Raw genomic sequence first — 70155 nt, 5'->3', positions numbered from 1 at the left:
TGGAACGTTACTTATCACATCCTGTTTTTCGAAATTAAATTTAGTATTTACAGGTTCCCGGAAGATGTCAGTCTAGTAAAAAGCATAGCTATAAAACACCTGGCGTAGTCGGTCAACCTGTTGACCCGCTGACTTGGGTCGGGTTTCATTTCGAAAAGAAGTCCATTCATTTAAGGAAAAAAAAAACTGAAACTGATTTCAATTTGGTCAAAAAAATTGAGTTAACGGGCCTATCCGTGGGTTGACTTGGCCAAATCACAACCCGGGTCCTGGGCTGGGTCTTATAACTATGGTAGACAGAATTAGAGGGTTTAAACTGATCCTTTTCCAGAGAACAAAAGTCTTCTTGGCAATGGAGAGAAAAAAATGATTATATGTATTGTTTTTTTCTCAAACATTACATTAAACCTCATTGTTTGATAATGCAAATCACAGGCTTTGAATTGAAGGTTTAAATAAAAATTATTTGCGCATGTGCATTCATTAGCATATAGTCATCGTCAAATTTCTGAAACAAGTTGCACGCAATTTACTCCATGCCCATGTATTCCTCAGGGCTTGGTTTGAAGAGCTGCGGAAGAAAAGAATGGCAGAGTTAAGGCGAGCATTAGAACAATCTGAAGGCTCAATTGGGTCAGTGATCTGTTTTTTGTTCCAATTCAGACTTCGTGTACTTATAAATTCATGTTAAGAAAACTGCCTTGTGTCATTTGTCTTAAAATAAAAACAAGGTAGCCCGAAAACTGTCTTAATCATGTTCCCCTGCATTAATGAAGAAAGCAGCATAAGAATCTTCGCTTTAGAGTCTCATGGCCGAAGCATGAAATCATGAATGCGCGAGTGTCATTAATGGATAGATGGTAATACTATAGTGATGATTTCTTCATCTTACCCAAGGAATAAATTGTTAAGAGCTGGATTTAGTGGAGATGTAATCCTAGGTTGCAGAACTTCAGTATGTGATTTGTGAAATTTTGAGGGGTTAATTTGAAGAAAGAAATGCATAACTATAATCCTGAACTTGCTTGATGCTGATTCAATTCATTATGTGACATGTAAAGAATTCATGGATCTGTTTCAGATACATGTTGGTGTGTGAATATTGCAGTCTGCATTCATGTAATGGTTGTAGATTTCTTAACTGTTATGTTTCAGGTCACTGGAATCAAAACTTGAGATTCTCAAGGCTGAGAGAAGGGAGGATTGTCATGTCAGTTATGACTCCAGCCAGACAGAGTCACCTGTTCTATTTCGGAAATGTGATGGGATCGAATCATCCAGTAAAGAGACATCTAAGGATGGACTATCTGCTGGTAGTTTTACTCAGGATACCAAAACAAATCGGACACCTGAATGTCGAGTTCCAACTGATATGCCGGCTGCAGAGATGGAGATTAAGCCAGAAGTTTCAATATCCCCTGAAGAGAATAAAGTTTCAAGCATATGGAAGCTGTCAGATAGCATATTTGCAGGGCAGGTAAGTAGTTTAAAAAGGAGGAGAGGGAAGCGAAAGCGGAAAGATTGTAGTAAGGATGTCAAGGAAGGGAGTGTTGGAGAAAGTGAGTTTTTGGGGTCAGCTGATGCTTTGTTTGCTACTCGCTGTAAAGATAATTCAACTAGCACCTCTGGTCAAATTGCAAGATGCTCTACTGTTGATGATCAATCCAGAGGTTCGAGCAAGGATAGAGTGGTGGATGTCAGGGTGATTTTTGATTCTATTGCAGAGAACAAATGTGCCTCTGTCTTTCATCGGCGTCTTGATAGCCAGGTATTAGATCGCTTTACCTTGTGAGTTGCGAGGTTGGTTTCTTGCAGTCATTGTCAATACAATGTTGTTGAAAATGATGATGGTGCCTCTTTGTTTTTAAATTTTTCTTGTATTTTAATTTTGTAAACTCGCTAGTTTTGATTATTGTTGATATACTAATGCCCAGAATCAGTTTAACTTACTGGTGGAGTTTTATTTTTGCAACAGAAGAGAGGAAGATATAAGAAAATGATCTTGCAGCACATGGATATTGATACCATAAGATCAAGAATTGCTAGCGGCTCCATCACAACAGCTAAAGAAATCTTTCGAGACCTGCTTCTACTTGCTAACAATGCCTTGGTCTTTTATTCCAAGACTACTCGTGAATACAAATCTGCACTGCTTCTGAGAGACATCGTCACCAAAAGTCTGCGGCAGAATCTCAAGAATTATATTACCAAGACGACGATTACCTTTCTCTCAACCACATCACCTTTGCTTAATCCTCCTGTCAAACCTCAAAGTGCTCGTCCTGGTAATGGAAAATTGTCAGGAAAGGTGACCAAAGCAGGGAAGCTTGTTGCTAGAACTCCAAACACGGGTAAAAGACCAAATAATGTCCATTCACCTCCTTCAGCAGAATCTTCAGCATTGAAAAAGAAAGGCTCTCATTCTCCTCTTTTAGCAGAATCTTTAGCCATGAGAAAGAAAAGCTCTCATTCCTTTCCTTCAGCAGAATCTTTAGCCACGAGAAAGAAAGGCTTTGGCCGACCAAGAAAAACTGGACAAGAAAGTACTACACAACGCTTTGAAAGTCTGCCAAAAGGAAGGAAGAGATCCCGGGTTAAGTGACCATATTGTATAGTTGTGTTCATCATCCCCTGTAACATGTTACGACAATTCTAATGTGTTTTCTAGGATTTTTCAATGTACAAAGCCCCCCTACCCCTTTTGAAACTAACTGTTGTATAGTCCAAATGTAACAAAAAATTAGAGAGAAACATTTGCTTACTTGACGTGCGAGCTCAAGGCAGCGCAATTTATCAGAAGAGGCGATTGCGACAAGTTCTTAGTTTCTATGCTGCATATTGATCATAGGAGATGCTGAATTTGCTTCTCAATTTTCCGGAGAATGCAATTTGAATATCGGATATCTGGCCAGAGGCCACCCTACCGGTACAGATTGTAGAACGAAGGTCTTAGGAGACTTCCCCAGAACAACCTGTATACAGAGAGTACGTTTAAGCTAAACTGCGGCAATGAGGCTTTGGTCCAACGTTGAAGCCTCAAAGGTGAGGTTCGGAAAGCAGAAAGTGTGGAAGGTTAAGGTTCAAAATCCCACCTCCAAGTATTATTGCTAACTATAGAATAAAAGAGGTGGGCAATTCACCCTAGCCCACCTCCACTGAATAAATGTAGTTTTATTTTAATTGTATGATCCTTTATATGTTGAGGTTTTTTAGGGATATTAAAAAATGAATTACTTGTAGATTTCGCAAAATCAAGATTTAATTGGAGTTAAAAATAAAAATTACAAGAATGATGATCAACTTTAACAAATAACAACAAAGCACACCCCATTTAGTTTTCTAAAGTTGTAGCTTTTCTATCATTTGATCTTTGTTTTGAAAATTTACAGTTTAATACCAGATTTTATTTTCTTCATGTTTTAGTCCCATTTAATTGATTATTTTTTAAATAATATATATATTTTTTAATTTCACAGCTTTAAAGAGATTATTATTATTATTTATCTGTAACTTTTTGTCTCATATATTTAAATAAATAAATTGTATTTACATGACACGTTTATATAAAAAAAATCACTTGCTATTAGTAATGATAATTAACCTCTAACATATAATGATAAAAACCGTTTAATTTAACTAGATTTTTAATGACTGAGTTGATGTAGCAAAATCTAATTCAAACTTACTAGATTTTTAATGGCTAGGTCTAATAAAAAACAGAACGAAGCGTTTTCGTATTAATAAAAATTGTTAATCCAGGTTGATTTTGTAACCTGATGATCCGGGTTGGGGTAGACAACTATGGTATGTAGATAATTCATGTGAAACTAGACCACCTTGGCTCTCGAAAGTCTAGTTGTCTGGCCATCTCCGGGGCTTAGGTCTACTTCCTTCAAGTGAAAGTGAAGCTGGACCGACTCCTTTTAAAATCCAAACATAACCCACAATTGCGAAATATGGCCATGGTTCAAGCCATCGTTAATTTTATCACCCCACCTGCCCAGAGAGCCTTTAGGCCTGATTGGAATGATTAGCCCTAGAGGGAATGCCATTTCTAACTAGGTCTAACAAATTGAGCGTGACATTTTGTGCCCTTGTTTTTTAACATGTTTGGTACTATATTTTAAAAATATTTTTTTTAAATTAATATATTTTTGATGTTTTCAAATTATTTTGATGTGCTAATCTTAAAAATAATTTTTAAAAAATAAAAAATATTATTAACATATTTTTTTAAATAAAAATCATTTTAAAAAATAATGGCAACGTTGATGTCCAAGAGCTATTTATGCCAATTTCTTGGGTCTTGTCTCTAGCTAGAAAAGCCATTTTTAAGAGATAATATTAGGAAATGATTATGTCCATCGAAAATGATAAGGATCGAAGACAAAACCTGTCCGCTCGAGGGAATGGAAGTTGACTAAATGGATATGTACTAGCTTGTGTGACATCAAGTCGTTAAAATATATATATAAAAAATTAAATGGATATCTAAAATTTGACTAAATGGATAGCTTTAATTGTCGTATCCTTGTATCAAGAATAGCCTTATGAACCAATTATTTGATTGGATTAGTTTTGTTTGTTTTTTGTATTTAAAAAATTTTAAAATTTTTTATTTAAAATTAATAATTTTTTAGTGTTTTTAAATTATTTTGATGTATTAATATTAAAAATAAATTTAAAAAAACTAAAAAAATTATTTTAATTTATGAGCTGAGTTGGTATACAGTGGGCTTGAGATTTTGGATACGTAATTAAATTTCATGTTTGAATATTCTAATTTACTTAAAACCTTATCTGCTATAGGAGATAGTACTAGCTTACAGTCACGCTACACTTTGGCTAGAATTAAAAAAATATATAAATAATATATTTAGAGCAGAAAATTACTTTCGTATGGTTATTAAATTCACTCTAATCGATTAAATTTAAATTCACTCTAATCAATTAATTTTAATTTTTTTTTATCTAATTTAAATTTAAAATTAATATAAGAATTGTCTTGACATGATTCAGTTAACTTGACGGGTCCAAACACAATTCAGACAATCAGTAAAAAGAAGGCCTTTATTTTAAAAAAAATCATAATAGTTTTTTTTTTTAATATTATGATATCAACATACTAAATCGACCTGAATTTTTTGGATTAATCTGCTAAATTCATGATCCGGATGAAAGATTTTATTAGCTTTAAAAATTTTATTTTTTTAAAATTATTTTTTATTTAATTATATAATGATAAAAAATAAATGCTCGTAGAAATAAGTACAAATAAAATATCATGATGTTTATTTAAGACTATAATAGAAAAATAATGATGATAAATTTAAAATAAAATAATATTAAATGATAAAAATAAAAATAAAAAAAATAAAAAAATACTGAAAATGTAAATAAATATATGAAAAAAACCACATATTTAATCAAGAGGTGTGTCTACACTCCAACTCTTTTAGATGTATTGGAAAATTCTATATATATATATATATATATATATATATATATATATAAAAGGCCACCTGTTTATATGAAGAGATGAGTTTACACCCGAATTCTCTTTAGATGTGCCAGGAATTTCAAAGTGTTAAAGTCGTAGCACTTGTCTCAAAAAAAAAAAAAAAAAAAACAAAAAAGTCTATGCAAAGCAAGAAAGGGTATATGGCAAAAATTTAAAATCGTAGCCTTCATGTCGTTTACGAAACAAACGGGAGTGGTGCCAATTTTAATGAATATTTATTTCTGAATAACAAATATGCTTTAAGGGAATGTGATTTTCATGTAGCCACGTACACACTTTACTATTTACTATAATAATGAAGTGATATCTATGGCTTTGGCTACGAAACTGTGCGTATTTTAATATTTTCATATAATATATTAGTTATTATTGATTTATTCAAGAATATTTTTATCTATTTAATATTTTAATAAATAATAAAATAATAATAAAAAATTGTTTTGGGTAGGGGTATTAGGTATTTTCATTTTTTAATACAGAGTAGACATCCTTAAATCTAAGAAATTTAATTAATTGGAGTTAAGGGTATTAGAGTTTTTTAGTTTTTTTTTGGTTACTTGTTGGTTTCGTTGATGATAGTAATTTAATTTAATATTAAAATATTTTATACAAAACAAACCCACTCTTCATGGTCAAATATTTTTTAAAATGCTTTTAGTTTTAAAATACATTAAAATTATTTTTTTCTATAATTTTTAACATCAACACATCAAAATCATTAATTAAAAAATATTAAATTTAATTTGGCTTTGCTTTATCCTGATGAGTTCTTCTTGCACTATAAAACATTAAATCTAATCTCTATCGATAAAAGTCTTACAATTAATTTGTTCCGATTACTTACGATCAATTGAAAAAATAAAAAACTTATCTTGGATATAAAACAATGATTTAATTCAGTTGAAGAGGTAGCATCGAGCATGCGTGAGAGTTCCTTCAGTTTCATCTGGTGATGGTTCTTATAAATCGAAGATCGCTACAACTGTAAGTCATCTGCTCCAAAACCCTCCTCCCCTCGATGAGACCTAACCCAACCAATTTCTTCACATTTTTTTCAATTTTTCTGTCGTGTGCACGCCACCTTTTGACCCACCCAGCCACCCCTAACCTCCCCGCAGCAACTTCAAGAAAAAAGCATTGTGCATATAAATAAGTGATTAATAATATTAGCAGAGAGCATCCCTGGTCTCAGCCTTGGTAGAAATTGGAACTAATAATTTACTTTTAGGTCAAATTAATGTTTGAAAAATATACAGTGTGTTTGGTATAGTGGTGTATGGTGCTTTCAAAAGTATTTTGCAATTGAAAATACATAAAAAATAATGTTTTTTTAGATTTTTTTTTATATTAGCACTTGCAAATCATTCAAAAACACCTAAAGAACATTAATTTAATATTTTTTCAAGAAAATAAAATAAAAAGTAGTTTTTTTTAAAAAAAAAAAACTCATAAGCCATGTTCTTATAATATTATAGTGCTGGACACGAAGCTTGCTAGTGCTAGGGTTTGCATTATTCCTTGCTGCCAAGTGCTCTTGAAAGCGCATTTGATGGATGCATTGTTTAATTTTTTAAGTGGTGCTAGCATGTATGCCTATAGTATAATTTATATATAAGCCTATAGTATAATTTATATATAAGCCAAAAGCGATTTAAAGCGTGTTTGCAAATAACTTTTCGTGCCGAAATACATGTCAATGATGTTTTTTCATTTTTTAAAAATCATTTTTGACATCAGCACATCAAAATGATCTAAAAAGTACAAACCGTACTTAATTTTAGCAAAAAAAAAATTCAAAATTTGACGAAACGCAGGTTGAAACGCACAGCAAAACACTACTTTAATGTACCAAGACCATAAAATTAATATCTAGAAATGCTTTTTTCTTTTTGTTTGATTAATTTATCCATCCACTAATTTTGAAGCTTCCTCCAATACATAATTTTTTTTTTTCATAACTTTTCCGGATAGATTCTGCTGAAGGATCCGGTCGCTGACACAGGTCAATTATTAGGTATGGTAAGGTGCATAATTGATGGAGTCTCTATTGTCTACGAAAATGTGATTGATTCGTAACATTTGAAATTAGCCAGCCCAACCTCCTTCTCAAATAATAATAATAATAAAAAAAAAACGTATGCTTTAATGGGGAAAAACTAATCAATGATACGCTATATATTATAAATAATATCTGGTTATTTGCGATTTTTTTTATGAGCTAATATTAGATATTGAATGAATGATAGAGCAGACTTGGTGTGAATTATAAATTTAACGGGTTAACTTAGATTAATAACTTTCTTTTTATATAAAAGGTTACAAATATATTGTTTTGAGAAAGTTAAAAGAAAATCAATAAATTTTAATTATATTGTTGTTTGACTTACTAAGTTAATGAGATCAACTCTATATACCTGATTTAGATTGGAAGTTAGACCAGCTATTAAATGCAATTACTCTATGAATTAATTTATTTTTGTGTTTTAAAAGTATTATTTAAAAAAAAAAAATTATTTTTATTTTATTTCAAATTAATTTATTTTTTATGTTTTTAAATCGTTTTGATGTGTTATTAAAAATATTTTTCATGATTATTTTTAGAATCTATTTCTTCTTGTATTTTAAAACTATTTTTTTAAAAAATATTATTTTAATATATAACTAAATAAAAAGTATTTTATTTAAAAAATTAATCACTACATATCTTCCAAACATCACGCAAATCAAGAGAGTTCATCCAGTTATTTTGCGAACAAAGCATGGATCCTTGTCGCCTTGGTTTGGGCACTACGTGCATGGAACCAAATATATAATTAAAAAGTGGCTAAGTTAGTGTCAATATCTGATTATGTCATGCATGCTTGTGTTTGAAGCACTCACAGGACATATGTGATCTCCAACCTACAAATTTAAAACATGTCATCATCATTTGAGGCTCTACTTGCCCTAACACATCTTGCTCCATCACATGGTTTGAAAAGTACGTACTTCCAATGACTTGATACATTTTTATTTATTTTTTCTTTCTTTCCATTATTTTTAATAACTTACCATGAGTTACTATGATATTAATTTGAAGGCAAAAACGATCATCCAGCTGCAGAAATTGTATTTGTATTTGTTGTTTTTGTATTTTAAAAATATTTTTTTAAAAATATTTTTTAAATTTTTTTTCTTTAAATTAATATGTTTTGATAGTTTTAATGATTTTAATACGTTAATATTAAAAATATTTTTTTTTATTTTAATACATTTCTAAATAAAAAATAACACAATTATACTTTCAATCAAGCTTATAAAAAAAGAAAGAGAGAGAGAGAGTTGATCTTAGAGAAAGATATGATTTTGAGCAAATTAAGCAATTTTGTTTTCTTTATTTGCTCCATCCAAAATGAACAGCAATAATTTTATCAAAATATTTTTTTGAAAAAATTATATTTATAGAATAAATGAATTTTATCGGTGCAATAAAAAATCAGTTATGGAGTGAATCAAGTTAATTTATAAAAAAATGGACAAAATCCTTAGAAATATATTGAAAAAAACTAGAAAAACGGTAAATTATTTATACTTTACAAATTCAGCTATAGAGGTTTATTAAAAATCGAAATATACTCTATTAACTTTTATGTTGTAATAAATCGGATTATTTTCAACTACTTGGCTGCCTCTTTTTTTTAACAAGCATGACTCTCAGTATTATAATAAATTTCTTTGGTCGTGAGATGGCTACACCAGGTTACAGTACACACGAAGCCCAACACAATCTGCCTTGTTTTTTATTTTTTTAATTTTTTTTATTGGCAGTGTTTTATTGTTTCGATTTTTTTTTTCATGTTCTCTTTATTTTTATGTTGGAAAGTGTATCTGTAAAGATTTATTTATTTTTATTTTTTTAAATAGTTTTAAAGTGCTGATATTAAAAATAAATCTTAAAAAAAAATATATATTATTTTAATATATTTTTAAATAAAAAATAAAGCAAATATTACCATAATACTTTTCTTTGGCAAAACAATAAAATAAAGTAACAAAAACTGAAATAAAAAGGAAGTAAGACATGAATAAATATTTCCCCAAAATTAACCAGAAACAAAGAAAGAAAAATGTTTTAATGAATCCAAAATTAACCAGGATTAACCTCATTTTTTTTTTATTACTTATTTTATTTAAAATAATTTATGAATTGTAATTATTATTATTTTAATTTTATCATCTTTTAATTTTTTTACATGTTAGATTTGATCTCTATTATTTATATTATTATTTATTTTATTTGAGATAATTTATAAAATTTGATTTTTTTCAATTCATTCTCATTCAACTTTTAATTTGTAAGATTTGTTTCTTATTATTTTAATATATTTTTTTAAATTAAACATTAATAAATTATTTTCTATTTTATTTTTGATAACATAACTAAATACTGAAAAATATTTTTCAACTTATTTTTATATTATCAAATATTAAAAAATAATTTAATTTTTTTAGAATTTACTTTCTACAAAAACCACGTAAAAAAAAAAAACAATTTCTTACAAATAAACGGGCCTAAACAAAACTAACAGTTTTTACTCCCACCTTTTACGTGCGCACGCAGACACCATACTATTTTACCTTGAAGTAAAGAAGTGAGCAGCAGAAGGAAAAAGAAGAAGACAGACCAAACCGAACCCCTCTCCTCTACACATAATTTAAAAGTAAAGAAGACAAAACAGTTGAGATGCAAGAACAAGAGGAGTACTGTTGTGTGCCGTGTTTTTTCTTAAATGGACACCAACAGGTGATGACTTCCACCTCTCTCCCTGTCTCCGTCTCTACTATCTCGCTCACTCGGCGATCCATTTTCCAAAAATATAACCTCAAAACCCAAAACACAACATGCAAAAGTAGTACTAAGAAATTAAAATAAAGAAACTACAAAGTGGTGTGCTGCTGCCTGATATTTTTTGAGAAAGAGAGTGTCTTTAAACGTGGCCATTCTTACACGCAAGTCTTTTCGATTCTCTCTCAAAACCTCCCATTTCTCCTATCTATTACTCTGCCCTTTCTGATATATTTCTTGGTGTTCAGAATCAGACACCAATAATCTGACTGATTTCTGCAAGATTGTTGTTACTTGTTAATCCTTATTTATTAATATTTCCAGCTTCCTCTCACCGATTTTGCCTCTCTTTTATCTTAAGGTTTGTCATCTATCCTTTTTTCTCCGTTTAAACCATCTCAAGTTTAGCTGTAATGCTGCTAAATCCTCCGTTTTTCCTTTCATTTCTTGAAAGTTTGTGACTCTCAAGTCCTTTTTTTTTTCTTTTAAAAAAAGTTAATTGGTAAAACTGCAAAATTTGTGTTTGCTTGCTATATATAACATTTCAAGCGGCAATTTTTGTTTTTCGATTCTTAAAATCTTTGAGTGTTTATGAGATCTGAAAATTTAGTTTTCTGTTTGTTTGGTTATCTGTATTGATAGATTTTCCGGGCATGAATATCAAAAGACTCTGCTTTTTCGCAGAAAGTAGATTGCTTTCCTTTTTTAAAAAATGAAAAAAGTCATTTAACTGAACTTTATCTGGTTTATGTTTTTTAATGGGAAAATTTATTTAATCAGTTTTTTTTTTTGTTGGATTCGTCAGAGATTTTAAGAATCTGCAGTTAGTTTAATCTATATTAGCATCAATAATAAGTTGATTAGTAACAAATTAAGCTTTCTTTCTTTGCCTTGAACTATCAACACATGCAGTCACCTAAATAAGCTAAATCAAGAAGCCAACATTAATTTCCTTTTTCTGGGTTTTTTGAGATGTCAATTCAAAAATGTTCTTCTCAATTTTTGACCCTTTATTGAGGTTACTGTGAAAACTGAGGCTGATATGCATGACAAATGAGGATTTAGACTGACGAATATTATGAAAGAGAGTGAAGATTAAACTGGTTTTTCAAAATTGAGCTTTAGTCTCGAGAGAGGGATTCTGGGAATTTTTCTTAATCAAGAAATTGAGCTAAAACAAGTTGCAAATTTGGTTCTCGAATTTTTGTTCAAGCTTAGAACTTTTGTCTTATGCCAGTGTGAAATGGCAACTATTTCTCAGTAAATATTTTTTTCAACTGAACAATTGTTGTAACATTTGATCAGGTTTGTTTCTGATATTGGTCTCTCGGCTTTTTTGTGCATCAGCTGCAGTTGGTTATGAGGACCTCGTAAAAGTTCTAGCTGTCTATGACGTCATTCAGATCATGGAAATTGCTAAAAAGGAACACCTTCTGTGATGGGGTATGGCATATTATATTTAATTTGCTTCTCAGTCCTGGGGGCAGCTAAGAAGATGGAGTGTTTACAAAATCTGCCTTAGTTTTGGTAGTCATCAAAGATGTAATTGTGTTGCCTTGGTGCAGGTGAAATCCGGTTTGAAGATGAAGCTGCTGCCGTTTATGGGAGTTTTGTGTACAGCAATGTTGTTCGTTGTGTATAGAACTACAATATATCAGTATCACCATACAGAGGTATGGAAAGCCCATCGACTCTCTACGTATTTTGACTTATTAGTATCAATCTGGGAGCCAAAATGTCTAGTTAATTCTCTTCTGGTGAATGATTTGTGGATTTGTTTTTGTTCATAGAGGCATTAATTCCAATATTTATGTTATAGACATACTTGAGTACTTGGTTACATTGATTTCAAACTTCTGAAAGAAATGTAACTTAGCATGGTCCAAAATCTTAATAACTGTACTTCTAGTGTCACTTGCTGGTCCATCTACATCTTTTCTGTTGTTGAATTTACCCCTAGGCACAAATTAAGCTGCATTTTCACATTGAAAATAGGTCCAGCTCTAGCTCTCTGTTTTGTATGGTGCTGCATCTGCTGAACTCTTTCACTCCCTTTAGAGTAGTTTTTCTCTAGTTTGCTGACTCTGCATCCTGGTGAAAAGTTTGCTGACTGGTTTTTCTCCACCATTGTCAGATGGATGAAAAATTGTACCCCTTGGAAATATTGAAGGTAATTTTAGAACTACCAATTAAAATTCCAAAGTAATGTTTTAAACATTGGATGACTGTTCTAGTGTTCATCATAATACGAAGATGCATTTGGTGCTTTGATCTAGGAATCGGCTTTGGCTTCTGGACTGTTGGGTGGTTTGCCTCATGGTATTATACGAGCAAGCTCAGATTTAGAGCTGAAGCCTCTATGGTCAACAAGTAGTTCGAGGTCAAAGGTTGGTTTTTTTATCCTCTGGTATTGTGCCATCAATACAAGGGCATATCTTGACTTATCATGGAAATCAAATGCAGGTTGATCCTTCTACCCGTCGTTGCTTGCTGGCAATTCCAGTTGGCATCAAGCAAAAGGATAATGTCGATCGTATTGTCCAAAAAGTATTGCAGATGTCTTTTCTAATGTTTTTGCTTCATCAACTGAACAATTCTTGCCTAATATCATTGAATTCAGTTTCTTCCAGAGAATTTTACAGTTATTCTATTTCATTATGATGGGAACGTGGATGGGTGGTGGGATCTTGATTGGAGCAATGAAGCCATACACATAGTTGCCAAGAACCAAACGAAGTGGTAAGATCAACCTTGATAATTTCGTTTTTTGTCTATTTTTTACTGCATATTTTGTATGTATGGTAAAAATGGATGATTGATATTGCCATTTCAGTGTTAAATTATTGCAAATTGTACAAAATCATTTAGCTTCAAAGGTCAGAGGAACACAGGATTTCATGGGTTAAACTCATAACATCTTTTCGTCTATGAGAGGAGTTTGATAGATTTTTTTGTGAGCATGGAATATTTTCCTAAAAGGATTTGTCTGAGGGTCTGAGCTGCTGATTTGTTTTTCCTCATGCTTCAAACTAGCTTAATGCTGCAAGAAAAATAAACACGGTCATGGAAATTGGACTGCCTAAAAAGTGGCTGGAAAGTTATGTCTTTACATGAATGGCTCTGATAATCTTCCTGGATCTGTAATCTGCGTCTGAGATCTCCAAGCTGACTTGTCAAATGATGGTCCAACTGCTGCCATTCTTCAAACTTGCCATTTATCCTTGGGTTTTTTTGTACAAGTTTATTTAACTTGTCATGCTGACAACAGTATTAACACCTTTTTGATCTTTTCTGGATTGTTCTTTTTCTTAAGAAGAAAAATTCTCATTGCTTGCTTTTCAGGTGGTTTGCAAAACGCTTCCTGCATCCTGCTGTCGTGTCTGCTTATGATTATATATTTCTATGGGATGAAGATTTGGGGATCGAGCATTTCAATCCAGGAAAGTGAGTTTGTTGGACATTTTTTTCTTTAGCATGTTTGGGTTGCCTGCCTTTGGTAATAATATATTTGCCTTGACTTTATCCATAATTTTTTTTTTTTTTTATTGGTGGGTTAGATAAGTGATCATCTACTTTAATTTCCAAAAAACTTATTTGGCCTGTTCTCATCTTCATGTCCATTTTAATTATTTACCAGTCATTTATAGACATCCATCAGTCATGATGTCTTTCATTTAGTCATGTCATAGGTAGTTCTAACATCCGCAATTTCTCCTGCTCTCAAACCCTTGCCAGAACAGGATTCTCTTTTGCTAAGGCTGTTTAGATTAGTAAGGCTTGTTTTTCATCTTAGATTATCATTTCTAGGACAATTGGGAATTACAGAATGTATGTGAGTGAGAGAGAGAGAGAGAGAGAGAGAGAGAGAGAGCAAGGACTGGCAGAGTTTACCAATTCCATACTCTTACAGAGAACAAGAGGGGGAGAGAGGGCAGGGTCTTCAGACAAGCTGCCCAGATAGAGAAATGAATGAACTGGGAAAGAGAGAGGGGCACTATTTACGATCTGGGCTTAAGTTATAAGTGTGATGAGCTAACAGCAATGGCATTCTGGGTGTGATGAGTTATCTGGGCGTTAGTTTACTTGAAGAGCTTTTATAAGAACAAAGCGTGACTTGCTGTTAGGCTTATATCCTGTCGAAAAAAACCTTATCGATTTATAATTTCATTTCCTTTGTTTTCTTTCTAGATACTTGAAAATTGTGAGATTTGAAGGACTGGAGATATCTCAGCCAGCTTTGGACCCAAATTCAACTGACATACATCATAGAATTACTATTCGTGCCAGAATGAAGAAGTTACATAGGTGAATTGCATGGCTTTTACTAACTTGATTAAAATCTATCTGTTAATGACTAGTACTTGTCTAACATAATTTACGGTGAACAGAAGAGTTTATGACAGCAGAGGCAGTACCAAATGTTCTGACATCAGTGAGGGGCCTCCATGCACTGGGTAAATAGACCGCTATACTTGTGACATATCTTGTCTTCTGATATATATATTTTTTAATTTGGTGCAATGCTATTTTTTGACTTGAAAAGTTCATTTATTACGTTATTGGTGGCCCTCTTGTAGTGTTTATTTTCCCATCCATTTGCTATGAGGCTGATGAGGAATTGACCAATGTTGGAAACAATGAGCAATTTTATCCCTAAACATTTTTTTCTTGTTCTTTTTTGAAAATGACCAATCTAATATTCTATGTCAAATTGTAGAAGTCTTGTTTAGTGACAATTTGAGCTTGAGCTCATCTTTTCCGTGGAGCTTCAATACTTCTGACAATACCCATTGAAGGATATACTGTATTGTTCTTGTAAGGATTCTAGCAATACTAATTTAATTTACGTTATATCTGTAGATTTGTAGAAGGTATGGCTCCAGTCTTTTCAAGATCTGCTTGGTACTGTGCTTGGCATCTTATACAGGTAACTAAACTTTGATTATTCCAGTATAAAGAAGCCCTTTATTTAACATTAGTTAATTGCTATTTGATGATCCTAGTGTAAGCATGTTTTTGTTTTTTGCTTAAAATTTTAGTTGAGAAGCATTTAGGATTAGCTTTGTTTGTTTGCTGCAAAATAAATTGACTTTGAAAAACAAAATTCTATGGGTAACTTTTCTAAAAAGATGATTAGCGGAGCTGTGAAAAATTTATTGAAAAATATTTCCTTATAAACACTGAAAAACAACTATCCTTATATTATTTGTTTTAGCTGTAGTAATGTGACCTAACATGTATGAATTGTTGATAAATATGAATAATATACGGTTGTCCCTAGGATGAAAGAAAATTTAACACATACTTTTTAGTCCTTTTAGGAAAATGTTCTCTTTTTGAGAAGGGGAAAACAAATCTCTCCATTTAAAGCATGCTATTTTGGTTGACTACAAATTGAATTCCTTTAACTGGTTTTTTCAAGCTGCACCAAACATAAGAAACTCTGTAAGGTATTTTCCAACATAACAAACACTTTTATGCAAACAATTGGTGCATTAGACGTAACTTGATTTTGGAAGGTAGAAGATATGGCCATATGGTTAAATTCTACTCCACCCACAATTGCATGCTTGCAAATCAAGTGCACTTTGGGCCTAGGGTTGATTAACTCATCATGGAATTCCTTTTCTTTTTTCTCAGAATGATCTAGTCCATGGATGGGGAATGGACATGAAACTTGGATACTGTGCGCAGGTAAGTTGAACTTGGTGTTTCCAAGTCTAGGTTTAGTTTCTCTTACTGTTTAATTTCCTCCACCTCAATTCGTTGACTGAAGGTTTTCTTCTGCGTTATTAATTTACTCTTGCTCTGTAACCTTTTTTGCTATATTACTAGCTTGCATGGTATTAGATTATTTTAGGCTCAATGCTGCTGCTAGAGCCTATTTTTACAACTAAGATAAGAATAGGAAAAGTTCAATAGGTATTGCTCTTGGCAAATAACAGTGGTTGTAGGAAGCAGCATAAAAATTGCTTAGTAGATACGGAAGATGTAAGAGTTTCACAAAGAGTGTTGAGTTAAGAGTGGTCTTGGTGGGAGAGTTTCATGTTTATTGACAGTTATTAGTGCTCCAGACAATCCTCTTGCGATGTCCTCATTGTAAACCCACTTGTAAAGATGCTAGGATTGAAAAGTTGATCCTTTTCCTTTTTTGCTTCCTAGGGACTTAGTACCTTTTCACCTCCACAAAAATCATTTTATTTTATCTAGGAATTGAGAGGGGACGCAGATAATAAATATTGTGGTAATCCACAAATTTGGACATTTAAACTGTTTGATCAATATTTGTAAGAAAGGGCATTTAAATCACTGTCCCAGCAAAGATAATTTACTCGTCTATTCTTAGAATAGCTTTTTTTTTTTGTTTGACGATAAGAAATAACCTCAGGCCAGCTCCAGCTCGACTATCTCTGAGACTAGGTTCCTTTCTGAAATGATTTTAAGGATATACCTCCACATTATCATGGTGGACTTAAGAGAATAAATTTTCTTGGATGCGAGCCCCAAGGTTCAATCTCAGGAATTCAAAGAAGCAAGCGGACCTCTTTGAGCATTAGACCAATCCCTTGGAGTTTTTTCTAGAATATCTATTGACCAATTTTACCTCATTACAAGTATAGAACTTAACCCCTATTTTCATGTCTTTAATGCTTGATGACCCTTTTCTTTTATCTTTTACTTTATTTTCTTCTCCATAGATGCTAGTTAACATAGGAAAGAATATTATGATAGGCTCAGTTAATGTGACCTTGTGCAGGGAGATCGCACAAAGAAGGTGGGGGTCATTGATAGCGAATATATTGTTCATAAGGGCATACAAACTTTGGGTGGGCGTAAAACTCCTAGAAGAAAGGTCATCCTTTTCTCCTTGTTTTCTCAGGGGGGCACAGTTTATGATTTTTGTCTATCTGCATTTTATTATCTATTATTAATATCTTTCTGATTTCTTCAGGCATCAAATACGGAAGAGTTGACTAAGGTAAACTTTCCTTTGTCTGGTATATGAATTTTCTTTGATACTATTTTGTAGCCACTGTTATTTGTTCTTAGAAGTTTCGCCTTTGCTTTTTTGGTTTTCTTTCTCCTTCTGGCATTCAGAGACATGGTGCTGCATCCGTGGATCCTAGGATGGAGGTGAGACTACTGATACTCTAGTCTACCATCAACCCTGCTTTGAGCATTTTATATACTTCTATTCCTCTGGACATGAAATGCCTGCAATAGGCAGAAGAGCTGCCAAGTAGTCTAGGATGATCGGGTAGTAGGTTCCAATATCATGGATTGGCACCTCCTGGCCTTGAGATTGGTGATCTTGGCTTTGATTACACCACGTATATCATGAGATCGTTAACTCTACATTTGAGATGCTAAGTTCCAACCATGTTGTCATGTCCGTAATTTGATGAACTTTGTTGTTTTCTTTCAATTGACTGATCAGATTAGAAGGCAATCAACATGGGAGCTTCAAATATTCAAGGATCGCTGGAAGCAAGCGGTAAAGGAGGACAAAAATTGGGGTGACCCATTTCTAAGGAACAGGAACCGAAAACGCAGTAAACTAAAGCGGCACGGCCGATAATCTAATTGTCTTCATCACACTGGGGTCTTATCTATACCTGTAATTTTGTCCTCCTAGCTTTTATTGATGCTCATAATTGATTCACTAAATGGACAAGTCATAGTTTTGTTCTTAAAATCCAGATTTTGTTTTACTTGCCTAGTTCTAGCTGATTTCTCTAGGTTGCTTTCCAAGCCTCTCAATTTTGCAGATTGAAGGCATGTAGATTCCTTTATGCATTACCAATAGACGAACAATGAGTTGCTTTGGGGAAGAAATTCAAGGTCTGTTATACAGCAGCACAATTCACCATGTCTGTGATCTGCCATTGGCGTACTGCCATGTTACTGCTACAAAACTTCAGAATCAGGCTCTTAATATTTTTGCTTTGCATGGCGGAGCTGGAGGTCTACTTGTGTAGTATTTTTATTTTTATTTTTTATGTTAGTACGGTAATGTGCTTGTCCTGCAGTGTTACAGTACCTGCATTAAATTAAATTAAATTTTTTTTTAAAAAAAAAAAAACTAAAGGAGAAGTTACTGTAAGCCAAGACTTATTTTCCTATTCATTGTATTGTAATGGTGTATATACTTAATTATTTGCTGTTTAAAAAAAGAAAAAGAAAAAGAAAAAGAAAAAAAGAAGCAATGAATTAAGCTTTGGGGTGAGATTGTATTTTTATTGTGGCATAATTGTTTTTAACATGTTGCATGGGGGCTATAATTGTCATGCATGGTAAAATTACAACTTCAGCATTGGAATAAATAATTTTATCTTTTTTTTTTTTTTTTTTCAAACAGTGCAATTACTTTGGTATCATTAAAGACAAGAACAATGCATCTCTTTTATGAGAGTTTTTCAATCATTTTATTGTAGATGTTGGTTAGGGGTAATATTGTAATAGTCATGTATTTAATATTATATTAAAAAACATGCTGTGTAGGGTTGTCCAGCCATCAAATGCCGTTTTACGAGGTGGTGTTTTGAAGATATTGGAACTTCGATTTCTTTTACCTTAATATTTTGTTTACATCGAAAAATATTTTGCTCAACAAATCTAGTATGTTCTAAAGCTCAAAGGTTACCATGTTAAATTATAGAGAAATCTAATTTTTTTAAAAAAGAAAAGTCTATAATGTAATGCTACGATGAAAAAGAGAAACACTTGATGATTTAATTGTTTATACGGAGATCAAATCAACCAGGAAAAATAAATAAAATAGCAAAGATAACATCATCTTGCTTTAATTGTTGTTTAACTAGGCGACCCCTGTAAGAATGGAGGAGGTAGAATTTTCTATTAAATTTGAGTTTTTTAAAATTATGATTTTAATTTTTTATCCGTTTGAACTTATTCGCCAGTTTTATCTTGTTTATTTGATCCATGCGCGTCTCTCGTGACGGCGGTATAGCTCCAGGGTTCATCGAAGGTGGCGCATGTTCTTGTTATTCTTTTTAAATCGTAAGGATATGGAAGTATATATGAATAAAAATCGTCCATAGACTTGTTCAAACATGTTGAAAGTTGATTTGCTTGTTCAACCCTAGCTCTCAAGCTCTGTCCATGACGCTCGCCTTTTCTTACTTTTCTCAAGTGTCTGTATGATCGATAAAATTGAAAGCAACCGTCATTTCCTCTGAATTTCGTATTTTTGACTGTTCAGCAATATTGCTTCTTCTATATAAGCGTTTTCCGTTTTCATTTTTCTTTTGTATAATCCACGGCTGCGTCTTTTCTATAAGCGTTTTCCTTTCTCGTCAAGTTTTCCGGCTGTCTTTGTATCATAGATTTTGGAGCTTGCACAGTCTATTATACAGTATTCAAGATTTCTCCAGGGCCAAAACCTCTCCTCATGGCAGCGGGTCCTTACTATAGCAGTCTACTCTTCAATAAAGTAAACCCCTCTGCGGATGAACTAGATGGCCATCTGCAAAAGTTGCAGAATGTTGCATTCCTAACATGTCTAGGATTGACAGTGTGTCTTATGTGGAATTGCGCATCTGTTGCATTTGTGTGGATGGTAGGTGGAGTAGATACAAAAATCTTGTTCCTTGCGGTGGCCTACCTAGTCTGTGGACTTCCAGCTGCAAACTGGTTATGGTTTCGTCCCCTTCGTCAAGCTTTGAGGACAGAAAATACTTCCATGTTTCGTTGTTTTTTCCTGTTCTACCAGCTCCACATTGCCTTCTGCATGTTCGCTGCAGTTTCTCCTCCAATTATAGCCAAGGGAAGATCCCTCACAGGTATCATGAGCGCATCAGACATTTCTGGTGATTGTGGAGAAATTGGATACGTGTACTTCATTGGTTTCGGTTGGTTCAGCCTTGAATCAATGCTCAGCATCTGGGTTTTGCACAAAGTTTACAAGTTTTACAGTCACGGTGGTTTAGCTCTGGAGATGGTTTAACTGTTCGTCTGTGTTCATTTCTCACCCCATTTGATTCCATCAAGATTTTTCTGGGATTAGAGGATCTTTAATCAGTGTACAGTGATTAGATATCACTGGAACTAGGTTACACCATCATCACCAAATCATATATGTAACAGGGCATGCCATTTTTTGTACCAAACTATGTAATCTTGTGATATTTCAATGAGATTCTGTGTTAAAGAACCTGCATCCAACCCAAAAAGTAAAAACCTTTTGAGAAGGTGTGACACGTTCACGTTATTAGCCAAGACAGAACTTCGTACTTTATTCTGTGAAATATATATATTCTCAACAATCTATCCAAAAGATCTATATGATTGGCTATTTACTCGAGAGGTAAACATCCAATTGGATGAAAGAGCTAGCAGAACCATGATTTTGTTGGGTTTCTGATTTAGTTTTCTCGAGTTAAAATTTGAAACCTGATGCATGATCATGGGCCATGGAAAATTACTGAAGAGAAGCTCATGTTCATGGGTGGTTAGGCTAAATCTTGAGGAGACAGGGGAGCTGCCTTGGACACCAGGTTGACACCATTGTTGGGCATCTTGAACACAACATAGCTGGATTCATTGCATGGTACTAATGATGATGTTCGTCTTGAAGATTATGAAATGGTTAGGCTTTTCTAAGGCTGCTTGCAACTTCCATTGTTGTCGTTGTAATGTGTTCGTAGATTGGAGCATGAACAATAGACAACAGATTGAATTCATTGCATGAAGTTTGTTAGCATATCTTTATTGATTGCACAAGTTCATATATATAAGCATCATATTAATAAAATATTCTTTTCATATACTAATTCTTCATATAAAATATTCTTTTTATTCTTTGCAAATTAATAAAATTTTGTTTCCTTGATGCTAAATTGTTTTATATCATTTAAATTTATATTTTATTTTTCCAATTAAGTATTAATTAAATGCTAGAATGTTCTTTATCCCCCTACAATAAAAAAATTAATAAGTCAAATCATAAATAAAAGCAATGTGAAATTATCAAACTTTTTTTAAAAAATTGAGAGATAAAAAAAAAAACATGGACACTTTTATTGTTCGTACAAATTAGTTCCTAACGTTAAAAAAAAAAAAAATAAAAATTTAAGCTTCAAACTCGAAAAAGAACTCCTCTTCTTTCTTTTTTTATTACCTTTCTTGCGTATGTATAAGACCGAATCCATTTGATTTCTTAAAAGAATTATTAATCCTTAACTTTTCGAGAAATCCTTCATTAGTGGTTGTGAATGACCGATTTTTCTCAATCTTTTCAACCTCTTGGTTATGTAGGAGCAAGTCAAAAAGATTGAGAAATAGAACCATCTAATTTGATTCGTGCCTTGAGATGATCATCTTAGGGTGATCTTTTGGTCGACGAATGCTTCTATTACACTTGTAGTCTCTAAAGGATGAGAACCAACCATGTAGCATCCGACTTTGTTTGCCTCGGCTTGGCGATTCGCATCCCTGCGCAACGACATTCTTTGTGTGCCCCGCCATTGTTTTCGCTCAGTTTTTGCAACAGTTGGGGAGGCAATTGTAGAAGAAAAGCCTATCGCCGAGCCAACCAAAAAATATGAAATTGAGCCCCTTCTATGAAATTGGATGATTCTCTGACTACACTACAATATCTCGCTCCTTATATAGGAGCAGCTTCGGTTGAATATTTTATATACCATAAACGACACACTTTAATTATTTATGATGATCTTTCCAAACAAGCGCAAACTTATCACTAAATATCTCTTCTATTATGAAGACCACCTAGACATGAAGCTTATTCTGGAGATGTTTTTTATTTGCATTCATGCTTTTTGGAAAAAGCCGCTAAACTGAGTTCTTTTGAAATTCTATTAATTTTTTTTAAACAATAAAATTCAATTTTATTTTACCAAACTAAACTATAAAATATTTTCTCAGCACTACATAAAAAAACAAATCATCAACGTCAAACTCATATCAACACAATGTAAGAAAATTAGGGTACCAGACAAAATGTGGGACAAGAAAAGGAAAAGAACAGCCGTGCCAATCCACAATAATTCCTTTCACAAGCCAATATGAATCACTGGTGATTTTTAGTTTTTTTTTTTAATAATAATATGTGCCTTTTTGTTCTATTAATGTTTAAAGTTTAGTGAAAACTAAAATTTTCTTAAATCCTTTTATCTTAATTTGGATAGTTGATTTTGAACAAACCCACTGAAAGTTAGTCTAAAGATATATTTTGAAGGCTATGGTTAAAAAATTCCTTTTCTTGCAATGTTAATTATTTATGGTTTTTTTTTTTTTGGAAATGATAAAAAAAATATATTTGGGATACATTAGACGACTCATCCACTCCTATAGTTTTAAGACTTAACCCAGTTCAAGGTCTGAGTTCTAGATTTTAACAGGGTTATTAGATCGCTTAGGTTAAAATATTTTTTTTTTTAAATTAAAAATAACGTTATTTTAGTAAAAAAAAATAAAATAAAAGTCAACAGGGTTGCAACCAGGTTTTTTACCGGGTCGTACTAGGTTTTTTCTTCTTTATTTTTTTCAACCCAACCTAATTTTAGTCTCAAATCAATCTATCGATCGGGTGTCAAAACTATGCACACTACAAATCACCACCTTCAAATATAAGATTAAATTTTAATCCTACCAACAGAACAACTCTTCCATTGTTAGAAGTTCTAATCCATATTCTCTTAACGAAGAGACAAAATACTTAATAAATTAAGATAACTTGCAACTTGCGAGAGCTATAGCGTTTTTTTTTTCCTTTCTCTTATTTTTTAAATTTTTTTTTTATATATAAAAATATTAATTAAAACTAAAAAATAATTATAATAATAACAAATGTCAGCTACAGATAGCATGTCCGTCTCCTACTTACGTCATGCCAGTTTATGGAGTAAGTGATTCTATACTATGTAACCCAGAAAATCATATATACATATTGCAATTTTTCCATCCATTAATATTTCATATTTTTTTTTATATTTTAAAATTAATTTTTTATTTATTTTGAATTAATATTTTTTTATATTTTCAATAATTTTAATATGATAATATAAAAAATAATTTTAAAAAAATAAAAAATATATTATTTTAATATATTTTTTAATTAAAAAATAATTATAATTACATTTTCAAACATTTTTTTTAAAATGATGTGTCTCCCCGTCCATGTCAAGTCCAAAAATTAGAGATTTCTCAGCTAATGATCGCTTAATAAATCATAAATTTGTCATTGTTTGAATCAATTTCTTAAAAGTTGATTTGATGTGAAAAAATTATATTATTTTTTGAAAGATATAAAACTATATTTTTAAAATTTCCTGCGATAAAATACTTCATCTTAATAATATAATTTTATTACTTGTTTGATTTAACGTTTGAATCAAAATTTCCTCAATAATATAATTTACTTGATTAAAATTTTTATAAATTTTATAGCCATAATAAAGATTATAAAGACAATTTCATGAATAAAATTTACTTTAAACAATCTTTTCAAGTGTGTTTTTAATAATGTGATGTATAATATTTTTAAAAAATATTTTTTTATTTAAAAATAAATTAAAATATATTTTTAATTTTTTATATTAACATATTAAAATTATCATAAATACTAAAAAATCATCAATTTAATATTTTTTTTTAAAAAAAAAACATATCAAAAAGTTACAGCACTTCTTAACACTCAATATAATCACATTATGGAAGCATCATCATTCATCAATGATGTCCAAAACAAGACAAAGATTAAAACAAAAGGTTTAGTTGATAAATTCAAAATCAAAATCATTTTTTTTCTTTTGAAAAAGAACCAACAATCACACATGAAAGTTAACTCTTATTTCTTCTTTTTTCTTTTTTTAAAAAGGGTAGTTCTCAACCGTTAATTTGCCCCTCCTTTTCCTCCCAAATTTTATTTCCTTGCAAGAAACCAGAAGCACTGGTAAGTATTTATATGTAATAGAAGCTGACCATAGAGTCATAGACAGACAAGCCAAACTCTCTAGAATTTCTTTTTTTTCTTCTTCTTTGTTTTTTTTTTTTTTTTTTTTTTTGACTTGGTTTGGTTATCTTTGTTTCAAGTATTATGCTTCCTTAAGAAACAAACAAAGCCTCTCTCTCTTTTTCTATCACTCTCTGTTCATAGTTTCATTTTTTTTTTTCTTTTTGAAGCCTCTCTTACCTTTGGTTTCTTCCTTCTGTGATGGCTGGTCGTTATGATCCAAACCCTTTTGATGAAGAGGAAGTTAACCCTTTCTCTGTAAGTCTCTGTCCTTTTTTTTTATTTTTATGCTAAATTTGTTTTTTTTTAAGACAAGTAGTTGAATTTTGTAACATGTGGTGTTCTTTTGGAAGTGTTTATGAGTGTTTTGTAGGTTTTAGAAGTTATTAAAGAGAGTTTTGAAAGTTCCAGGGTTTAGTGAGGTGTTTTCTGTGGTTGACTTTTATGGTTTTATGATTGATGTAAGCTTTTTGTTATGGAAATTTAAATATTGCTTAGTTTTGAGTGATTTGGTTTAATCTAAGGCATGTTAAGCTCTTAATTATATTACTTTTTCAGGAAAAATCCTCGATTATTGGGACTGAGTAATTTTGTGTATCTTAATAATTGATGGAATTATGCGTAGAAAGTTGTTAAATATTAGACTTCATAATTAAAAGAAATTTGAGTTATCTGGACTGATGGGGGAGATAAGCCAGTGTTTTAACGCTTGGCTGGATCATTTTCAGGAATTTTGTTTGACAGTGATAAATGTTTTGTGGTTGGCTTTTTGTATGTTTTAAAAGCTTGGTAATTTTAATTTGATGTTCTTATAACTAGGACCCGGCTGTGAGGTCGAAAGTATCAGGGCAGTCGAAGTATAGTGGGAGTGCATTCAACACAACAGTAAGCCTAGTTCTTGCAAAAATTAAAACTATGTTATATGTTTTTCAATATTAAACCAACAAATTCTGTAACTCTTGCTTATGATATTGGTGATTTTGCAGGGTGTTCCTCCTGCTTCAAACTCGAGGCTTTCACCACTTCCTCCTGAACCTGCTGGTTTTTACAATTATGGTACAACGGTCGACATTCCTATTGATGCAGCTGCGGTAGGGATGGGATTCTCTTGTTGGTGAAAACCAGAGTACATATTTTCCATTTGTATAATTAGTGTTATACTTGATTTTTCTTACTCTAATATGCTGTTAATGTAGGATTTAAGAAAGAAAGAGAAGGAACTTCAGGCTAGGGAGGCTGAGCTGATAAGACGGGAGAAGGTATGTTCTGGTAGATTTTTTTAAAATACAAGCGCTTTTGTAATTTTTTTTCCTGCGTGTGCTGAACACCGTTGTTTAGAAGGAAGACATGTACTAATCCTTACAATTATAGTCTATCAGAGTGTTGTTGAAGGTCTTAAAGGGATGTGGAATTGTCTTTTGATAGTGTATTTTTTTTACGCTGCCGTGAAAGCTCGTGTAGATTAGTGTTTTTTATTTCTTTAAAATCCAGCCGAGAGTTTTATACATCTTTCAGGTTGGATGCTGACTCATTCATTCTGCCATCTTAGACACATTACGGATGGTTTCTTTTGTGGCTTTCTTCTCCCTTCATATCTTGCATTATATTAATCTCATTAATCTGCCTTTTTTCTGGTGCTAAACAGGAGGTAAAGAGGTTAGAAGATGCAGCTGCAAGAGGTAATATGCTCTTGATCAAGCCTTATCACATCATCTGGACTTTCCTGTTTTCTGATGTTCCTTGTCTACCAGACTACTTTTTTCCCATGTGAAATATTCGACTACTTAGTTGCATGTATTATTTGAACAACTGAACTGATTATTTTTTCCTTGTATGGCCAATTGGTTTTCCAGCTCTATCATGCAGTTTACTTTTTTAGTTCTCTCTTTCCATGTGCAGCTGGAGTTGTCCTGGAAGAGAAAAACTGGCCACCGTTTTTCCCAATTATCCATCATGATGTCGCAAACGAAATACCAGTTCATCTACAAAAAATTCAGTATGTTGCATTTACAACATTTTTAGGTATGCAAGCCTTCACCTGGATCTATGGACTGATGTTGTTAGCATTAAATTAAAAATCAAGTCCTGTTTTTGTGAACATTTATAAGTTTGAAAGTCTACATTTTTTTTATAATAATAAATCCTTGTCAAGATCCCAACCAGGAAGATATATGTGTATTATATTTATATTGCTGTGGCTTTTGACACTTCATGAATTACAAGTGTTCATTATATTTCTACTCAATATGTTTTTTTTTTTTTTTAAAGGTGGGACAATTCTTAAACGTTAAGCATCCTCTAGTTTTTCTAAGCTCCTCGTCACTATGTTGTACAGTAAGGATGAAGAGTCCCAATTTTCATGTTTTACTGAATTTGGTACCAAAATATGCTTGTACTCTGCCTTTGTTTTCTGTAAACTGCATCATCACTGTGATAAATCTGAGCCATCTGAAAGAAGTGCATCGTTTTCTTCCCATCCTCTTCATCCCCACCACTCTCCTCGCAGCCACCTCTCTGCTACCCAAAGACTTATCATTTTCCATGCTCCCTTCTAATTAAAGCACTCTCTATTCCTGGGTCTAAACTGGGTTATGCACCCCCCCCCCCCTGTCATACCATCTTTGAACCAAAACTGAAGTACTTGCTTGTTTACCTTCCTTATGGACCCTATAACCAAGGCAAGTTTACAATCATATCCTATCCATGGTGACTTGACCTAGATTATTATATCATGTGTAAAATGGAAATTCATTAGCAAGAAGGCAAATCTAATTGACTGAAGCTTTCATATTGTATTGGTTCCGATGTGATTTTTTCTTTATTCTATTTACACAATTACTTTGATGTAATTGTGCACAATTACTTTGCTAGATGGCTCTGTGTAAGTGATGAATAATGATCTTGTGCAGGATTGACTTTTTGTCTTTTCTGGAATGTCATCGCTGTTACAACAGCATGGATTCAAGGGGAAGGTTAGTTAATAAACTTTTGCTGCGTTAGTCTTGTGCATGCAAGGTTTTCAATTATCCATGTTGTCTTAAAATTCTCCACTTCTTTTGTTGCAGGGGTGAAAATCTGGTTTCTTTCTGTTATCTACTTCATGTCAGGAGTTCCTGGAGCTTATTTTTTGTGGTATCGTCCACTCTATCGTGCATTTAGGTATTTATTTCCCTTGTTTACTTCAACTATTGTGCTATTCTTAATAATATACTAGGCTGAAGAGTGAAACCTAAAATACAGCTAGTTCAGGAATGTGGTTTAGTGCCCATTTGTTTTTGGGGCGCAACTGCAAAAAAACATCTTTTTGATGCTTTTAATGAGGTTGAAACATTTCAACCTTACTGCCAAACCAACCCTGTTTGAGCTGAGGCTGAGTACTGTGCTTGAACTTTTTTACATTTTTTTTCGAACCCTTGGAACACAAAGCTGTTTTCTGATACAGCAAAAGGTGTTGTTTGAGGCTTGGAAACTATGTGATAATGTAAGTAGCAGATTATTGGCAAAGATATGTTTATCTTTTACTTTCTTAGTTAAGATTATTCTGATCCAGTAGTTTAACATTGAGGTGGTTGAAACAAAATGTGAGCAAAGAGTACTATGAATCTAGTTTTTCACCTCCGTAATATAAGAAGTATACCTGATAGTTCATCTATAGTTATATCAAAATGCAGAAATATTGTAGTTTGCTGTGCTGTTGAATATCAAACTCTTCATGCAGGACTGAGAGTGCTATGAGGTTCGGATGGTTTTTCTTGTTTTATGTGGTAAATTTTCATCTCGCTGATGGCTATTCATTTATTTATTTTTTATTTTGTCCAGCTCATCTCCTATGAAAATTAAATACCTAATCTTTGTTCATCTTTTTTCTCCCAGCTTCACATTGGCTTCTGCATCCTTGCTGCTGTGGCTCCTCCTATAATTTTCAAAGGAAAATCTCTCACGTATGTTTCTTCAAGTAATTTTAACTACTGTTTGTGTTTCAGACTAATGATCTTGCGGATTTCAAAACATCACCATTCTTTATATTGCAAAATCCTTTAATGTTTCGTGACTGATGGTTTTTTGTTATTGGACTTTGAATCAGTGGTATTCTGGCTGCCGTAGATGTTGTGGGTAACAATACTATAGCCGGGGTGAGATCTCTGATATCAATTTGTAATTTTTCTTGCAATCTTGCTGATTATCCAATTCTTCCAAACCTTGTTTTTGAATAATTATGCGCTTGAACTAGGAAAGTAGGGCCTCCACTTCTCTCTTTTTTCCTAGATTTGTTCTGGCTACTTTGCTCCGTTAGTTATCCACTGCAATGTTGGTTTCATTACTAGAATCAACATGGCATTACTTTCTGTAGGCTAGATGGTTAATTGTTTCTTGTGCTTACAGATCTTCTACTTCATCGGATTTGGTTGTTTCTGTCTTGAGTCACTGCTAAGCATCTGGGTTATTCAGGTACTTTTTTCCTTGAGTTGAATTGTTCATAGTATCATCTATGCACCATGCAGCTCTTAGAACTTTCTTGAAAGTATTTCTCACTTCTTGGTTCCCTTCTTGCTGCGCAGCAAGTATACATGTACTTCCGTGGAAGCGGCAAAGCTGCCCAGATGAAGCGCGAGGCTGCTAGAGGAGCATTGAGGGCAGCAGTTTGATTCTATGCTCTTGTAAGAAAGCATCACGGTGACCTTGTGTGTGGATTCAGGTTGTAAATGCCATTAGATGCATAGACTTGGGATACAACGTAAATATAGAAACACAGCTTGCTTGAGCCTGGCTTTGTTAGACCAATTTCATTACACTGTTAATGTCTTGCTGAGGGTATAGTTAATGGATTTTGCAGGCTTGCATTTTTCTTCTCTTTTGTTGAAACATGGATGGGATTAAACGTAGAGACGCATAATAATCTTGGGAAAAATCACGTAGATATCCAGTTGGTGTTTGCAAAGATGTCAACTTGGATCAATCTTTTGCAGGACCTCAAAACTTTGAACATGTTTTCGAATTTAACCCTTGGGGATTGGATTGGGTGGTCATTTTGTTTGCTTCCCACGCTACCTTCTCGGGTTCAAATGTACAAAGGGAGGCCTTGAGAAAAATTGCTTTCATGTGGATAGCTTATACAAGACCTGATTGAAAGGAGACGGTTCGGGTGCCTGTCAGCAAACCAAGAACACCATAAGTGTTCACTGAACATCTTAGAAAACAGGTCGGGGGGCTGTCAGGGAAGGATTCTTTTCAACATTTTGCCTTACAAGCTCGCTGATACATGGCTGCAGTAGTTTACAGGACACTGACAGAATGATTTATTAGGGGCTTTATTGGTACAGAACAGCCAAGAGTTCTAATTTGACATAAAAGAAGCAGATCCAATGCAACAATTTCCCAAGCAGAGTGCGTTCAATTCAGTCTTTCATGGAGGAGGAATTGTTGCGATGTATAAAAAACAAAGCAAATATTTCATAACAAGTGGACTCTTCAAACTTAGCTGTTCTTCTAATTATCTCTTGAGGCTTGGCTGTATCGACAAAGAGCCCTCGCTCTTGGGTTTAGCTGACTTGATATGACCCGGGATAGCTCTTGGCTGAGCTTGACATCTTCTCAAAGCCAGAATGATGGATGGGAAGATGGAATTTAAGAGCTCATTTCTTCAAAACATGCAAGCGTGATATAATATATTTTTCTTTTTTAAAAAAATTATTCTTAATTTAAATATACCAAAACATTCTAAAAACACTAAAAAAAAAAAAAAAGGTTAACAAACTGCATTTTGACTCCATGAAAACTTCATATTTAAAGACATTCTTGGCACTTCAATGTTTTCATAAAAAAAATATAATATTACAAGACAACCAATATTGCATCGACTAAATTCATTTAAAAAAGAAAGAAAGAAAGAAAGTATGTGTTTTTGCAAAAGAGTTTTTAATTAAAAATATATTAAAACTATTTTCTTAAGATTTTTTACATTAACAAATCAGAATCAAAAAAAAAAAACGTAAAAAACAAATAGAAAAACAGTTAAACCTGGTCTGATAAATATCGAGCTAGTTTAATGATATGTTGTGTAAGAAAAAAAAATCATGGGGCTGCAAAAATGCATGAGAAGAAGCGAAAAACTGAAGTTTTATAAACTCGAGCACCGCATATATTATGCTCCATGTTATTTAATATATAGAGTAGTATATAGTATTCAACATTACACTGCATGATTAAATACTTTTATCACTAATAATAGTAGAACTATTACCAGCTACTGGTTGCCACGCCATAGTCCAATACCACATCAACTCCCTCTAGCAATAAGCAACACACTTCTTACAATCTAGGGTGCACCCACCACCACCACCGCCTCCTCCATAGCCCTTCCCTGACCGGCTGTGAGAGGTGAAACACTTGGCTGGGCAAGTCAGCTTCTTCTTATAACACGGGCCTCTCTCTTTGCACACCACACTAGGCCTCACAACACCACCTTTAGAGTACCCCCCTTTTGGACCACCATACCCGGCACCATACCCGCCGCCCATATTTCCCCACCCTTTATCAAATCCGGGTATACCAAACCCGGGTCCGGGTCCAAAGAACCCGCCCATCCCACCATCATTTCCACCAGCTCTGTTGTTTTGGTTGGTGGGTTTGCCTTTTGTGGACTGTTTTGGGTCGGGGTCGGGCTGGGTTGCGACGGACAGTGAACACGCAACAAGCAAAAGAGCTAGGAGAAAGAAGCTAGCGAAGGATTTCATTTTCGCGAGTTGTTTTCTGAGGATGTGATAAGGAGAGAAAGAGAAAGGGGAAGGAATATTTAAAGGTAAAAAGAAGCATTTATTGGGAAAGGGTGGAGGGCAGTTGAGGAGGAGGGGGCCTCCATGAATAGGGTAGGTTAGCAGCACTTATGGCACTTGCATTTGCAAGTTTCGTGTGCGTCTTTGATTTCCACGATGGTTTTTAAGGGCATTTCTTTGGATAAGAGCTAGTGGATCATGCATGCTTGCACCATAAAGATAATCTATGATAATGGTGCGCCATGGCGGTGGTGGTGGACACTGGAGAGGGAGAAAGGCAGATTCCTCATTATACTTGGGGCATGGTCCATGTAGTTTGACTTATACCTTGCGTTGATTTGACACCCATTAAGATGTTTTCAAAATTATTAAAACTCTCTTAGACTTTAATTTAAAAATTCAAATCCAAGTAATTTCCATATAAAAATAATGAACGCTTCAAGTATTTGTGAATGAAGTGATGGCGATTGTTTTTGTTGAACATATGGCCAAATCCCTCTTCAAAGTCTTTTTAGCACCAACAAATATATTAAGTATAGCTTGTAATGAATTTGAGGTCGTGGTCAGTGGGGAAAGAGATTTTTTTTTTTTCTTATATTTGGGTTTGATTTTTTTGTATATGTCTGTCATCCCATGGTGTCTTAATTATTTATTGAGTTTGCAGGGTATTTAATAAACTCGGGAATTAATCATAGTGCATGTAAACTAGTTCAAACACCTAGATTATATATATAAAGAAAGTATATCTTGTAATAGAAGAAACAAAAAGAAGCGAAGTAGACTTGGATGCAAATGAATCACATGATAATTTAATTTTGAAGCACATTTTGATTGTAGTTGTTGAGATAAATCGCTAGAAATGGATGTTTATGAGCAAGGAAATGGGATGGACGCCCATGAATGTGTACTGTCAAGTACCAGGCGACATGCTGACAGAAATAAATAAATATTTAAGGCGATGGCCCTGGCCTAGGGTTTGTTTGCTTTGCCATGAACATGGAATGAATGTGGTGATCTTCCAGTCTGCAAATTCATTAAAAAGAATTGAAGTTCATAACCTAAACATCACAGTCACTGATCCCATAGATTATCCATACACCCTTCAATTTGGGGGTAGAAGTCAATGGTGTTCTGCCAAGTAATAAATAAGGTCAAATGATTTGATACTCTGTTAGATTTTCTTTTATTTTAAAAGTATTTTTAAAAACATTTAATTTAATTTTTATCTTATAGATATTTAACCTGGGAATTGAGGGTTGCATTAGGCCCATTAATCTATAGATATTTAGCTTGTATTTGAATGTGCTGCCAAGTTTGGCACCTATGTTTTACCCACAGGACGGCAACAAATTAAAAAAATTAAAATAATAATAATAATAATAAAATCATAACTTTAGGACCCATAGATTGCCTGTCCATTGAGTGTATACGAACCAGTCAGCACCAGCAGGCAAGTGGTGAGACACGAGAGCCCGAAATATTTATTTAAAGGGAGAGCCGACCACTTATTTAATCCTTACATCTTGATCGACTCCATACGGACACGTCTCCTTGTATTTAAGACCTAACTACACTTATCGCTCTTTGTTTTTTGAAAAAAACATTTTAAATGATTTCTATGAAAAATAAATTATTTTTTTATATTTAATAATATTATAAAAAATAAGCTTACCATGCTAATTTGATTTAAAAAAACCAAAATAAGATTAAAATACTTTTCTAGAAATCAGAAATTATTTTTCATAGATCAATTTTTTAATATTAAATTTTTTTTTTAAAATAGTTTATATTTTTCTATTTCCATTTCCATTAAATTAATTTTGAACCAAGAAATTAAAACAAGCATGCTCCATCAACAAAACTTTCAAGGTCAAGATTTGCTATGCTTTAAATAAGGGTAATTAAGAATACTTTTGACTTTTGGCTTGATTGCTCTAGTTGATGTGTATTTAAATATTGGTAGACTTATCTGTGATAAAATCAGTGGGCTTATTTAAAGATCTCTTGTCACATCCATCACCCACAATTTGCCCCCTCCTTGTTGAGATTTCCAACGCTATTATCTATATTTATATTAATGGTAGGTGCAATTTTGATGGGTATTTTAAAAATATTAAAAAATATATAATTTTTATTTTATTTTTTTCCAAACCTCCCAAACTTTCCTCTGCCATGCATCAAGTTTTGAAGCCCGTCGTCTGCTTGAATAATTTTCATTATGGGATGATGGATCATTATTTATTTATTTATTAATGCAGGATGTTTGGACTAACTTACATGTATTTTAATTAATTTTTACAAATCTTGAAATTAATGATCAAACAAGCCTCTAATAATTATCAATATTAGTAACTACAAGACTTAAATCTTAAATATTTTAATTCTAAATTCTTACATTGATTCACTTCCTAGAAGTATAACCATTTAATTTCCTTTTTCCTGCAGCTGCAAGCATTAGGGCAGGGGCTAAAAAAAAGTCAAATCTATTATTAATATTAAATGAAATAACAAAATAAAAAATTGAATTGAAAAATAAAATAAATTTAGAAAAGAGTTAAAAAAATAATTAAAAATATAGAAACATAAAAAAATTTAAATTTTGATCTCTGATTTATATTTTATGCTGGCATGAATCCTTATATGCCTAATAGTTGTTTGATAATATGGCCAACTCAAAGCCACTTTTAAAGATTGATCGTATATGATATGAAATGGACTAAAAGGCTGAAATTAATAAGATCCATGCTTTCTTTAATGCTTATCATAATTACATTAAAAAACACTTACACCTTTTCTTTTGACATGACGCATGCACTGTAGATTTAACAGTTCACGGAGTTAACTCCTCTGTCTCTTTTCAGGTTGTTTGGGATTATCATAACAGTTATAATTTAAAATATTTTTTATTTAAAAATATATTAAAATAATATTTTTAAAATTAACACATTAAAATAATTTAAAAACAATAAAAAATAAATTTTTTAACAAAAAAAATTATTTTTAAAATTTTAAAAACATAATTTCAACCACATTCCCAAATAAAACCTCTTTTTTTTTTTTCTTTTCTATTTTACCCTACCTCGTAACTCCATTCAATTTTAGTTATTGATAATTCTTTTCATTTTATCTTCATGTGGATATCGTTTCATTTAATAATTTCTTTTATTTTATTAATTAAAAAAATTAAAACATCAAGGATGAAATTTAACCTTTTATAAATGAACGGACCATTTCTTTTTAGTTTTTAGACAACATGTTGCCTGTTGCCTCAAAGTTAATAATACGCTAACCCCAGTTTCGAAACTAGGACCTCGTTATCCCATACGTTAACCACTGAGCTATGATACAAAATGGGAAGATTAGCGACTAAAAACATATATTAACCTTTTTTACTATCCATATGAACAGTCTAACCTAACCCTTCTAAATTTTAATTGTGTTGATAATGATAATCCTGTAAACATTATAAAACGTACACTAAGAATAAGAGGAGGTTTAGCTCACATGGTACACCATGAATTTGTTCTTATATCATCAATCATCTTGGATTTATGTCCAGAAAAGGGGTTGGAAGAAATTTCTCAAAATACACCAGCCCAGTATTTGGATTGTAAACTTAATTATATCTAAAAGAAAAAGGGATTTAATCTTGATATATATATAAAAAAAAAAACATTGAATATTAAAAAAGACATGTGTTTCTAAGAAAACATGTTAACACTCCCCTGCATATTGTCGAACTCTACCCTTTTGTTTCCAGCAGCAAGTCACATGAGAGCTCACTATATATAACTCTATCTTGTTAGCTCCAAATGTGATAAACATTTGGAGAAACCATATAGATTCTGCAAATTATCATGTTAAAGGGTTTGAAGAGAACTTGAACACCATCATTTATTTATATTCTTGCAAATTGATTTCTGGAGCATATAGTTGAATGCATGCTTCACATTAGAGGTTTTTTCCCCTTTCCCTACAGTCTACACACAGAATAGACCCTCACAAGGGCGGATAATGTCGACACATGCCACTCCTCATCGTGCTATATAAACAAGAATAGGAATGTTAAGAAAAAATCCATCATGTCCCTATCCTGTCTAGTAACCTTCTTTGCATGTATTTACGTCAGATGCAACAAAAGAAGCCTTACAAACTAGAGGAGTTCCAGCTAGCATCAACGGCCTTGATAATCTTTTCATGTAATTTGACTCCAGCACAAGCAATTATACCCCGATCAAGACCTTCTAAGTACATACCTTTTGAGAAGTTCAGTGGACATCCTCCAGCATCAGTCACCACACCGCCAGCCTCTTGAATGATAAGAACACCAGCAGCATGGTCCCATATCTTCTCCTTGTAGCCAGCCCTGGCGAACTTCATGAAAACCTCAGCATCTCCGCGAGCTATCGCAGCATATTTCACCATACTGTACACTCGCAATGGTTGCTTCCTGCAGTAAAAACAGTGACACGTGAGCTCTCATACGCAGTTGAATAAAGCTCTTCAAATATTTGTTAATTTTTCCTAGTAGACAATTAAAAATGGTCATTGCTATTTTCCAACTGACACGTCCTTTCCCTTTCATCAATGAATTGAATTTCAAGTATTGCCATCATATTCTGTTTCCCCTTCCTTTCATGCAAGATAAGTTTTGAATTTTCATCCTTCTCAAGGACCTAGATTCGTTTGTGTTATAACAAATTATCGTGGCTTTAAAGGCCCTTGTTTATTTTGGTTCAGCAAGAAACCAGTGTAGGTTAGATTTTCATATTCGTAGAAAATTGAAGAAATTTAACAGTCAAATATGAACTTAGGGATCATTTTCATGGATGGTCAACAGAAAAATTTAGAGGACAGGAGGATCGAGAAACATATGCACCTAAGCCCAACGCTGTGTGCTAGTCCTGCTGTGAAGGAGTGGCTTGAATTTGCCTTCTCAACTGGTTCACAGAAGGTTGCCAGTGCTGGATTTTCAACAGTGGATACTCTGACCGGCGTTGCAGAGTTTGGCCACACTAGCTTCTTATGTCCTTGTATTAGAGGTTGCATCCAGGCCTCACCACTGCCTCTTCTTGCATAAATCACACAGCCTTTGTCCCAAGATTCTGATGTAGGTGGGGTCAACTTAGAAATAATTCTATGATAGCGATGGTGATAACTTAGCCATTCTTTCCTCATTGGGTAGTTGGGGCAACCAAGAACTCCAAGAACAACTTCGCCATCCTCTATCAAAGCTAAAGCAACAGCATATTGATCTCCACGAACAAATCCCAACGTACCATCAACAGGATCAAGTGCCCAAAATCTTCCACTAGGCCCACCAGCTGAGTTGCAATGACTGATGGCTTCAAGAACCTCTGTACTGCCGAGGATTGTTCCTGGAGCTTTAAGACCAAAACGAGGTGCTTCAGCAAGACAATCATTCACAGTTTGAACTACAGCTTCTAGTAGGCCAGCTGAATCAGGTTTGGAAAGAGTTTGAACATCTTCCTCGGCAACAATCGCCACACTCCTACTCCCTAAGGTCTCAGACAGTATCCAGCTGACAGTAGCTTGGACGCTCCAATCTATTTACATGACACAACCACGAGAAATAGATAATTAGAGCAAACTGCAGTTCAGTATCAGCTATACCAGAATAAAGGAAAAAGTAATTTTCCTTTCTAACAAAGGTGACTGTGGAGCCACAGAAAAAGTGCATATTTTACATCTATAGATACTTGTACCATAGATAACTACAACTCACTACAGAAATTTTCCACCTACAAGCTGGGGATGAAGCTGCCTAATTTCTTAGGGGGAAAGAAAATTCTGAAGATATATGGTAATACCAGTCTAGTTGAACAGTAATTTTCCTTTCAAAAAAGGCACCGAATTGTTACTAGCCTTTTGCAGAGGAAACATAAAAATTCTAGCATAAACAACAAGCCGAGGGTTTCAATGTTGCCTCTTTGAATAGTTTGAAAAGTAAAATAATGCCTTCCATTGTTCTTGCACCAAGGTAGACTGCCTATTTTGCAGGGAAAACAGTATAAGGCGACATGATGAAGCAAACATTTATTCCTTAAAGATATTATCTCCAGAGTTATTTTTGATGAACTGAGCATGATTTTCTGCAATTCGGGAACAAAAATATATATGCTGTCACTGTTTGATCCAATTGTAGAATGAAGATGGACATTCTTAATGAATAGTGATAGGGGAGTTTAAAAGAAAACTTGGGATGTATAGAAGGTGCAGCTTATTGGCAGAAGAATAGCAACTTTTTGGGTATACAAAACAAGGAAAACTGAGACCTTATAAACTTGTTGATAAATTCAGTGAAAGCCTACACTTCCAAGTTCCATTTAGCAGGCATCAAACAGATCCACGCTGACGTCAATCACCTTAGCAACAACTTGAGCTATTTCAAAATTATTGCTTCACCCACTGGGAGCTTGGTAACTTTTGCTCCGTATTAAAAATGTATTTCTAATGAAAAAATATTAAATTAATATTTTTTTAATATACTTAAATAGCTTTAATATATTAATATCAAAAATAAAAAAAATATATCAATTTAATATATTTTTAGATTATAAAATATTTATTCCCAAACACTCATTCTACAGTTCTCATCCCCACCCAAAAGTAACAACACAACAATAAGGAACAGCATATATGCTTTAGTCACTTTCATCATTAGGCCCAAATGTTTATTTCATATCATAACTGTTAGAAGTTCTAAAACAGATTAATCATGAACTACTCACACATCATAAATGAACAACAGAAAACCAATGAAGTCCCATTCTAAACCTAAATTCAGAATTCTGAACTCACTTCAAAGAATCACAAAATTCAAGACCAACAAAAATCAACTAACCCGTTTCATAAAACACAAAAAAAATTACAAGCAATCAGATTAAATTAATGCATACCTGCAACAGTAACAGGAGAATTGTCATCCTTGGCCTGTACCTGACTATTGGTTTTAGAAATCAGACTTTCCTGCACTTTCTGACAAAGAGAACAAGCCATTTGCACAGCCCTGACAGCAATATCCAATTCTTTCGAATACTTTTCAATTTCTTGAGTAGAAAAGCCCGAGTCTTTAATACCTTCCATTACAGAAGAAGAAGAAGAAGAAGAAAGACAGAATCTTTGGCTGTCGTTTCTCTTGTTTAAAGGAAGAGAAGCAATGCAAAGAGAATTGTTTTGATGGGTTTTATTAAAAAAGTTGAATAAAACTCCTCCTCCTCCTACACGAGTTGTTGCTGTTGTTTTTAGCCCCCCCAAGATATGTGGGACTCTGGAAGCCAAGCTTGAGCAATTTAAAGGCATATCAGTTTTAACGGGTTTGATGGTTTTGATCCCTCTCTCTCTCTTGTCTCCCACTTGTGGTTTTGTGGTATATGATTATGCGGTTTGATTTAAGAAAGGAGAGTTAGGGAGAGAAAGTCATGCACCATATAATTTTCCGAGAGAAGAAAGGGGACCAGATGGAGAGTTTGAACAGTGCAGCTAAGGAGCTAGCTTCCCATGCCAGTTCTCTAGCCTCATCTCATCTCATCTCATGTACATATTGTAGATTGATTAGTGCTTGAAGCAAAGATTAGGGTCTCCCGTTACTGAGTGCTTTTATACTGTGACTCTAAAGTGCAAACCCGCCTCCTATGAGGGGATATATCTTTTTTTTTTTTTTTTTTCCAGAATAAATGATTAGGCAGCAGCAGTACATCATCTGGTTGCGTCGCCCTTGAAGGGTTTGTTTCGTCCTCATCCTTACCATGAAGATTTTATATATATATATATATATATAATATCTCTTATAGAGCTGTTTATAGGATGCGGATGATAGATATTATTTTTTTATTATTAAAAATAATATAATTTTGAAATAGTAAAATACTCAAATTCATAGTAAAATGCTCATTCACTTCCCTAGGAAATTTGGATTTGATAATTATATGGTTTTGTAATCCTTACTTCACATCCTGTGTGATATAAGTGATATAAATGTCAATGTAAACATAGTCTGACAAGTTGTGAAATTTAGTATATTTAAGTTTATTCACGTGATAAATTCAAGTAAATATAAGCTTATCGAGTTACTTGATTTAATATTTTTGGATCTATGTTGTATCCAAGTAAACATAATTATATGTTTTATAAGTTCCTATGACGGGAATATGTTATTAATTACTATACTAACATTTTATAACTTCATTTCTGAGTATATGAGATTTTGTAACATCAGCATAAGACAAAAGAATACCTTATGAGTTCATCAACACGTTAGATTGAGCTCACTGATACACTATTTATGTACTCAATCGTCATACAAAAACTCATGGAAATGCTTGTGGGAATGTCGCACCAAGTGCTTCAAGTTCTTGTTCATGTATACAATGATTTTCTCTCTTTAATTAGCAGTATCTTTCTGTTAGAATCACAAATTCACGTCATTATCAATCAATCTAGCTAAGAGATTGTCATCCCTTCAATATCAGTTGTCACAAAATGGATAAACCTTGAACGCCATGGCTTTATACCACTTGGCCATGATGATTCCTTGCACTCCCTGCTTTGGTTGAAAAAAACAGAGGCATTAGATGCTGCAGCTCACTTGGCAGCGAGGAATCTGTGTCACTGCAATAGTAGAGAGTGTTGGCCATGTACTCCTATGTTTGGATCTATCGAGCCATGCCCCATCGGAGAAATCTTGGCGATGATGTCAACCAAAATCTTGACAAGACCATGTGAACCAGTTACTCGACACCCTTTCAATAGTTGGGCTAATGCCTCAGCTCAGCCTGTCGTTTGCCTGACATAATAGTTTAAACCTTGAAGGCGTGCACAAGTTCACAACTTTGTCACCTATCCTGGGCTTCCACTCACGCAAGGACCAGAGACATGGTTTTGAATCAAAACATACTCTGGTTGTTGGCTGATGCATCAGTGAGCATGTCCTGACGTTTTATTATGTTCCTCATATCTCTGGTGTAGCTTTTGTTCTAAGATTTGATAGCATAAAATGAAGAAAATAACGTGTTCAAAGACCAGAGACATGATTTTGAATCAAAATATACTTTGGTTGTTGGCTGATGCATCAGTGAGCATGTCCTGACGTTTTATCAAGTTACTCAAATCTCTGGAGTAGCTTTTGTTCTAAGATTTGATAGCATAAAATGAAGAAAATAACGTGTTAGATTTGTTGATTAATCGAGTTTGGTGATGATTCTTGTCAAGCCATGGAAGCGATCAACGGACGAGTCCCTTTTGGACTTTGCTATTGAGGGGACTGGCTGCTCGTCTGGATCGACCAAGGGACCATCATTGTCGACGGTCAAGACATGACAGTAGTTCAGTCTCACGAATCCATTATTGAATGGTGTCTTCGTCTCATCAAAAAAGGCTTCATAAGGCTTGGATACAACTCATAATTCAGTGTTGTTTTACCCCAAATAAACTAGCCCAACCTTTCCAATCTTTATGGGCTTTAAAAATGGATGTTTACTAGATGAAACCTTAGAATTTGCCTATTTGGTATTGGTTTTGGAAAATAGTTTTCTAAAAATTATTTTTTCAATTCTTCTATATTTATCTAATACTAGAAAAATTAATTAATAAAAAATAATTTATAGTAAAATGAGAATTTTAATTTATTTTTTTAGAAAAGTATTTTTCTTTTTTATTTTGGATGAAATATACCTTCTAAAATTTGCAAACAAATGTTTCTTTTTTAGTTTTGGATAAAATATGCTTTATCAAATTTGATCATTAATCTTTTGATTGCTATAATTTTGTTTTGAATTTTTTTATTTATTCTTTTCAATTATATTCCTTAGAATTTAATTAAATTTGATTTTTATCTCAACTTTGATCCTCGTTCTTTTGATTATTTATTGTTTTTCTCTTATCTTTTTTCTAATTGAAATTTTTTGTCTATAATATTTATTTTTTATTTTTATTATTTGAAATAATTTTTGGAATTGAATTTTTTTTTCTTCAATTTATTGTTTTTCAACTTTTTTATCCTTCATGTTTGGTCTCCATTCTTTTTATTACTTTTTATTTTTATTTGAAATAATTTATAAAATTGAATTTTATTTTTAATTTTGTTCTCTTTCAACTTTTTTATCTGTCATACTTGATCTTTATTTCTTTAATAAATTTGAAAAAAAATAAATTAAAATATTAACAGATTATTTTTCAACTCATTTTTCATGGCATAACCAAACACTAAAAAATATTTTTCAATTTATTTTTCATGACAATATCAAACATTAGAAAATAATTTATTTTTTTAAAAAACTAATTTTCAGCAAATAAATGGGGTCTAAGAGATAAAACTAGAAGGTTTATTAAACATCTAAGCAATTCTTTTTATTTTTTCCAAAGATAAATATGCTAATTAGATAATTTTAGATAGGTTTTATGATAAGATTATTTTTTTAAAAACACGTGAATCTCAGATGCATAGCACAACCTTATACTCATGAAAGGTATGCAAAATGCATAGCTGAAAGAAAACCTTTATTTAGTTACTTGTGTTACTGTCACATGCTACAAAAAATGCAGTGATTCCCTTATCCCTCGGAGAATTAATGGCTCTCAAGCGCTTGAATCTGGACATCTACTTACAAACTTTACCATTTCACAATCATCAGTAAATATTCTTAGTTGGTGGAGATATGATGACTTCAAATGATTGAGACTTTTAACTGCTATTAATGAATGCATTATTTATTTATTTATTAGTGTTGTTGTATCGACTAATTTGTATGTAACTTGATTAATTTTATAAAACTTGAAGTTAATAATCATATAAATTTCTAGTGATTTTAAAAAGACCTGAACTCATAATCATTGGAGAGTAAATTCAAGACTTGATCAGTTGAGCTATCTCTAAAGGTTTCTTGAATGCATTTTTTTTATTAAAGTGAGCGTTCAGGCCAGCTTGCGCAAATCCCGACTAATTCCACGGGCCTTGAAGTTAACGATCATATAAGCCTCATGTGGCTCTGAAATGACTCGAACTCGTAATTATTGGAGAAAAAATCTAAGGTCTGACCAGTTGAGTTACCCCTCAGAATTTTCTTGAATTTCTTAATTGTATAGACAAGTGTTTAAAAGTTGGTATGGAATTGTTTATTAAAGTTTTTTTTTTTTGGTTAAATAGTATATTAAAATAATATAATATTTTATTTTTTAAAATTTATTTTTAAGATTAACATATTAAAACAAAAAAAATTAAATTTTAACACACCTTGTTTGTCTGAATCGGTACTCCCAAACATGTGCTTATTACTTGTTAGAAGGAAAAAGTCTTGATTCGTGTATTTCACAATCCCCTCTGGTTGCATTATCTGTGTCAGCAATTGTATCGTCAGCCAGTTCTCACCATTTTAAGGGCAAACTACAAATATATCCTTCATTTTTTGGAAATGCTTTGATTCGGTCCCTTTACTATACATGGATTGTAGAAGGAAAAAGTCTAGATTCAGTGTGTTCTTCATAATCACCTTCGAGGACATTATCTGTGCCGGCAATATGATGATATTTGTTTTTATATTTTAAAAATATTTAAAAAAAACTGAAATTTTTTTATATTTTATTTAAATTATATTTTATTGTTTTCAGATCATTCTGATGTATAATATTAAAAATATTTTATTTAAAATAAAAAAATTATTTTAATACATTTTCAAGCAAAACACACTTTCAAAAGTAATCGATGCCCCACTCTTAAACACCCACATGGCAAACTATAAATATATCCTTCATTTATTGGAAAGGTTCTGATTCAGTCCCTTTACTATACATGGATTGCATCAATACTACCCCTAACCTATAAAAAATTGTTGCAACTATTTCTATGATGATGTTTTTTTTTAAAATTTTGATTTTGATAAGTGATATTAATTTCTGATTTGAGAATTTAAAAATATGATTCTTATTACTGTTGTTGCTTTTGGTGGTTGAGACCCATATGATTATAAAGTTTCCTTATAACAAATTTCATATTAAAAATAATATAGGCAATTAAAACTAGCTAGTTGAAAGGGAGACAAATGGTTAAAATAATAATAATTAATAACCCACATGAGAGTGACTTGTAATTTGAAACCTATCCATCTCTGAAAAGAATAGACTGGCATAATTTTGATAAATTGGAGCCCCATTGATGTAATATGTAAGGGCAATCAATGAGAGAGGGCATAATTGCAGCTAATCTATTTTAAAATTAGTCACTTCAACTCGAGTTGAAGGGTCAATTTAGAAGTTAAGAAGCTGTTTAGCACTGCGGTTCAAACAATTTTTTGTAAAAATTCAATTTTTTTTTTCTTTTAAAGTTGAGTTCAGTTTGTACTTTCTGGATAGTTTTGATGTGCTGATATTAAAAATGATTTTTAAAAAATAAAAAAACATTATTGGCATGCTTTTCGGCACGAAAAGCTATTTGAAAAGCAACCGTTACCACACTCCCAAACACCCTCTAAATCTGGTTTAAGAAAGTGATTGACAAGCGGTCAAAATTATTTGTTTAAAATTTAGAATTTTTTATTTAAATTTTCTATGCTTTTAATTATTTTTATATGCAAATATTTAAATTAAAAAAAATATTTTAATATATTATAAAATAAAAAATACTTTAAAATATAAATTTTATTTTATTCTTAGATAAACATCAATAGCAGTTAGAAAACGACACACTGCCATGGCCACCGAACCAACGATGATGGCTTCTCTAAACGAAATACCCATGTGAATCATATGCAAATGTCATAAAAATAATTTCATCTTGCGCTAAAATTACGGAAGTCTTCTTACTTTATGTACATTATTCTAAAAAAAAACAGAATCTTCCTGTGTACTTTAGCCATCAAGTTCCACAAAGACCATGCTATCCTTGCCAAATCTTACAAAATTCTGTATAATTGTGATCTAAGGCATGGTCAAAATGGGTAACAAAATAATGGGCAATCTCTTAGTTAGAGCAAAGAGTAAAGGGCATTTTCTTGAGGCCAATCTCTATAAAAACCAACGTGTCAAAGAACCATCCAAACCAACACATTCCACTCCCAAGTCTCATCAACTTTTCCTGCTCTCTCACATTTTCACTCTCCAAGAGGAAGAAGAAGAAGAAGAAGAAGGAAAACAGAGATGGCAGCTAGTGTGATGATCAATGGTGTAAGTTACTCACGGAGGTTTTATGGCCGTATGATCCCCAAGAGAGGGCAAGTTAAGGTGGCGATAGTTCTGGGTCTGGCCCATACTTTTGCTTCTATGTTTTCTCCCCGCAAGAAATGTGGTGTTGCCCGGCTAGCTCACAAGTACTAAACCTCCGGCAGGCTGCTCAAAGTTTTGGCCTGAGTTTAGTGACTAATTAGAGAGAGATTAACATTTTTATTGGTTTTCTTCATGTATTCTGCGGGGTAATTAGTGTTTCTTCCTTTGTACAGAGAGTTTAATCATCGAATGGATAAATTTTCTTTGATTCCCAGATGAACTTCTTGATTCTACTCTGATTCTATAGCCTTTGATTTTAATTTGTGATGGAAATGATTCTGCAGCAAATAGTGTTTTTAGCAGCTAGTGGATCCAGAATATTTCTTTGGTGCTTTGTGTGTCACTCACTAAAACATTCCTTTCACACTGAAGTGAGTTCGTTTATGCGGTAATTTTTTTTTTTTATATAAATTCAAATAAAAAAATTGGACATTATATATTTCCATACCATTATAAATCTGATCTTTGTGAGGTATATATGGTTGCTGGATTCAAATTATTATTATTTTTTTTAATTTTTTTTTCCAAATGACTATTTTGCCTTTTATTTGACTGATAAAAGACTAAAAGTGGGTATATATATTAGGATTTTCAGGACAATTAGACCAATTTACCTCTGCTAATTAATTAATCAAATCAATATCCAATTCATAATTCATTATAATATCTCTAAATTCTACTTACATGAATATTGCTATGAAAATTATACCAATTTTCCTTCTAATTATGTTTTTTTTTTTTTTAAAAAAAAAATTATCCATTTCAAAAAATAAAATTAAATAGTTAATTGATTTTAAGAACATTGGAAAAATTAGAAAACCAATTGCTTTTCTTATATCCAAAATAAATCCAACGTATCCTTAACGTAGCGCATGTAATAATCTAGTTAACTAGTAAAACATCAAATAATGGTGTAAGCAATTATAGAATTAAGAATATTTCTGATTATAAAAGAGTATAATTTAATTTCTTAAATTTTAAAATTGTTCTATAAAAATTATCAATTCAAGTTTTATAAATTTTAAAGTTACTTGAAATTTACATAGTTATTAATTTTATGATTTATAAAATTAATTGAGGTACATATAAATTGCTTCAGATATTTATATTAATAATAATAATAAAAAATATTCCTCATCAGTAAATGTAAAAAATTCATTCACCATTGATTTTCTTGAGTTTCGTCATCCAAGCAAAGCATCTGAGGTATTTTTGCTGACGTGAAGAACACAAATGCCTATAAAAAATTCCGCCCTACTTGCCTTAAATTGCCAATAAATAAATAAATCTAACAGGAACTGGCGGCTTTAATTTCAACTTTCAAGTCCAACCCTAGCTAGTAGAATCGAATATATTTCATGACCGATTTACAAAATCTTAAGTACATTGAATCAAAGCCCTTTTCCACTCACAAGATTTAGATTCGATGAATGGTATGGTGTTATACTAATATAGTTTTTAGTTAGTTAGATTCTAATTAATTAATATAGTACTATGCTGCTTTGTTAATTAATTAATTAATTAAAGTGCTAAGCACATGCAGCTAGGCCATATTCACCAATCTCTTAAATAATAGTTTTGGAATTCTTCAGCAGGAAGAAGATGGTGACTTTGAAATATTTCTTTCAATTTGATTAGAAAAATATCGATGGCGATACCTTAATTATTGCTCCTCCCACTTGATCATGTGTTTCAATTATATGCATACCCCACCACGGATAATTATACAATCTAATCTAATCTTTTCTTTATATTATTGCGTTTAAGGAACTACAAACGTTAACTTGTGGGAAATAATTCTTTGTGTATATTTTATTGTGAATATTAGAGATTATGTGTTGTTTATTTTTGTATTTTTTTTAAAAAATTCAAATTAATTTTTTTTTGTGTTTTCATATTATTTTAATGCACTGATATCAAAAATAAAATTTTAAAAATAAAAAATTATTTCAATTCATTTTCAAACCTCAAACACTTTGAAAAACAACAGTTACAACAATACTAAATGAGCTCCAAGAAGAAGGATGGAACTAGATTTAGATATATTAAAAATAATTTTTTTAAATTAAAAAAATATTATTTTAATATATTTTTAAATAAAAAAATATTTTAAACCATAATATTTTTAATCCAGCAGAGATGATAGATTGTGTGATCACTCAACCCTAGCCCAATTGCGTTGATAAATTAAAGGTCTTTTTGGAAGTGCTTTTCAAAAGTATTTTTGAAAAAATTTGAAATTTTTTTATTTTTTTTTTGCTTTAAATTAATATATTTTTGATGTTTTCAAATCATTTTGATGTGCTGATATCAAAAATAATTTTAAAAAAAATAAAAAAAACATTATTAACATGCTTTTCTGAATGAAAAACACCATAAAAAACAACAGCAGCCACACTCTCAAACACTCTTTTATCTCATGATCTCATCCTCCCTTCCATGTAAATCAGCCCGTGGGAAATTATATTAGCTGCTAGATAAACTTGTAAGGAAAATAAAATAAAGGGAAGAAAGAAAATCTGAAAGAAGTTATATAAGAAAGTCTCTGTCTTATGGAACCGAAAGTGGGATCAGCATTGGAGAAGAAACAAGAAGAGCAAAGAGACAAGAACCACCGTGAGACATGCTAGACTTTTCTATTTTTTAATGGGCACGTGATTCTCAAGAACCACCATGCCTCTCTCTTAGCTTTCTCTTACGACAAGAAGCATCTTCCTGTCACCTCCATGGCCTCACAAGATGGAAAACTTGCCCTTATATTAATGGTGTTCACATTTGCTGGAATCCAACAGGCTTGATTCTCATAAATCTTAGGAAACATTTGGGAAATTACTTACAAGCTACGTCTAATTTAACAGAGAATTAATGCTTGTTTCTTAACTAAACTTGAAACCTAACCAAACTATATTGTGATTTGAACCACCAAATTATGATTCAATTTGAAATTTTGATTGAATTCCACCGTTTTTTTTAATTATTATTAAAGATCATTGTTGAGTTTAATTTGATGATAAAAACAAGGTTCAAACCATAATTATTCCCTCTTTTTTCCATTCATTAGAAAGGGTATTACTATTAGAATTGTTTGAAGAGGAAATCCAACCAAATCTCTCATATTAATTATCTCCTTGCTTAGTTTGATTAGATGACAATTTAAGCTAATTTAAGGTTCTTATCAATGACACAATAAACAAAACACATGGTTGAAAACAAGTATAAAATATTTATTTGTTAGTGACTGTTTAATATTACAATGAAGGGTGTTTTTTTAAAAAATATTTTTTGATTGAAAATTTATATAATAATGTTTTTTTAATTATTTTTTTTATATCAGCGTATCAAAATTATTTAAAAACATATAAAAAAACTTAATTTGATGTATTTTAAAACAAAAACAATTATAAAATCATTTTTAAAAGGAGATTGTAGGACAAAAACAAACACTTTTAAGAAAAAAATAATAGAAAAACCTCATTTTCTGCATGTCACACTCAAGAAACAACTAAAACAATTGTAGATTTGAATTGTTCTTTGAAAACGTCAAGTTCATGGACTAAATCAAGAAAGACCATGAACAAAGATGGACAAGCACACCAATGCAAGACTACAAACTTTATTGTTTCAAACCCAAAGAAAACATAGAAAAAGAAAAAGAAACTGTACAGCTGGGCAAGGTCAAGATCGTCAACTAATGAGTCAAAAAAAACGTCTTTATCTTGTAATTTCATCAATAACCAAGGGCATTAATCAACTAAAACCTATATAAAAACCCAGAAGAGGTTACCCCTGATGATGCAAGCTCAACACACTCTTCTCTAAGATTGTCTCTCTCTCCCTTGTAAGAAAAGGCAGTGAGTGACCCGTTTGATCTTTCTCAAAGAAATAAAGTGAGATGGCTGGTGCAAGATGGCCGGTGATTTTCAAAGGTGGGAAAGTTTCCCGGGGGTTTGTTAGCCGTCCGATTCCAAAGAGAGGACAGGTTAAGGTGGCTATAGTTGTGGGGTTGGGTCACTCTTTTGCTTCTTTCTTCTCTCACAGTGCTCCTCGTTGAGCTGCTTCTCATATTTAGCTCAAAAGCCCAAAAACTATGAAGTTTGTATAAGTGGGAGATGTATAAGGAAAGTTTGTACTTAGTAGATTTTTTAGCCAAATTTTGTACGATACTATAGCTTAATTGAAAAATCAATAGTTCAATTATATGTAATAATCCCCTCCTCCTTATGCCCCTTCACCAATCCACAGCATTGTTTTAAGGTGGAAAACTTGTGGGCTGCGTTTGCTAGAAGAACAAGGAGTGGTTCTTCTGCCATATCGTTTTATCTGATTTTGATTTCCATCCTCAAGCCCACATCCAATTCAACTCCAAAATGATCAAGCTTCCAGCATAATCTTGGGTTCCTGACTGATGCCAATTGGTTTGGAAGTAATAAATCACATGACAGATTGATCAATTTTAATACATAGTAAAAGGTGAATTTGTTTCTGCTTCTGTTGTCTAATCCGTATTTTCCATGTTAGTTAGCAATACGAACCTTGAATCGAATCCTCTATCCAAAATCTAAAGAATGAAAGGTTTTATGAAGGAATATAATATAATATGCAGAGCCTCCAGCTCAACAAAATTTCAGAATCACACCGGTATTTCTCTGGAATGGCAACGTTGAGTCGAGTCATGTAAGCCTATCCTATCCTGGAGTTGTCTCTGCCAAAAACCAGGGTGGTTGCCCAGTTCACCGCCACATAAAACCGGTTCCTCCAGCTGATCACACGCGTCAGGTAAGCAGAGCGCCAAATCAACCAGCTAACAAACCCAGCAAGAGATACGCCTCTTGCATCCTGCCAAAGATAAACCGAAGATTTCATCAGTTGATGACACCGTAAAATTTACTAGAAGAGGACTGCTAAGCACAGTCAAGTTTATCGCAGTTTTGCAATCTGGGTTTTGCATGTAGGAGACGCACAATGCCAGGGGCCACATAAATGCTCCAAATTTTACAGGCACGACTGTGCTCCGGGAACGTACCTTAGATTGGCGTAAATCAACTAGTGCCTTATAACGGCCCACCGATGCCATGCTTCCCAGATGTTTGTAGACAAAAGGATCACCAAGAGGGATATCTTTTGCACTGAAAGCCTTGCCTCCATCCTTCTTTCCAATCTTGTTAAGCAACTTCACAAGAAATTTCCCCTGCCTTTCTGCAACCTGCAAAAAAAATTGTAAATTTCATTAGCTCAAAGGCCATTGATCATTGCTGCAAGCTGCTTGAGCAGCTTAATTCTGAAGAACTACATAAAAAATGAACTGTTTTCCCTTAATTGCCGTTCCAGAATCACCCGAAGTATAGAGATCCGAAGAAAATACTATGTTGCGACAATCTTAGAAAGCTAAACTACTGTGACTAAAGAGAGAGGTACAAGAGACGCAAACTAGTTAGAGGGTCTGACCTGAGCTAAAGCTGGAAGCACGGGTCTACCTGAATTTTCAAGAAAACCAGCACAGTCTCCGAGTGCAAACACATCTTCTACAGATGAGACTCGCAACCATTCATCAATACCAATCCTGTGTCAGTAAGAGGAGTTAACAAATCCACCCAGACATAGGAATGGGGAACAAAATTGCTAGAAAGCAGAAAAGTATCAAATAAATATCCTGTTGTCAATACCTTCCACCAGGGGCCTTGGGAAGGTCTAGTGACTTCACAAACTGAGAGGGACCAACACCAGTAGACCAGACCAAAAGGCCATATGGAACATTAGTCTCATCACTGAGAACTATCTTCTTGGAGTGCACCTCTTTCACCACGCCTCGCATAAGACTGACACCAGACTGATAAAACACTCCAGAATGTCACAAGCAGTTCATAAAAGAAGTTGTTCCAGCACAGTAGAGATTCCATTGCAAGCTACAATACCTTGGTCAAATGATTTGTTGCATATTGCCGGAGCCCAACATCAAAGGATGACAGAAACTCACTTGCCTGTTCAAGAAGGGAGAAAAAGAAAACCAAAACATCAGGAAATTGCATCAAAATTCATTTTCTTTATGCATAATTATTTGAAAAGAAGGAAACAATTCATGTATAGTACCTCTATTAGGGTCACTTTAACATAATCCTTAACATGCGTATACCGGTCCTGAACATCTCTCTTGATAAAATCACTCAATTCACCACTAAATTCTACCCCAGTAGGACCACCTCCAATAACAACACAATGTAGAAGGCGTTTCTTTTCTTCTTCGGATATACCTGCAATAATATTATTAGAACAAGTCTTGCATTAAAAAAAAAGAATGGTTCCCTAGAATTGTTCTCGGATCAATTTAAGAAAGAATATCTAAAAATATTGGACAAAAATGAACAGCTTTGACCATTTCTTGCTCTTCATCTTTAAGAATTCTGAACAAAGGCTGTTCAGAGTTTGTAATAGAGAAGGAACGTTATAATTGAATCGTAAAACTCGCCTGGATTTTCAGAAAGCATAAGATTCAAGAGAAGCTTTTTCCTTATTTCTTGAGCGTGATTCACTTCTCTTAGGAAAAATGCATGTTCCTTTACCCCCTTGATACCAAAAGTCAGAGGCTCAGCTCCTGCAGCAATGACTAGTTTGTCATATGCAACTCTAAACTGGTAGGGATCATGGGGCAATCCACCATTGCTAACTGTCTCACAGTACACCTGATCACATGAAATTAACAAATAATTTTACTTACTGCCTCACGGAATGCAACTTACACTGACAATTGCATACCCAATTATAGTTCTGTTATGATTTCCATATAAAGGAAACTACAAGACTCACTTCATGCTTGTCTGTGTCAATGCCAAAACAGGAAGCCATATAAAAATAGGAGTCGGGACTTGTTGCTAATGCAGATTGTATCCGGTTAACCGATTCAGCTACAGAGCGAAACTCAAGTGTTCCAACACAAGTTGAAGCAAGCAAAGGGGTGAACACCATGTGATTCCTTGGAGATATGCAAACAAGATCATAAATTCTGGTGTCAAGTCCTTTCATGAATCGGCAAGCAGCCCATCCTGTACCAAGGACAACTACCCTTGGCTTTTCACCTGGCTTGGTTGCTTCCAATCCTGGATACATTGGTTCATCATATTCCGATTCAGACTCCTCCACGATCCTCTCTGCAGTTGCAGATTGGTATTGTGGAGTGACCCTGATTCCCCTGCTCTGCATACTCATGCGATTAAACTTCCTGGTGCTGGAAATGTATGAAAAGTCTCTGCCAGCTTTAGCATTTTGAAGGGAAGGGAAGGGACTTCTACGATTGGTACTGCCCTCACATAAGAACACATCCCCTTCACATGAGTAACTGCCAAAGGTGCCTCCTGTTCTTCTCAAACCAGTTCTAGCAATCCTTGCAAATGCCATGTCAAGAGAGAGTATCAGTCTGGAAACAAGACCTGATACCTTTCAACCCCTCAATTCAGGATCAAATATAGAAACTTTCACTTATTGAACCTGCACCTAAATTAAGAGAAATGAGCTACGCAAACAGCGCATATATACATTCTTAAAACAAGAATTAATATATAATTGTATAGAGGAAGCCCTTTCAAACACTCCAAGTTTTGTGAAAGCTAAACACAATAGCCAACAGGTACAACAAGTGGAGTTATGGTCTAAGAGGCCTCTAGCAGTTCGGTCACCTTTGATAACGATCCTTTCCATGACTAGTTGACAAGAAAACAAAAGCCAAACTTAGATTTCCTCATCATGATGTGGCATTGCTAAATGCAAATTAACAGCACAATAAGCTGTCATTGCTCCACCTAAAACTAAAATAAATCGCATTCTTTTTTGGTAATTAGTTTTAGCTGCAAATTAACACACACCGGTAATTAGTTCATTTAGGCAATAAGATCCTAATTAATGATTTCATTTAGGCAACTTAATAGACTTCCGAACTTTTAAGGTTCCATTTGATGCCGACCAAGATGCAATTTCCTTACATTTTGGAAGTTCCTCAAGCAGGAAATGCAGTACCGGCCGAAAGAATGTGCTATGGCGGGTGTATTGCATAACTAGCGATTCAGATTGATAAATCCCCCATTCACGATCGCAACTTTTTCTGTAGTTTATCATTTAGAGGCAGATGCTGGTGTGAGAGACAGATAAGTTGGGATGTTATTTACTGTTATATAATTGGTAGGGAGGATCGATAAGTTGAGGGTGGAGGGGGGAATATCTCGTGGTACGGGTAAAAGGATAGAATTATCAATACCACTAGTATGATTTAGGCTATATTATAAATATTTATTATGTAATCTTAAATTGATATATATATAGTGAAATAAAAGCTCTTTGTTCTAGTTGTAGATTGCCGAACTACATGCTTCTTTTTTATTTTCTTTTATTTGTAATATTCATTATTATAGTAGGTTATACAACATTTTGTACTAGAAGATGATGATTTAGGACTTGTTTGGGAACCTCAAATTTTAATGTATTTTTTGTTTAAAATAAAATTTTTTTTATGTTTTTAAATTGTTTTAATGTATTGATGTCAAAAATAATTTTAAAAAAAATAAAATTTTTATTTTTATGCATTTCTAAGCAAAAAATATTTTAAACCATTACTACTAATTATAATGCTGAACATACCTTTAATAGTCACCAAAATGAGTTGTAATGTTTGGTTACCATTAAAAGATTATAAGAGATGGATACATCTAAGATTGGGATGAAACAAAAAATAAAATTATGTCTGATAATAATATAAAATGAATAATACTTATTGATGGATTAAATTTAACAAATCACAATCATTGATATATATATTTTCATCAAACTTGAAAAGTTAAAGAATAATAATAGGGAAAAACATTTTACGGTTTTTTTTAATAACTTAAAATGACAATTTTTTCACTCAAATCATGTTAAGAAGATTTGTGACCATAGTAAAAAGAGAAGATAATTAATTGCTACAAAGATAATATAAATAAATTATGTGATTCATTTAGTTAATAAATCATCTATTCAAATATATTTAATAGTAAAATAAGTAATTAAACCAATCATATATCGAAAAACATATTTACACAACATAAAGATAAAATCTAACATGGTTGAAAATGCAAGATATTAATCTCGTCACTAATATATATATATATATATATATATATATATATATATATATATATTAATTGTTCAATTCTCATCTTTTCATCATTAAATTCAAATATTTTTTAAACACGATCAATTAATTTCCATTTCTATAAATTATATATATTTTAATTATTATATATATTAATTTTTCAATAATGATATTCATATCTTTCATAATAATAATAAAAAAAATACTTATTTGGTAAAAACAATCTCCTCTTATATATACTTTTTAATAAAAAAACACATTTTGGTTAATTAATTTTATTTAATTTATAAAAAATATTTACTCTAATTCATTCATTTTTTAATTGTTACAAATCATTAAATTATATAAAATAATTCATTATTTATTTTGAACAATTAGTTTTTCTATATTAATTTGATGAGATGGAAAAACCAAACTCTTAATAAAATGTTTTTAAGATTAAAATACTAATACATTTGTGCATGTGATAAAATATATTTTTAAGATTACAAAATATCTAAAAGAATATTTCTTAAAAAAATACACTGGTTCAGTCTCTATCGTGGTCAAGAGACAGAAACAAGAACCAGATTTTAAAAACTAATCTCCATTGATTTATCAAGCAGCTATTTAAAAGTGAAATACTTTTAATGATCACGAACATTAAACAAGCAATTAAGAGCAAATACTTGATTTACAAACATGTTGAGACCTCACTGTAATCCAATAAAGAAATTCAAAACTCTAAAAGACAACAGATCTTGCAGAGAAAGGAAACGAAGTTAGCCACAAGAACTAAAACACAAGCAAATTTACCGATAACATATGCCATGATCAGTTGTTACCATAACCATGCTCAAGCTCGACGAACAAGAATAGAAACATCAGTAGAGCATGTGGCCACAACAGCAACAGCAAACATATATGAAAAAAGAAGAGAAAGAAAATACATAACCTGAGTTCTTGCTTGGGCCCAAGATTTACGGTTTTGTTCTTATGACAGAAGTTACTGTCTTTATAAGGAAACCCTAAAACAACAACAACAACAAATCTCAAGTGTTTTATGTCTTGCTTTGTGTAAGAGAGAGAGAGAGAGAACGTGTGTTGGGGGAGAGAGGGCAGTAGAAATCAAAGAGCCAACTTGAGGTGCAAGAAATATTTGCGACTAGTTATTAAAATAGTGAAGAAACGGAGTTCGAGGAAGCAAGCAAAGCAAAAGCACGTTGCCGTATATTCTTATTTTGTACACTGTATTTGTTGGCAAAGAGAGAGAAAAGAAAATGGAGATACTAAACCATGGTAATGGTTTAATGATAAGAGTTTAAAATTAAAAAAAAAAATTATTGTTTTATATAAAAAAATTATATATCAAGATTTATGGTTATTAATATAATGATTTATATAGTTATTAATTAATTGAAAATACACATACAATTTAAAAAAATAATAGGAAAGACAACCTTCTTTTAATCTCGGTATGTCGTTATGTGAAACGATGGCCAACCTCATTAAAAATATGACTTCCTTGAAAACTGCTCTCAATCGAATCTGCAAGTCCTTTTTTTCATAGTTTTAAGATCCGGTTTGGTGACTGCCCGATCCAAGATTTGAGTTTTAGGTTTTAATTGGATTACTCGAATTGGCCTAGGTTAATTTTTTTTAAAAAAATCAAACCATGTTGTTTTAGTAAAAAAAATCAGAATTTGGAAAGTTACTCGCATCGATCTTTTTTTAATTTTGATTAAATTAGATCGAACTATGCTTTTTTTCTGTTGTCGTTTGGCACTCCATGGTTATCACTGCTGCGCTGTCTCCTTGCTTTATATTAATTGAAAAACAGCAAAATCAAATAAACTTTTTATAAGCTTTGGGTATTTTTTTTCTTCTAGAGTTTCTAGGCATTTTCTACCACGTAGGATATGAGTTTATTCCTTTTTTTAGTTGATGATATCAAAGTTATACAAGTTAGCATTAAGATTTAATTAAAGATAAAATTAATTGTACAAGTATTTATTATTCTTAAGCAAATATTTTACCGTTAAAAACGTTCTTTTAAAATATAAATTAATCATTATAGAATATATTCAATCACTAAAATCAAGTGTTCAAATATATAAAAGATTTTTATGAAAAAAAAACTGCGGTAATGCATGGGTAAATAGGCTATTAATAGTATTAAAAAAATATATATCTCATAAAAAAAGAGAGATATTAATTATTTCCCTTTTCTCTTTATTTTATATGCTTATAATCTTGCTGAAATTGATATTTTAACAAATATAAAATATTATTTTAATTATATTAGTTGAGGAACTATTTAATAATTTAGCAAATATAAAATATTATTTTCAAAAAATAAATAGTATGTGAATTGGGGGCCGCCCGCCCGCTTCAAACAACCCTCCTACAACCAAAAATATCCAGCCAAATTCGAAGGATTGATAGACGGCACATCCAATGTGGTGGCGCACGTTACATTATGAATTATGGTTTGGCGGCGACTAATTTTTTTCTTCTTTCTCCTCTTCTCGGGATTCGCGATAGTCCAATCCAAAATAAAAATTGGTCCTTCCATTTGTTTTTATTTCAATTGTAGTCATTCTTTTAATTGTTCTTTATTTATTTAAATTTTTTTATTTCATTATTTATCAATTGATTTTATATCAAATATGGTTCTCATTCTTTTGGTTAATATATATTCTTTTCTTAATTGAATTTATTTTTCAATTTCTTCCCTCTTCATTTTAATTCGTTTTATTTCTATGTTAGACTTAGTCCTTATTCTTCTTCTTTTTTTATTTTGATCTCTTTTTAAAATTTTTTATTTTCTATTTTGATCCTTTCAATATTTAATTAGGTTGAAAATTGAATTTCATGGTTTTTTTCGAGGCGGTAATCTCGTCTCATAACCCGAGTCACAAGCATAAAATATTAACCCGGATTGATGTTGGTCTATTTTTCTTCTTCTTTTTACAATGATTTTGTTTTTCAATTTTATTTTTCAATAATGAGTTTATTAAATATTGATCTTCTTTATTTTTTTTTCTGCTTTCTATGAGAATAACTCAGCCCTATGACCTGAGTTGTGAATTTTTCCATGCTAACTTGGATTGGCTCGAGACTTTTATATCATTTTATTTTATTTTTGTGTCAATTTTCTTTCTCATTATTTTAATTGTTTTTTTTTTTCCTTGGATACTTTTTTAGAGTAATTTTATTTTTAAATTCATCATTTAACATTAAAATATTTAAAAATTAGATTTTATAATTTCTCTTTAATTTAGTAATCTCAGCTTTATGTGGTTTATATTCATTTTTTACACAGATATTTTTTAGTCCGGTTCATAACTCGAGATACGGATATTATATTGGTGCCTCATCCTCCTCCTCGCCGCTGGTGAATTCATACAAGACGTAATTAATATTGGCTAATAAGAAAACAAGAATAATTAGGTTAGGTCACAATAAAAGAGAGGTGCATTCAAGCAGGCCATTGGATACCTAATATTACCCAGAAAGATAAAAATTGCTTAGAGGCTTTCCCAGATGCTTGGGCCAGGCCCATACGGCTGGAAACCCAACCTAGGTCTGAAAACCCAGTCCATTATTGTGGCCTGTTTTCTCTGCAAATTTGCAGCAGAATAACCTGCAAATACACACAAAATAATTCATAAAATATTCTTACATCATCCTAGTAATGTCACCTTTCCATAACAGGCTATGTCCTTTCATCTTCATGTGTTTTTATACGCAAGGAGACAGGTAAAGGGAGGACTCTCAAGACAGAAAAAAGCTCTACACAATTTCTACATTAATTCTTATCTTATTTTTTTTCTATTAAAAAACTGACTTGATCATCGAAAGATGAAGGGGACTGTGCAGGTCACCACACACCAAATTCTGCAAAAGCGATCAACGAGTAATGGAGTTTACTAGCTCCAGATCGAACTGGATTGAGACCTTGTGAAAGACCACAGAAACAGATGCCATGGCTAGCTGCAAGTGTTATAGAACCTCTCATCTCATCAACAATCAACAGCGCCTATGTCTTGCAAACTTACCTTCCTTCTTTTTCTTCAAATCAAGAAATTTTTTATAAGATTCAACCTTTTAGCTATCAATTTACAGTAATGATAGCTACTCAACTATGAATTGATTGTTGAAGAGCTTAACATCACAACAATTCTTCTTGATAAAAAATTCGAAAGAGAGCTGAGAGGTCATATAATACTTGTGGCCTTAATGACCATTACTGCAGTCGTTCGGGCTGCCTCAACAGAAAAAAAAATAAAGGAACTGCAAGGTGAGAATACGAGCATCAATATTCTTGCTTCAAAGCTGACCTCAAGCTTTGCTATACTGCAGCTGTTCCACTAGCTGAAGAATCCTCTGGTTTTTTCTTAAATCCTCTCGTTTCCTTGATGGCCCCTTGAGAGAATCAGAGGATTCCTTAGTGGGAATCACAAATCACAATCTGAACTCATACAAGATTTAAAAAATCTAAAAAAGGAAAAAGAGAAAATACAAAAAAAAAAAAAAAACATTAGTAGAAAATAAAAAAATATCAGTGAAAAGAGTATACCAGAATGCTCAGGAAATTGCCAAAGACTGGTCGGGGAAGATCCAATATACAAGATTAAAAACTTTAACAGTGTATTTTCAACCGATAAAAGCTCTATTGAGAAAGAAAATTCAAAATTAGATATTTAAGGACTCAATTAGAATTTTTCAAGGTTTATTTGAACTTATTAAGAGCTTAATTGCAAGAAAATTTGATTTTAAAGTCAATTTAGGCTTTAATCGAAAAAAAAATTAAAGTTTAAGGGTTGAATTGTAATTTCTAGGATTTAATTTGGTCATGATTTGGTCAAATTGTATAAATATTAAAGTGTGATAGGTAATTAAAGACTCGATTGAAAAAATGCAAAACCATGGACCAAACTAGAAAAGACACATGAATTTAAAGGCTGAAATTGACCAAATCATAGGTTAAAATTGAAGAAATTTAAAGTTTGTTAGTCAATTGAGAGTCAAATTGTAAAAATTCAAAACTAAGGACTAAAATGAAAAAGACGGTCAACTTAGAGGTTGGCAATTGAGTTTGGAAGGAGTGAAATTGCATGAAATTAAAAGTTTGAAGGCAATTATAGGTGGAAATAAAAGCAATTGGAAGAATAGAGGCTCAATTGCAATTTGTCAATCCCAAATCAAAAACCTTAAACGATATGTTGTTCAAACTTAAAGAAGAAAATGTGAGTGACACGTCGTTCGGTCAATTGTTTTTTTTTTTTTTTTTTTTTTTTACAGTTTTGGCTAATCAAGTTAGGAACTTTAAACGCATGAATGTTGACCTACAAACCTTCAAAGTGAATATGGTTGAATTCAAATGAAAAGTGCGCATCCTCTCTATCAATTTCAAGTGCTCTCTATCGATGATGATGTTAGAATTTCTCCAACAAGGCCTCGAAAATGAGCAACCCAGTCAGTTTTAACAGTTTTGGCTAATCAAGTTGACAAATTCAAACGTGTGAATATAAAGCTACAGATCTTCAAATTGAGCAATGTTAGATTCAAATGAGAGATGTGTAACTATCATATAGAAAATGACCTAATTTTTGTGTGTTTATACACAAAGTGTTCTCAATTGATCCTTATCAAGGCTTTACAATACTTCTATCAAGATCAAGAGGTCATAAATGAATTTAAAATCTTCCAAAACCCTATAAATATCCCTCAAGCTTGAAGGTAGGAGTAGGAGAAAAAAAAATGAAATGGGAAGAAACAGAGAGAAATATCAATAAGAAACACAAGTGTAGAGGTCAAAGAGCCTAAAAAAAAAATTTCTTAGCTTTGTAAATTTACGAGAGATAAAAATTTCCAAAAGAAAATAAAAATAGAGCAATTCTTCTAAATATACTTTTTTGATCCAAAAGTAGGTCCTTTATGGCCTACTTTTGATTATTTTTATTTATTTTATATTTATGTTTATAACCATAAAAAAGAGGTTTGAATGCTCAACAAGTAATATTATATTCACCTCTTTATTTTTGTGTTTTTTATTTAATGATGTTTTTTTTAATGTTTTTGATATATTAGAGTTGTTGTTTAAGTTTATTTTTTATACCAAAAATTTTAGGTCAACCCAATCGGATCAACTCAGTCGGGTTGACCCGGTCAGAAAAAATCTAGGTCAAAGGGTTTTTAATACCTTGTTTGGTTTGCCATGTTTTTGTTAAAGGGTATTTTGATTTAAGGGTGTGTTTAGCAAACAAAACCTAAAAAAATAATAAAAAATGTATTTTTTTCCTAGCTTATGGCCAAAAAATCCCAAAGTAATGAGCATCTTTTTCAAAGAAATTTTAAAATATTTTTGTGTGTTTTAAAAACAATATTGCATGGATTTTACAACAAGTTTGTAAAATTTTAAAAAGATTTAAACCTATTTTTAAAAAATATTAAAAAATTATTTTTGACAGGTAAATATTATTCACTTTTAATTTAAGAATATAAAACCTAAAATTCACACACATACACATATATATATATATGAGTCAGTTGGGAGATTGATTGGATTAATGTTGACGGAATTAAGCACAATAATTATAATGACAAAAAGATGGAGAACTGGTAAAAAATAGAGTTATTTATGAAACAAAACCTTAATCTGCAATTTTATCTATGAAACAAGCTCTATTTTTTTTTTTCTCTTTACAAAAAATCACAATCCTTTAAAAAGTATGAAACATGATGTTAAAATAGTAATAAAATCAGAATCCTAAAGTGAAATAAAAAGAAAAAAAAAAACCCAAAAATTGGATTAAATCTAGAAAAAATAAAAATTATTTAATAGTTGTGCAAACAATTATACCCTTTTAATATTATTTTATTGGTCTGGTGGGATTGAATCTCCTTTTTTGCACTTAGTAGTTAGTTCTATGATTATTCACATAATTCATTAATGATAAATCCTCATCCAACCAAATTATATCCTCACCTAACTGCTCACTGTCTATTAGCTCGACTATATTACCTAAATTATCTATAACCTATTAATTACTAGCAGCTCTTTTCGTGCTTTTTTTTTCTTTAATCAAATTTTTTGTTCATTAATGTTTGGGAGCACAAACACAAGGAGAGAACTCGACCATGTGCTCTTGTTAAGGCCAGGCAATTTAGGTTGATATTGATTGGAAGCTCGAAAATATCTTGAAGGGTGTGTTTGGAATAAGGAATAAAATCTACCAAGAATGTGTTCTATTGCATTAAACATTGTTTAAAAATTTATATTAATTAATTATTAATTTAGAATTTATTAGCTTGCAACGCAAAAAAAATCTATTACAACTTGTTATGATGAAAACAACCAAGTTATTACTAGGTTCTTGTTTACTTTCTACCATTTAATGATTTCCACTTACAAAGTTTTATTTTGAGACAATTTTTTTTTATCATATTATTAATTAATATCTATTTCTTATTTTATTTAGATCACTTATTGATTATAATGTTATTAACTTTCTTTACTAGATTTTATTCTTTAGCTAAAATTATCAATATATAATTAATTAAAAAAATTATTTATAATTTTACAATCCATTTACGTTGTATTTTCTAAATCACTAAAGAAAAAAAGAGGCGCAGGAGATCAAGTCTTAAATCTAGCATTGTTTTGGAGCGTGTTTGGCAGTGTAGGTAGCGGTTGCTTTTCAAATAGCTTTTCATGCCAAAATACATGCAATGATGTTTTTTTATTTTTTAAAAATTATTTTTGACATCAGCACATCAAAACGATCCAAAAAGTATAAACCGCACTCAATTTTAGAAAAAAAAAATCAAAATTTTGCAAAACACAAGTAGAAACGTAGCCTCAAACACTACCTTAGTTCAAGAGTGAATAAGGAAGTGCAAGCTGGCAGCTGTCTGATGAGTTCATCGCTGTCTATAAAGGTTATGACATGTGGATCCGGACTCACAGGATTATGCTAGCGCTGCCTGGCCCCTAACTACAAGACATCTCAAGAGGAGAGGGAGTAAAATGTAGACGACTGTATAGAAAAATTGTACTGGGTGCGTTTGTTATTGTAATAGCTGCTGTGATTTGAAAAAAATTATTTTATAAAAAATATTTTTAGTTGAGGTTAGTTTGAAAAAATAGATATTTGATTAAAACTATGGTTAAAATTAAGGTCGAAGAGAAAGTAATTTAATGTGTTTGGTTAAAAATGCTTTTGAAATTGAAGTTATAAAATAATTTAAAAAAAATATATATTAATATTGATGGTTTTAAATTTAAATATTGTAAAATTAATTACTCCTATTACATCATGAAATAAATAATACTTTATATAAAATATTTTTTTATTATTCTATTAAATTATTTATAATTTCATTGCGTACAAAATTCGTCTGATAAGAACTACAGTTTTCATAATTTTTTGAGCGTGTAATAAAATTAAATAAAATATTATCATATATAAAATTGATATTACTGTGCGGGTGAATTTAATTCACTCTATACTAGTTTTTTGAGAAAAAAAATATTATTCACATCGTGAATGAATTTAATTCTCTAAACTAGGTTTTTGTTTTTTTTTAAAAAAAAAAAATTAATACAATTAACAACACTTAAAAAAAAAATTATGTGGACAAGCAAGTGAATTACATTGTTCGTTATTTTTTAAAGTCTATAATACATTAAAAGCAGGATTTCATAGCTTTTCATTTATAACATTTTGAATGTAAAAATCATTTATAACGTTTTGAATGTAAAAATCATGTAGACTCCATGCATAGTAAATCAATTTTTTTTCATTGCCAAACGATTATAAACTACGTTTTAAATAAAACGCCAGCTATAGTTGCGTAGACATACGGAGTTTTAATGTTTTTTTTCATCGCCCACGAACCATTACGTACAGTAGTCTTTAATTATGATCAATCATTGCATTTTCCAAATTTCTCTATATAATGTATTCATTAGCTCTTTACAGAGATGAGCAAGCGCACTAAAGAACCCTAACGTTCTAATTTCAAGATGAATACCGCAGAGTCTGTACCTAAAACCCCTTCTTGTTGTTCTATGAGTCCTCTAAACCTGGAGGAGTTCAGGAGGCAAGGTTACATGGCCATTGATTTTATTGCAGATTATTACCAGAACATTGAGAAACACCCAGTTTTAAGCCAGGTTGAACCAGGTTATCTCAAAAATGTCTTTCCAAAATCAGCCCCATATAGTCCCGAGCCTATTGAAACAATCCTCCATGATGTCCAAAAACATATTGTTCCTGGCATCACACATTGGCAAAGTCCTAGTTACTTTGGATATTTCCCTTCAAGTGCTAGCACTGCGGGGTTCCTTGGCGAGATGCTTTGTACTGGGTTTAACGTTGTAGGATTCGACTGGATGTCATCACCAGCTGCAACTGAACTGGAGAACATTGTAATGGAATGGCTTGGAGAAATGCTTACGCTTCCCAAATGTTTTCTCTTCGCTGGAAATGGCGGGGGGGTTATACAAGGGACCACTTGCGAAGCCATTTTGTGCACCTTAGTGGCTGCAAGAGACCGAATGCTGAGTCAAATCGGGAAAGACAGCATTGGGAAGCTAGTCGTCTATGGCTCAAATCAAACACACAGTGCACTCCAAAAGGCAGCGCATGTTGCAGGAATCCATAAAACGAATTGTCGAGAAATAGAAACGACTAGATCAACATCATTTGCACTGTCTCCAGAATCATTGAGATTGGCTATTTGTTTAGATATAGAATCTGGGCTGGTTCCCATGTTTCTATGTGCCACCATCGGGACAACTGCTACCACAGCAGTCGATCCACTGAGACCATTATGCGATGTTGCTAATAGCTATGGCTTGTGGGTACATGTCGATGCAGCGTACGCTGGTAATGCTTGTATATGCCCAGAATTCCAGCATTTTCTTGAGGGGGTAGAGGGGGCACACTCATTCAGTTTGAATGCACATAAATGGTTCTTTACCACTTTGGATTGCTGTTGCCTTTGGTTAAAAGATCCAAAAGCTCTTACGAAGTCCCTCTCAACAAATCCCGAGTATCTTATGAGTAACCATGCAACTAATTCAGAGCAAGTGGTGAACTACAAAGACTGGCAAATAGCCCTTAGCCGAAGATTTCGATCCATGAAACTATGGCTTGTCTTGAGAAGCTATGGTGTTGCTAACCTTAGAAGCTTCCTAAGAAGCCATGTCAAAATGGCACAGCTTTTTGAGGATCTTGTCGCCAGTGACAAGAGATTTGAGGTTGTGGTTCCTAGAAACTTCGCAATGGTGTGTTTTAGAGCTTTGCCACTGCCAACAAGTAAAGAGGTGTCTGAAAATGGCATGGCTGTTTACGGTCACAAAATCTCTTATGACCAGGAATGCAGTAACCAGCTTAACAAGGAGCTGTTAAAGTCCATTAATGCTTCAGGGCATTTGTATCTGACTCACGCTGTCGTCGCTGGACTCTACATCATACGATTTGCTGTCGGGGCAACGCTTACAGAGGATCGCCATGTTTTCACGGCTTGGAAGGTGGTGCAAGAGCATTTAGATGCCGTAACAGGCATGTAGCTGGTAAGATCATTACCGATGGAAAGCATGTTAACTTTCCACAGTTGCAAGGATCAACCTAGAAATTTATCGAGATGAATAACAAGATTTCTAGGAGCAGTACAAGAGATTGATTGGATTATCATGTGATAATTAATATGTTTGGTTTATTTCCCTTTCTGTCTGTATCATGTATTATTAAATATGAATCATTTGTAACCTCTTTAATGAGAGAACTAGCTAGACCTGCTTGAAAGTCCAAACAAAAATTGTTGCCAGCTCATTCTGAAACAATGATATATAATAGAATTAGGTTTGTCTTGACAGCAAGAATAGTAAAGAGGCATCAGATGGTAGGGAGCAGGAGATGCAAATCATTGACCTGGTTTGTCTTCAGCGCGTGTCAGTTGCTAATTGAGACAATAATTCACTCCATAGAAATTGTAAAGGATGATCGTAAGGGAGTCTAAGATATTCCAACATCAGTGCCAAATTATCAGGGAGCTGTTTTACATCTTCGACTATAAAAAATCTTCCTTAACAGCTTCGAACAAACTGGGTAATTAGCCCGACAACCTTGTCCCGTGGAAAGCCTTAACCAGTCGTAGTAACATGAATTCCGATTCGGGCTTCAAGCTCTGGTAGCAGGTGCTGGTCTCCCTATTTCTACTTGACATGCAAAACTGAAATCGCTTTTGTCAGTTAAGGGACTAACTTTGTTAACCTCTTGCAGAGGGTGTGAATAAGTTCAATCCCTAGCATTTGCTAAGAATTGAACCTACCAATGAGCCAGAGTTCCATTGGTGTTTTTGTGGTAAGGGGTCAATGAGTATTAAGTGTGTGTTTGTATTTGAGGTAGAAGTTGCGGTTTGGGTGTGGAACCATTAAAAAACAAAAAAAAAAAAAAAAAAAATAGCTTTTGTGGCTGAGGTTTGTGCATAAATGGGTTGTACCCAACCACAACCTCAACCACAAAAGCAAAAAACAAACACACTCTCCCAGAGTCGGTTCACAAAAAGAAAACTATTGTTTTTTAGTTTTTCTTAATTTTCAATAAAAAATAAAAATACAATTTATAATAATTATTTTAATAATTTTTTATTTGTGAGATAATCTAATTGTAAAATATCAATTTTATTTCATTTAAATTAAAAATTATTATGAAAAAGTTATATTGTTAACTAAAAAATAGGGAGATTTTTATATTGTATTTATCATTAAAATTAAGGCACTAACTAAACATGAAAATGTAAAAAACAAATATAATTCTAACATAAAAGAAAAAAACTGTATTGTTCATGTGTTTTATTTATTTAGAAAAAAATGAAAAAATTTGTGAAAAAAATGTAGATAACTCCTAAAATATGTTTTTGTTAAATTCGGTATAAATTTAAAAAACTAGTTTTTCATTTTTAGATAGAAAAATTAATATTATATTTTAACATGAAGTTTCAGTTATCCTTTTTTTATCCCTTCAATTTTCTAGAAAGTTGGAGTAGTATTCTATTTTTTTATCCCGAATTGTAACATGTGAAGAAAACGATGAGAAGAAATTGAGTCCATAACAAAGCTGATACAGCAAATCAGTTATACGTGAAATGGAAACAAAAATCTGTATGGATTGCCAAGTAAAAAAAAATCTGATTTCACTTGTGTTTAGTTTCCCTGACTTGTCTTGAGTCTTCGGACGGGAAAGGAAATCAGCTTTTTTTCACTTTTATTATCTTTTAATTTTTTTTATTGGTGAGATTTAATTCATATTTTTTAATAAATATTTTTAAAAATAAAATATAAATTTTGCATGCACTATTCAAATTTTGATAAATATAAACAGGATACACGCATAATATTTTCTTCAATAGATTGTGGTGAATTTTTCTGATTGAATATACCGTTATAGTATTTATTGGTAAACATTGAAAAAAATATTCTCTCAATATATACCGAGGGAATTAAAATAATAATAAAAAAAAATAAATGAAAAAAAAACTAAGAGGTATAATAATATGTTATTTTTACAGACATAATCACTGACGGGTTTAAATTTTTCAATTAAATCTATTAGTAATACATCTATAATATTTAATTTATGAGCAACCCCTGCTTCGTCTCTCAATTCTTCTTCTTCCTCTATTTTTCTAAGCAACAAAAACCACAACCTCCTAAAAAAATCACAAATACTATAAATTTGATCACCCCAACATTTAATTTGTCAGCATGCTTGTTCTTATTCAAATTTAATTGAGGAATTCCCATTTTAAGCATGCAAAAGTGACCGTTTTTATTTGAACTAGATTTTAAAAAGTTAATTTTGACCATAAAACCCAAGTTTCAACTTATTTTTCACTTTAAAAACACCCAAATAAGATCTTATAAATCTTAATAGCCCCATTTTCAAATCAAAACACTCTCTAATCAACCTCAAAATCAAACTAAATCTAAAAAAAATTTGTGGGTTTTGATCTTCTATTTTCTAGCATGATTTTAGGCTCAAACAATAATAATTGAACTCCTCTATTTAAGACGAACCGATTGACACTAAAATTGATCTTTTTTGTGGTTGGAATGTGATGATAACACGTCGTTCGCACTACCTAACAATATGTCATTTGCATGCAACCATTACTAGTACTGAACTTATTTTTTACGAATAAAAAACCAGGGTTTAAAATTTTAGGCCTTTAAAACTCAAATTTCAACTATTTTTTCACTTTAAAACTTGAAAAAAAGTCACAAGGACCTTTAAAATCCTATTTTAAACAAGAAAATATATTTTAATTGGCTTAAAAATTCTAGATCAAATTAAATTTAAGAAATTTTTCCAAGATAAATCTAGTTCTTTTAGCATTATTGAAGATGAAAACCACCTTGATTGAGTTCCCTTCTTAATGTCAAATCCGTAAACACCAAAACCAAAATTATTGTTAGTTAAAATCTGACCACCCAAAAGCTTTATCTCTCCATCACTTTTTCTATGATTTTCTCTTATTTTTCAATCTCTAAGGACTAAAAGGTATAAAAATGATATTTAAGATCAAAATGAAAAATAACCTAAAAAAAGGATGAAAAATGATAAAATTGAAACATGAGGGATCAAATGAGACTATTACACCCATATTGTGGAAAAGTATTCTATATCTTTTTTTATGTCAATTTTGGTACTCTATATCTCAGTTTTTTTTTTTTCAAAAAAAAAAGAAGCTAAAACTCAATTTTGTAAAATCAAATGTTAATTTAATGTTGGAACATATAATAACATATTAGGTAAGTTAAAGAAAACATATCAAATATATTTAAGTGTATAAAATCATAACTTAAAATGATGAAATTAAAAGGAAATAAAATTTAGGGACTGAATTGTAAACCTTGCAAAAATACAGGGACAAAAATGAAAAAAATTAGGAAAATTGCACAAGACTTTGTGAATAGTGTTTTTTTTTTTTTTGGACAAGGAAAGGGATTTTCTTTTAGTTTTGTTTGATAATGATAATGATAACTTATATTTTTAATTTTAATTGAATTAGTATAGCTTTAAAAATTGCGGATATGTCGTCATCCTAAGAGATCAAATATCGATACATAGCAGGTACTTTTCCTTGTAAATTTTCTAATAAATCTGATCAGATGCGTAGCTAATCCCTGCTCCTGAAAAGTCACTGAAATCCGTTTATTTTGTGTAGTGTATCAAGAAAAATGAAAGCAGTAGTGATAACTACACCAGGTGGCCCAGAAGTGCTGCAATTACAAGAAGTTGAAGACCCACAAATCAACGAAGATGAAGTCTTGATCAAAGTAGAAGCCACAGCCTTGAACAGGGCAGATACTATCCAAAGACAAGGCAGGTATCCACCTCCTAAAGGAGCTAGCCCATATCCTGGTCTTGAATGTTCAGGCACCATTGAAGCTGTCGGAAAAAATGTCTCTCGCTGGAAAATTGGTGATCAGGTAATTCATTTCAGGTTCCCTCAAGAACGCAATTCTTTGAAGTGGTGTTTTTGCTTGTTTTTGACAAAGGATTGGATTTCGACTTTGAAAAGCTGTGCTTTTTATATAAATATTGTTAATTTTTTAGTTTCCTCGGGAATCCAATTCACAGAAAGTGATAAGTTTTGCATTAATTTTTGGCTTTAAAGACTTCAGATTTTGATATGAAGCTGTTAAAGTCAAGTTCTCTCAGGAACCCAAAATTTGTAGAAATTGTTGTTTTTGATTCTTCTTCTTCTTCTTCTTTATCAAAGATTGAATTTTGGCATCAAAGACTTGATTTTTTTTTATAAATATCGTTACTTGATTGAAAAATGTGTTATTTTATACTAGGTCTGTGCTCTTCTTAGTGGAGGAGGGTATGCAGAGAAAGTGGCTGTTCCAGCAGGACAAGTACTTCCTGTTCCACAAGGTGTTTCGCTTAAGGATGCTGCTTCTTTGCCTGAAGTTGCATGCACTGTTTGGTCTACTGTTTTCATGATGAGTCGGCTGTCTGCAGGGGAAACGTTCCTGGTAAACTTCTGTCTCAATCCAACTCAACATTTTGATGCGTGGTGATTTTTTAATCTGGTGCTGCTCTGATGAATTTTTCTGTTGAGTGTAGTCAGTAGTGTCACTTAGAGTTATAGGTTTGGGACCTAGAAATAAATTGTAATGCAAAACTGTGGATTGTGAAAGCTTCCCTTTTCTATGCTATAAAGCTGGAACTATGAAAATTAAATCACACATTGGAGATTGGTTGAAAAATCATATTGAGAATGTACGGATGTTCTGACGTTCGCTTAAAACTCCATCAATATGGAGCAACTCTACAGAAGTTTTATAAGTTGCTTGGTTAACAATTGTGACATTTATGATCTAAGATTGTTTGTATCTTTATTCGCACAGATTTTTTTATGCTTAGCTTGTTTTTGAACTAAGGACTTTTGGAATTTCAGGTTCACGGGGGCTCGAGTGGAATTGGTACATTTGCAATTCAGATAGCTAAACATCAAGGGGTTAAGGTGTTCGTGACGGCAGGTTGAGCCCACACTTCTCATCCAGCTTCATCAGTTTTCTATGAGGTCATGCTATGCTAACTGGGAAATATTTTGTTCTGTGATCATCAGGGAGTGAGGAAAAACTAGCTGTTTGTAAGGATCTTGGAGCTGATGTATGCATCAATTACAAGACTGAGGACTTTGTGGCACGAGTGAAGGAAGAAACGGGTGGGAAAGGTATGTTCTGTATAATTGTAAATGTGATTGGATGCTTATAAATCTATCAATAGCACTGTCACGCTTCACTTTTTAATAGCATTATATGTTTCTTAATGGAAACCCAATGAATAGCTATTAATGGCAGGTGTTGACGTTATTCTGGATAGTGTTGGAGCACCCTATTTTCAGAAAAACGTAGACAGCTTAAATATTGATGGGAGGCTTTTTCTCCTTGGCTTCATGGGTGGAGCTGTGACACAAGTAAATCTGGGTTCTTTGTTTGCAAAACGCATCACAGTGCAAGGTATTACCATTTCTCATCTTTTATATTGGACTTGAGTTCCACAGGGTTGGAGTTGGTTGAATCTGCTTTTTGTTGAATGCTCCAGTGGATTAATTTCTTGGAACAAGTTTTTACTTGGAGAAGTTTCTTGGCTCTTCTTTTTTCCCTTCTACTAGTAAGGTTCATGTTCCAGATTGCTCGTTTGTAATTACATGCTAGATTTCATAATACAAACAATTTCTGGTGTATAAAATTTGTCTTGAGTTGTTCTATGTTAGTTTTGGCTAGCTTAGCAAATATTGCTACTTTGAAACTGTCAAAAGATTTTTATTTGAAGGGAAGATGTTTTATTTTCAATTATTCATGGATTGATAAAACCAAGTTCTAGAAAATTATTCCGAATTCTGAAAAACTATATTTGATTAGGAACTATTTTCTCTTGGGTTAATCAACTTTCAGTAACCTATTTCTCAATCTGATTGAAGTGTGTATATTTATATATGCAAGGGAACACATCCAAACATACATCTAAAATGTGCTTCCTCCTTTAGATATTGCATCATGTATTTATATTTTTACATGTTCAGTATTGAATAGCCTTGTCCCATCCTGTTCAGTCTGATCCATCCCCATTTGCGCAC

At 32.4% G+C, this 70155-nt stretch overlaps 8 protein-coding genes across 11 annotated transcripts in view; 5 read left to right on the top strand and 3 right to left on the bottom strand.

Moving 5' to 3' along the window:
- The window catches only part of LOC118047358 (uncharacterized), a 4679-nt gene extending 1607 nt beyond the window's left edge, over positions 1-3072 (top strand). Inside the window, exons 3-5 of one of the 2 annotated variants that reach the window (XM_035056634.2) lie at positions 556-633; positions 1156-1768; positions 1976-3064. In XM_035056634.2, coding sequence (XP_034912525.1) covers positions 556-633; positions 1156-1768; positions 1976-2602 — 1318 coding nt within the window. In that variant the 3' untranslated portion in view covers positions 2603-3064. Of the gene's footprint in view, positions 1-555; positions 634-1155; positions 1769-1975 lie in introns of both variants that reach the window. The other variant, XM_073408961.1, reaches the window with a different exon arrangement.
- A 7134-nt stretch (positions 3073-10206) lies between these two features.
- On the top strand, positions 10207-18409 carry LOC118047359 (uncharacterized). Of its 2 annotated transcripts, none has more exons than XM_073408729.1 (16): positions 10207-10707; positions 11694-11791; positions 11924-12019; positions 12481-12516; positions 12623-12733; positions 12810-12893; positions 12967-13085; positions 13689-13790; positions 14535-14651; positions 14735-14800; positions 15207-15273; positions 15987-16040; positions 17104-17199; positions 17299-17325; positions 17445-17480; positions 17785-18409. In XM_073408729.1, the coding sequence occupies exons 3-16, from the start codon at positions 11930-11932 to the stop codon at positions 17923-17925; spliced, it is 1146 nt and encodes a 381-aa protein (XP_073264830.1). In that variant the 5' UTR covers positions 10207-10707; positions 11694-11791; positions 11924-11929; the 3' UTR covers positions 17926-18409. The 2 variants fall into 2 exon arrangements, with proteins under 2 accessions (XP_073264830.1, XP_034912526.1); XM_035056635.2 differs by having other exon boundaries at positions 10208-10707; positions 11694-11789; positions 11912-12019.
- A 5969-nt stretch (positions 18410-24378) lies between these two features.
- LOC118047360 (secretory carrier-associated membrane protein) lies at positions 24379-29192 on the top strand. The gene is made up of 13 exons (XM_035056640.2): positions 24379-24600; positions 25162-25227; positions 25329-25433; positions 25539-25601; positions 25988-26021; positions 26242-26364; positions 27252-27314; positions 27408-27501; positions 28061-28106; positions 28216-28283; positions 28427-28475; positions 28726-28791; positions 28902-29192. The coding sequence occupies exons 1-13, from the start codon at positions 24544-24546 to the stop codon at positions 28986-28988; spliced, it is 921 nt and encodes a 306-aa protein (XP_034912531.1). The 5' UTR covers positions 24379-24543; the 3' UTR covers positions 28989-29192.
- Positions 29193-30629: 1437 nt separating this feature from the next.
- LOC118047361 (uncharacterized) lies at positions 30630-31076 on the bottom strand. Its single transcript, XM_035056641.2, has one exon. The coding sequence runs from the start codon at positions 31074-31076 to the stop codon at positions 30630-30632; it is 447 nt and encodes a 148-aa protein (XP_034912532.1).
- Positions 31077-34991: 3915 nt separating this feature from the next.
- On the bottom strand, positions 34992-38716 carry LOC118047363 (3',5'-bisphosphate nucleotidase AHL). Its single transcript, XM_035056642.2, has 3 exons — positions 38036-38716; positions 35995-36682; positions 34992-35565 (listed from the first exon to the last, which is right to left on the bottom strand). Exons 1-3 carry the CDS (start codon positions 38436-38438, stop codon positions 35262-35264), a joined length of 1395 nt encoding a protein of 464 aa, XP_034912533.1. The 5' UTR covers positions 38439-38716; the 3' UTR covers positions 34992-35261.
- A 10024-nt stretch (positions 38717-48740) lies between these two features.
- Positions 48741-51866, bottom strand: LOC118047364 (internal alternative NAD(P)H-ubiquinone oxidoreductase A1, mitochondrial). Its single transcript, XM_035056643.2, has 8 exons — positions 51192-51866; positions 50854-51067; positions 50478-50638; positions 50303-50368; positions 50054-50217; positions 49836-49950; positions 49414-49593; positions 48741-49226 (listed from the first exon to the last, which is right to left on the bottom strand). Exons 1-8 carry the CDS (start codon positions 51777-51779, stop codon positions 49071-49073), a joined length of 1644 nt encoding a protein of 547 aa, XP_034912534.1. The 5' UTR covers positions 51780-51866; the 3' UTR covers positions 48741-49070.
- A 10628-nt stretch (positions 51867-62494) lies between these two features.
- Positions 62495-64303, top strand: LOC118047365 (tyrosine decarboxylase). Its single transcript, XM_035056644.2, has one exon. The coding sequence runs from the start codon at positions 62519-62521 to the stop codon at positions 64067-64069; it is 1551 nt and encodes a 516-aa protein (XP_034912535.1). The 5' UTR covers positions 62495-62518; the 3' UTR covers positions 64070-64303.
- A 3220-nt stretch (positions 64304-67523) lies between these two features.
- LOC118047366 (uncharacterized) overlaps positions 67524-70155 on the top strand; it is a 3340-nt gene continuing 708 nt past the window's right edge. Inside the window, exons 1-6 of one of the 2 annotated variants that reach the window (XM_035056646.1) lie at positions 67524-67634; positions 67729-67993; positions 68366-68545; positions 68971-69052; positions 69142-69249; positions 69377-69535. In XM_035056646.1, the coding sequence (XP_034912537.1) occupies positions 67742-67993; positions 68366-68545; positions 68971-69052; positions 69142-69249; positions 69377-69535 (781 nt within the window). In that variant the 5' untranslated portion in view covers positions 67524-67634; positions 67729-67741. The remainder of the gene's footprint in view (positions 67635-67728; positions 67994-68365; positions 68546-68970; positions 69053-69141; positions 69250-69376; positions 69536-70155) is intronic. The other variant, XM_035056647.2, reaches the window with a different exon arrangement.

This window comes from Populus alba, chromosome 4 (genome assembly GCF_005239225.2).
Source record: "Populus alba chromosome 4, ASM523922v2, whole genome shotgun sequence".
Lineage (NCBI taxonomy): Eukaryota > Viridiplantae > Streptophyta > Magnoliopsida > Malpighiales > Salicaceae > Populus > Populus alba.
This window is presented reverse-complemented; position numbering and strand designations above follow the sequence as displayed.

What these genes read in the sequence shown, in the direction of transcription:
- LOC118047359 (XM_035056635.2), top strand. Translation starts at nt 11,736, where the DNA reads ATGACGTCATTCAGATCATGGAAATTGCTAAAAAGGAACACCTTCTGT. An exon ending in ATCAGTATCACCATACAGAG is followed by an intron (nt 12,020 to 12,480) that starts GTATGGAAAGCC and finishes CACCATTGTCAG; the next exon opens with ATGGATGAAAAATTGTACCC. An exon ending in CCGTGGATCCTAGGATGGAG is followed by an intron (nt 17,481 to 17,784) that starts GTGAGACTACTG and finishes TTGACTGATCAG; the next exon opens with ATTAGAAGGCAATCAACATG.
- LOC118047360 (XM_035056640.2), top strand. Translation starts at nt 24,544, where the DNA reads ATGGCTGGTCGTTATGATCCAAACCCTTTTGATGAAGAGGAAGTTAAC. An exon ending in AGGAAGTTAACCCTTTCTCT is followed by an intron (nt 24,601 to 25,161) that starts GTAAGTCTCTGT and finishes TCTTATAACTAG; the next exon opens with GACCCGGCTGTGAGGTCGAA. An exon ending in TAAGCATCTGGGTTATTCAG is followed by an intron (nt 28,792 to 28,901) that starts GTACTTTTTTCC and finishes CTTGCTGCGCAG; the next exon opens with CAAGTATACATGTACTTCCG.
- LOC118047361 (XM_035056641.2), bottom strand. Translation starts at nt 31,076, where the DNA reads ATGAAATCCTTCGCTAGCTTCTTTCTCCTAGCTCTTTTGCTTGTTGCG.
- LOC118047363 (XM_035056642.2), bottom strand. Translation starts at nt 38,438, where the DNA reads ATGCCTTTAAATTGCTCAAGCTTGGCTTCCAGAGTCCCACATATCTTG. An exon ending in TTCTCCTGTTACTGTTGCAG is followed by an intron (nt 36,683 to 38,035) that starts GTATGCATTAAT and finishes TCATGTAAATAG; the next exon opens with ATTGGAGCGTCCAAGCTACT. An exon ending in GCACACAGCGTTGGGCTTAG is followed by an intron (nt 35,566 to 35,994) that starts GTGCATATGTTT and finishes TTTTTACTGCAG; the next exon opens with GAAGCAACCATTGCGAGTGT.
- LOC118047364 (XM_035056643.2), bottom strand. Translation starts at nt 51,779, where the DNA reads ATGGCATTTGCAAGGATTGCTAGAACTGGTTTGAGAAGAACAGGAGGC. An exon ending in TTGACACAGACAAGCATGAA is followed by an intron (nt 51,068 to 51,191) that starts GTGAGTCTTGTA and finishes TCATGTGATCAG; the next exon opens with GTGTACTGTGAGACAGTTAG. An exon ending in CAACAAATCATTTGACCAAG is followed by an intron (nt 50,218 to 50,302) that starts GTATTGTAGCTT and finishes GTGTTTTATCAG; the next exon opens with TCTGGTGTCAGTCTTATGCG.
- LOC118047365 (XM_035056644.2), top strand. Translation starts at nt 62,519, where the DNA reads ATGAATACCGCAGAGTCTGTACCTAAAACCCCTTCTTGTTGTTCTATG.